Source organism: Phocoena sinus, chromosome 1 (genome assembly GCF_008692025.1).
Source record: "Phocoena sinus isolate mPhoSin1 chromosome 1, mPhoSin1.pri, whole genome shotgun sequence".
Taxonomy (NCBI): Eukaryota; Metazoa; Chordata; class Mammalia; order Artiodactyla; family Phocoenidae; genus Phocoena; species Phocoena sinus.
Window position 1 is genome coordinate 154,440,685 of NC_045763.1, and position 72,089 is coordinate 154,512,773.

The following is a 72,089-nucleotide window of genomic DNA, read 5'->3' on the forward strand; positions in this document are numbered from 1 at the left end:
ATTTATATTGAGTGAACAGTAAAGAGTCTGAATGAAGAACATAATCTGGAGGCATTCAGGTACAAGTCCTAAATTTTATTAGAAGTTGAGTATCTGGTTAATTAGCAGGCAGCTATATAACTTAACTATAAAGCCACTACAATTCAAACATTGTAGCACTACCACATGAATGAACACATATACAAATTAAAACAGAAAAGAATATCCACAAATAGTTCTTAGTATGTCTGGGAAGTTTGATTGTGATAAAGTCAAGTTATAATCTTTAAAATTGATGCCTAGAAAAACTACACATCCATTTAAAAACTCAAGTCTGTACCTCACACTACATACCAAAATAAATTACACCAGTGCACATGTAAGAAGCTTGCAAGTTGCCACTTTACCCTAACAAGATGCGTCTTTTACAAATGCTTTCTCCCACACTGTGGCTTGTCTTTTCATTCTCTTGATAGTGATTTTCACAGAGCAGAAATTTTCTATTTAATGAAGTCTACCTTATCAATTCTTTCTTTCATGAGTGTGCCTTTGGTTTTATATTTTAAAAGTCATTGCCATACCCAAGGTCATCTAGGTTTTCTTCTATGTTATCTTTTGGGAGTTTTACAGTTTTGTGTTTTACATTTAGGTCTGTGGTTCATTTTGAGTTAATTTTTATGAAGGATATAAAGTCTGTGTCTCGGTTTTTTTTTTTTTTTTTTACTATGGACATCCAGTTGTTTCAGCACTATTTGATGAAAAGACTATCTTTGCTCCATTGTATTGTCTTTGTTCTTTTGCCAAAGACCAGCTGATTGTATTTATGTGGGTCTATTTTGGGGCTCTTTATTCTGTTCCATTGATCTATTTGTTGTTTCACCAATACCACCCTGTCTTGATTACTGCACCTTCATAATAAGTCTTCAAGCTGGGTAGTGTTATTCCTTCAACTGTGTCCTTCAATGAGGTGATAGCTATTCTGGATTTCTTGCCTCTTCATATGGACTTTAGAATCAGTTTGCCAATATCCATAAAATAACTTGCTAGGATTTTGATTGGGATCGCACTGAATTTCTATAGATTAACTTGGAAAGAACTGACATTTTGATAATACCGAGTCTTCTTATTCATGAACATGCAATATCTCTCCATTTATTTAGTTATTCTTTGACTCCATTCATCACGGTTTTGTAGTTTTCCTCATATAGAGGTTGTACATATTTTATTAGATTTATACAGAAGTATTACAGTTTTGACAATGCTAATGTAAATAGTGTCGGTTTTTTTTTTAAACTATTCCACTTGTCATTATTGGTATATAGGAAAGCAATTGCCTTTGTATATTAACCTTGGATCCTGCACCCTTGCTATAATCACTTATTAGTTACAGGAGTTTTGGGTCAACTCTTTAAGATTTTCTACATAGATGATCATGTCACCTGTGAACAAAGACAGGTTTATGTCTTCGTTCTCAATCTGTACACCTTTATTTCCTTTTCTTGCCTTACTGCATTAGCAAGGACTTGCAGCACAATATTGAAAAGTTACAATAAAGGAGGACATCCTTGCCTTGTGCTTAATCTTAGTGGGAAAGCATTGAGTTTCTCTCCATGTAAGTATGATGTTAGCTATTGGTTTTTTTGTAGATTGTATTTATCAACTTAAGAAAGTCCCTCTCTATTCCTAGTTTACTGAGACTTTTTATCATGAGTGCACGCTGGATTTTGTCAAATGCTTCTTCCGCATGTATTTATATGTCTTTTTTCCTTTATTTGTCTTGGTTGGATTATATTAATTAATTTTCAAATGTTGAACGAGCCTCGACACAAATCCCATTTGGTCATTGGTATATAATTGTGTTTATACTTTTTTGGCTTCGATTCACTAACATTTTGTTGAGACTCTCTGACACAATTTTTATCACATTTCTACTATAAAAGGTTTGGGATTCTAACGAATTTTTAAGTTATTAATTAGTCTTATCAAATTGTGCTTTTTATTCAAAGATACACCACAGCAGAACCCTGAGGGAATGGATGGTGAATGGTAAGGCCTGAATTTACACTTCTTTTATTCTTTATACCCTGAATCCGTCTCTCAGCAAGTGTTCACGGTTGATGTTTATTGTTTTGGAAATTAGACATAGCTCACTCCATTCATTCATTCAACAGATTCTACAGCAGAAGGGAGGCTCCTAAGGAGGTAGGGTGTATTAGTGGGGCTGCGGGTTATTACAGGGAATGCAAGCAAGGCCTCATAATGGAGATGGTGATATTTGAGAAAAGACCTAAAAAAGTAAGTGGATGAGTACTGTAGATAGTAAAGACAACAGCAATTCAGGTAAAGGGAACAGCAAGTGAAAATGTCTTCCTACTATACTTGTTGAACATCAAGGACTAAAGAGTATAAGGTGTTTGGAAAAGAGTGAGCAAGGAGTAGAGGTGGAGGAGATGAGATCAAATATATAATGTGGAGGGTAATCATGTAGCAACTTTCCAGCATTTTAAGAACTTCAGCTTCAACTATGAGGAAGGGGAAGACACTGAAGTCACATAATTCTTCTGACTTAGATTCTCAAAGGGTTCTCCGGCCACTGTGTTAAGTACACAGTTCAGAGGGATAATAATTAAGATGACAGACAACGAAATCTTAATCCTGAGTGGTAACAGTGGAAAAATCGAGAAACTGTCAAATTCTGGTTCTATCTCAAAGATAGGGCTGACACATTTTGCTTGTGTATTGGATGTGAAAGGAGAGAGAAAGAAAAACGTCAAAGATGAACCACCTTTTTGTAAATGAGCACCAGGAAGAATGGAGCAGCGCTTTTCTGTTTTGGAAAGTCTACAGGAAAAGCATGAGTGACTATGTGTGTATTTGATTGCAAGCTATATTAAGTTTGGGATGTCTATTAAATGACAAAACAGAGATATTCTGTTAGTAACCAGTCTTGTTAGGTGGACCCCAGTCGTAAATGACAACCATCAACCTACCTAATCTGCTCAGTTTGAAGCCCCATAAAGGATTTGGGGCATTAGCTGTGAAGAGGGCTTCCTTTTGCGTTTGTGTGTCATTTGCTTTGACACTGTGGTTAGGCTAAAGTAGCACCATTCTGGGCTTTCATCTTTGGCAACTTTTTTCTCACCAAGCTTTTTCATTGGGTTGACGCCAAATGAGTATTTGCCTGATTCTTCATGTCCTGATTCTTTAACTATTTTCCTAGTTTGGACAGCCACAAATTTGGTTAGTATTTGTTAATTTCACCCTTCAACTTGGACACACTTGAAGCGAAGTGAAGTCCCACCACACTGATGGTAGACTCCATCTGAGCATGCTCAAAAGGGCACAGAAGGTTGTCCACGGGGAGGGTACTATCAGAGGCTGATTGACAGTATCTGTGTTGTAGACCAACGTAAGGGCAAACACATGCGGTTCTTACGCTTTCCTGCTCCTGATAATAGGCAATGGCAGGCTTTGGATCACAATGTTTGAACCCAGCAGGAATAGTGTTGCATTATATGTGGCATGACTATGATAAGGGGTATATATGTTATCTAGCATGTATCTTCTTTTTTATGCTACACAAATACAAGGCTGTCACTTTCTGAGACATTAAACTTTCTCTGGCTGTGACAGATTAAAAGCAGTTGCCAAGTTAGAAACATTTCTGAATTAGGTGATTTGGGTTCCTTGACCAGGTTAAAAAAAACAAAACAAAACTGTTTTTCTTCTTGGTTTCACATTTAAACAATATGAGTTAGTCTAAACTATATGACCAAAAAAATCGAACTACTAAAATAACAGGCTCTTATCATTATTATTTTGATATAATAAATAATAGAGGGATATTGTTTTACTAATAATTACCAGCATTTAGTAACGACAAGCCAAACATTAAGCCTTTAGGAAATTTGTGAACTCCTTCATTTCTTACAATAACTCTGTCAGATTGGTACCAGTATTTATCCCCATTGATGAAGAAACTCAGTTTCAGAGGAAGACACTGAGGCACAGAGAGGTTAAATGTAACTTGTCTATAACTGCCCTAGCTGCTATGCTAGTCGGCTTCATCAACCACTATCACATTTCTTTAAATGGACTTCAGATTCATATAAACAATTTTTCCTGGTTGCAAGGAAATCATTTAACAGGCCCACATTGCAATGCTTGAAATGCAAGTCTGAGCCCAAATCTGAGAACCTTAAACCATATGATCACTAAAACTACTGAGTATCAATTCTGAGGCTTATAATACGAGTTTGCATTTAAAATAACAGGGCCCTATTAGGAATAAGTGTACAAATGGCATTCTAGGAGGGAATATAGCCAACAGGTGTTTTAAATTCCTTTAGTGGCAGTGAAAAAGTATGAAGGCATTTCCTGCAATACTAAATGAGCTGATTTGCTTTTGGTGGGTAAACACTGAACTTTGTTTACAAAACTTAACCTGAAAGTATTTTCTAAGTATCCTGGTATTACTGAAAGTTAGCCTTGTTATCTCCTTTAACAAACAAGAATGGTAAGACACAGTCTCAGTTAGTATAGTATGGATAAATCATTTGCAGTCTTGGGTAAACTTGTACCTTAACAAGTGTCTTCAATTTGGGGAAGACATGAATTCACAATTGCCATTCTCTATGCATATTATTGCCATATAAACTAATTCCAGCAAAAGAAAGCTATAGTTAGGTAGAACCTTTCATAAAGTGATGCAGTCACTCAGGAATACTTTATAACCTAAACCGACTAGACAGTCAGTAACCAATGAATTATCCTAATGCTGATTCATCTCAGAGGTCCTTTATTCCAACGACTTTCGCTGCTATCCCTCTCTTTTCCTTTTGGGATTAAGAACTACGCATAAAGTCTTAGTTACTCAAAGGTTCACCTTGTACCTCTCCTGTCATACAACTCGTCACTTTCCCCATCATGGGCCGCCAAATGCCAAAAAGAAATCTGAGTACTCTGCGGTCATGGCACGGGTATTTCTAAAGAGAGGAACACCTGTTCAAAGATCACAAATCCGAGAATAATATATGGGGAAATGAACTGGGGACATGAGTGGAATCAACTGAAACTGTGAGAGGTCAGCAGGGCAGATATGTGGGTCTATATGTGCCTTAAAGAATAATGCTGTCTATGAGAAAATACACTTTAATGCCCCAAACTTTAATCCAATTAATATCTGGGAATATATTTCAAGACCACTTGTATATATGTGTATGTACATAAGGTTAGCATTGTATATTATTTGTGTTATGCTCTCCCTTATATTCATGGGAATATGTTGCCTTTAAACTTTCTTGTTGATTTTGTACATGGATGAAGGTTCACACAGTAAGAGAAGTTCAAGGATTTCTTTCTCCAATACCATTGATATGAATTCCTATTACTTAATTTCTTTTTGATAGATTTTCAGATGACAGTCCAAGATAGTTCTGCCAATGGAAATCACAGGACTACCAAATATGGAAAAGACTTTGGAACACTTACAGTGTGTTTTCATGGTCTGCATCAGAATTCTACAGAAGGTGTTTGGCTGAATTGGCAGTGAAATGAGAATGGAAAGTTAGTGTGTTGGTTACTTTCAGTGTGGCATGTTTTTTTCTACTATTCTACTATGTATGAGAAATTACGTAAAAATCAGGAGAAGAGAAATGGTTAAGAAAAAATATAATGTCATGTTAAAGACATTCGGCACTTACCTAGACTCACAGGTAACATGAGAGAACATGAGAGCTGGCTTGTGAGAGCTAACCTTGTTCCATTTCCCTCAGTGTCTTCATGAAAAGCTTTGAGGCTCAAAGAAGGAAGTGACCCTGCCAGGTGCATACCATGAATCAGTGATGAAAGGGAGACTCCTTGGCTTCTGTAGAGCCATGCCTCTGTGCACACGGTATTAAAGAAGCATTAATTAAATGCCCCTTTACCTAACAACGTGGAGCTTAATCATAGGGTTTGGGCTTCTTGTCTCTTCTTTTCTTTTGCTTTCTCTTTTACGTCCTTGGGGGCCTTAGTTTTTAGTTGCTCTCTTGAACTGGATTTACAAGACATTTATTTTCACTAGCCCTTATTTTTTCGGATTGTAGGCTGAATTTTTAAGAAGTTGGGGAAGGATACTGAACTGCCAAAAGTTAACAGATTATTGGCAAAGGTATAAAAATAATTAGAATGCCAATTTCCCTGTGTACTTTAGGGGTAAAAATAGTATTTGTACAGTGATTTCAAAATGTGCAAATATTACCTGTGGGATATAACCTATGGGTGAAGAGCACTAACTCTAAAATTAATTTGCCTGGATCTTTCTTCCCCAGCTCCACCACTTATTAGTGGTGGGAGTTCAGGAGTGGTACTTCTTTGTGTTTCACTTCCTCTTTGAAAATTAAAGGCTTAATAACTTCATCCATTTTACAGGGCTGTGGCGTGGAGTTAATACATGTAGAGTGGTTAGGAATCCATGCCACTCTTAAGTCTTTTAAAATCAATCTTACTATTGTTGTTACTACTATTATTAATTTGTTAGCTGTCCTTGAAAAAGTTTGCCAGCAGTACTCACTTGCTTTTCTTTTTGCTGTATATTCTCTATATCCACTTAAGCGTTCTACCAAACCTTAAGAGGCTCTTTTCAGATATTTTGCACCTCTTTACTTGTTTGTCACAGCAAAAGTAAAAGGAGTGTGGCTCCCCTTGATCAAACAAACCAGAAGTTTGGTTTTTCTCCCATTCATACATATTGGTGAACAGATGTAAAAAGACGACTCCATGGGGCTTTCAGTCTGGAGCCAAACATCCAGGCTCTGTGTTACTCGACACTATTATGCACACATGTTGGTCCCTTAGGACCCAAAAGAATCTCAACTAAGCCCATCATTATTTCAGGAATATGACGAATGCTTTTTGTGAAGTAGTTGAATGTAACAGAAATACAAGAAAAGGCAGAGGTGTTTCGTATCACAACTTTTTGAGAAATGCTCAGAGCTCTAAGATGTAGCTGAGAATTCCGCCATCAGCTAATCCTTTCAAAGTGACCATAAATTTCACCATAAATACATTTTTTCAGCAATGGCAATAACGCGGTGACTATACTGGTCAATTCCTCACAGTGTCAGCATTAAATACATTAAAAGGGGAAGTTAAAATATCTGTCTGATTGCTTCTGACATAACCCCGAGATCTCTTTTATTTCTGTACTCCATCAATTATAATGTGGAACATTAAGACAAATTATTTCTAAACACTAACGAGGAATGTAGCAACAAGTGGCAGACAATCAAGGGGAATTTTGCCATAGCATGGTGCTTATTTTTTTACAAGCAGGAGTGCAAACCCAAAGGATGTAATTTAGAGGAAACTCTGTGCTATTATCTAGGAACTAGAACAGGAAGACTGAGAGAAGATGATTCTGGGTAAATCAAACCGTTTTCTCCTAATTACAGCTGACTAATAGGGAGCAAACTCCCATGGAAGGCTGTGATCTGCTTGAAGAAAGCTATGAGGTTGCCCTGGTTAGGGTCTTTCATATACAGTTATTCAAGCTCAGACTTGATCATCTGTCAGGGATGCTACAGTAGGGAGAGTTTTGCCGTAGCTCTGAGACTCAGCAAGATCACTTCCAACTCTAAAACCTACAATGTTTTTAATCACCAACACCAGCCATCGTTAAGAGCGACCTTAAATAACTCCAAATCTGTTCATCTACTCACATATTCTTTACACAGTCAACAGACCTCGAGTGATTACTACCTGCCAGACACAGTTCTAAGACACAGAATAAGGGATAAGAAAGGTAACAACCTCTGTCACTGTGGGGCTTGAGTTCTTTGGGAAGAAGTTCATCTAAATACAAAGAGACACCAAAGATAATATTTGTTTTTATTATTATTCTGTGAAAGAAGTAAAGTAATCTGATAAATTGGGACTAAGTTAGGCTGGTAGGACAATCAAGGAAAAAATATCTTTAAGAGATGAGTGCCAAAGAATAGAAAGGAATCATTTATGGACAATTTTTCTGGAATATTTCCAAAACTTCGGAACAGCAAATACAAAGGCCCTGAGGCAAGATGAAGCTTAACTACAATCAAGGAAAAAGAAGAAGCTAAATGGTTAGGTCAGGAGATAACCACACAAATTTACACCAGGTGGTCCCTAACTTCAAGTTTATGTGGATATATTCTTGAGGTGAGTTAGACATATATATCATCCAAAAAACAAAAAGAAGTTGACTCCACAATTACCCTGGAAATTCTGAGTGAGACTTTTACAAAGCCACCACCATATTAAAGATCACAGACATCATTCTCCAAACTCCACTCTGGCCATCACCTGCAGGCATTTAACAGGGGTGTTTAATATCCTCTCTAAAATATTGGGCAGGAAGAACAAACATCCTAGCATGTCTGCACTGTGCACCTAGTGTCCTACAATTGAAAAGTAGCTGGAGCTCACCCTGCTGATGGCTTTGCCGGTTTTTCTTTTTTAACCTTTTATTAAGAATCCCATCTCTTTTAAGAACTGGGATATATTTTTTGAGGGAAATAAACTATAGGAAAATTCAACTGACAGAGATCATACTGTACTTGACTTTTCTGTTCTTTGCTACATTTGTTTGTTGAGACAAACGTCTGTTCTTAGCCTTTTTTTAATGGCTCTGTTAAATAGAACGGACACACAGTACACTGCACATACTTAAAGAACACAATTTAAGTTCTGAAATATGCATATACCCATGGACCTGCCAACATAATCAAGAGAAGGAACATATCCTCACTTGCAAGTGTTTTTATGCCTCATTCATAAAGCCCCTTTTGCCCCTCACATTCCACCCCTCCACATCCCCAAGTGACCACTGATATGCTATCATATCAGTCTATGGTTAGACACGTGTTCGCATTTTTCTAGAAATTTACATAAATGGATTCACACAGTGAGGACTCTTTTATCTGGCTTCTTTCACACAATGTAATGATTTTGAGAGTAATTCATATTTTTGTGGGTATCAATAGTCAATCACTTTGCTTTGCTGAGTAGTGTTTCACTGTATGAGTATACCACGGTATGTTTATTCATTCGCCTGTCGATGGGTGCTCGAGGTTGTTACAATTCTGTCTATTAAAAATAAAGATGCTGTGATGATCCATGTACAAGTCTTTGTATGAACATATGCTTTGATTTTTCTTGCATAAATATCTAGGTGCAGAAAGCCTGGATCATACCGCAGGTGTATGTTCGACTTATAAGGAAACAGCCAAACTGTTGACTGAAGTGACTGTACCATTTTCCTTCCCACTAGCAGTGTAAAAGACTTGCAGTTCCTACACTGCCTCACCAATACTTGGTGTGGTTGGACTTTTCTAATTTTAGCCATTCAATACGTGTGTAGTGGTATCTCCTGGGGCTTTCATTTTCATATAGCTAATAATTGATTACACTGAGCAACTTCATGTGCTTATTTGCATCCGTACACCTCCTTGGCAGGATCTCTTTTTAAATATTTTTACCCATGTTGTTAATTTAAAAAAAATTTTTCTAATTACTGAGTTTTGAGAGTTCTATACATGTTAGAGACACAAGTCTTTTCAGGTATATAATTTGTAATTATTTTCTTCCAACCTGTGGCTTTTATTAATAATGGCTTCCAAAGATGAAACCCAATTTATCACTTTTTTTCTTTTATGGATCTTGTTTTTGGTGTCATCTCTAGGAAATCTTTGCTTAACCCAAGGTCAAAAAGATTTTGTCTACGTTTTAGAGATTTATGTTTTGATCTACATTTAGTTAATTCTTCATGTGGTGTGAAGTAGGGATCAAAGGTCATACTTTTGCATACGGCTATCTATGCACAGTATCCGTGTGCTATATGCTTCTGGCACCATTGGTCAAGAAGACTATCCTTTCTCCTCGAAATTGGCTTTGCAGCTCTGTTGAATAATCAGTTGTCCTTATATGTGTGGATATGTTTCTGGGATCTACATTCTATTTGATTGACGTATTATATGTGACTCTTGGTTATAATATATTCTTTCATGGATGTCTTTCCACTTGCTCATGTAAATAGTCTCCCAGTAATATAGCCTTACCATTTTACTGGACATACCTAGGTATACCTGAGATGCATTTGATAAATCGATGGAACTTGCACTCAAACTAGGGTTACTTTCCAAAAACACTTAAAATGTTCAGGTGTAAAAACTATGTACTCTACAGCCTTCCTGCCTCAACCAAGAGTATGTTAACACATCCCCACAAGCTATTTTGCACGTGTATAGGGCTGTAGAGTCTGGGGAGCATGAGAGTGGTATGTGCTGTCTAGCCCAAAAGATCATCATAGAACGCAAAGGAAACATTAAGGAAATAGATAGGAATCATCAAATGCCAAATGTTAAAATATTTCTCATGCGTTTTTAATATTTACATTGAGATAAATAAGCAAATTGTTATAAAATAAAATACAAAAATTTAGAGAATATTTCAAAATGCACTTTCTTGCCAGATGCAACCAGATACTAGGAATAAATAGAGGAATTTTCTGGAACCAGCTTGTCTTTCCTTTTTTTTATCAGCATTGAGTGATGGGGTTGTATTTTATTCAGTCTATTGTACATGTGGGTGTGAATAAGATGGAACTTCTCTCAAAAAGAGAAATGAGCAAAGAATATATGTTGTCAACTTGTCTAAAACAGTTTTTCATGTTTTGACTCATTTTTCTTTGTATTGGCATTTCAAGGGATTTTGTTTTTTAATTTGACTATTAAGAAACCTTGATAATTTCAGTGATATCCCATGAAGATAATATAAACTGTAATGGAAAATGAAAAGATGATAATAGCAACCAGCACTGTGATATTTCTTGTCAGTGTTCTTTATTATTTAGAATAGTAACAAACCCCATATTAATTTGACTTTTTGAACTTTGGCCTTTACTTTGGTGGAAGAAGTTCCTTTCACTTTGCTTATTATCTGTTTGCAATTAAAAACAATTAATGGGGGCTTCCCTGGTGGTGCAGTGGTTGAGAGTCCGCCTGCCGATGCAGGGGACACGGGTTCAGGCCCTGGTCCGGGAAGATCCCACATGCCGTGGAGCGGCTGGGCCCCTGAGCCATGTTCGCTGAACCTGAGTGTCCGGAGCCTGTGCTCCACAACGGAGAGGCCACAAAGATGAGAGGCGCGCGTACCGCAAACAGAAAAAAGGCAAAAAAAATTAATGACCATACTTTTATATGACCATCTTAGAGTTGTATAGGGGGAGGATAGTTATGCAACTATTTATATATCTATGGGTTCAAGAAAGTTTAAAGGCTTGATATTTGAATCCTGTGGAATGTAGCCTCCTTTCCCAGAGGGAAATGAACATATACATGTACTAACTGTAGTTTATAATAAAGCAACACCTGTTCGTAGAGGCACCTTCTATTCCAGGCATGTTTAGGTATAGGGAAGGGGAACAAGAGCTATAAAATATAAGTCTTGTCTATAAGGAGTTTACAGTTTAGGGGGGTTGAAGGCACCCAATGACTCAATGAGGATGAGCCCGATGCAGGTGGCTACAACGTCGCCCTTGGATAAAGTCTGCTTTAGGAAAGACCAGCTTACTCTTACTCTGTTAAACTCTTTAATGCAGTGTCCAATAAACCTGAATATCAAGCTCAAATGCCACTTTAGGAATGTTTCCAGGGGGGTAACAGTCAAGAAGTTAATATGATTCCTACGCACTTGACACAACTCACCAGAGGTCTTGAATTCGGTGAGCATATTGACCTCCTTTAAGAAAGATCACCACTTAAACTGTGAATGCTAAGTTCTAAGAGAATGAAGTAAGTAATAAGCGATATTCAGGTTCAGAGGTGGAAGAGAAAAGAGGTCTCACCTTGAGTAGAACATTTTGTTGGATTCTCCAAACTGGCAAACAATGAGGAGAACATTAACCAAGTAAGACTCTGAATAAGTTGAGAATTAACATGAAAGCCTCAGATGGTGGTCAAAATGTCCCCTAGATATAAGGATACACTTAGGCTGAAAGGGAAACTATTGAAAAAGATACAGAAAATGTTAAATATTTCACAAAAATTTATTAGAATAAAATAACTTAGCAAAGTTTGAAGAATATGAAATCAACATATACACATCACTTGCATTTCTGAACATTAACAATGAAGAATCTGAAAAAGAAATTAGGAGAACAATTCCATTTACAATAGCATCTAAAAGAATAAAATACTTAGGAATAAGCTTAACCAAAGACATGAAAACTTGTACGTTGAAAACTACAGCGTTGGGCTTCCCTGGTGGCACAGTGGTTGAGAGTCCGCCTGCCGATGCAGGGGACGCAGGTTTGTGCCCTGGTCTGGGAAGATCCCACATGCTGTGAAGCGGCTGGGCCCGTGAGCCATGGCCACCGAGCCTGCGCGTACGGAGCCTGTGCTCCATAACGGGAGAGGCCACAACAGTGAGAGGCCCGTGTACCACAGAAAACAAAACAAAACAAAACTACAGCATTATTGAAAGAAATTAAAGAAGACAGAAATAAATGGAAAGACATCCTATGTTCATGAACTATTGTTAAAATGTCCATATTATACAAAGCTATCTACAGATTTAATGCAATGCCTATCAAAATCCCCTATTTTTGCAGAAATAGAAGAAACGACTCCAAAATTGATATGTAACCACAAAGGACCCTCAACAACCAAAGCAAATGTGAAGACCTCACACTTTCTTTTGAAATGGAGTTTTCTTGTTATTGTGGGTTAAAAATCCAAAGTCATAAATATCCATAAATTATCCTCCTAAATTTACATTTTGGTTCATTCTCAGTGACAGGCCTTTCTGTGCCTGAGTGGCAGTGAGGGCTGCTTCAATATCTGTAGCTTGGACTTCTGTCACTGACATGGTGTGGGTATCCCAGAGCCTTGGCTCTTTTATCAGTCGATCAAGTCCCGCATGAACCATGCTCAGAAGGGCCCCACGCTTGCTTGGTTTCATGCTCTGCTATTGCTGTCTTGAAATTCTTAATGATTTTATCTTTGAACTTACGTTCTGTAAGTAAAATTTATAGGACAATAAAATATACGCATGAGCAGAGGAGACATGTGCAATATTTGTGTCTGCCACCGTTCCTGCTGCCTCATTCACAACTAGTTTTCACCCTGCTTATGGTGTGCTTTCCATGACACGCTTATTTGGTACCCATTTGGAGTCTTACTGAGTTCCACCAGAATTCTGTGCTACTGCTCACATCCAAGACTAAGTGAAGGTGTTAACAGCTCTGGGAGGCCATGCTTTCCATTTGAATCTGAACCTACTTCTAACACAGAAAGAAAGCAGTTGTTTTCTAAAAAACAAGAATGTCCAAGGAATCTTATCATAACCTTTCTTACTCGTGTTACTTTCCAATATTAGCCAAACATTCTACTGAAAAAGATGACATGTATGAAAAAGAGAAAAATATGTTAACAGATTCCTAATTACCCAAATGCCCTATATCTGTTTCAGTAAGTATCATTATATATTATGGAAATTTTTCTCAGTGACAGAGAAAGACATCCTGGCTGAACATCCCCCTGCCCATGACACAGAGATGATGGTCTCAAGCTATCTTGAAGGTGTTGGAGCCCATTTATCAGTTACTAATATTAATGGAGGACAAAACTTAATACTCTGTTTGCTCTGTATTTGTTAAATCACCTCCTCCCTTCATTAAAATGGATGGCCCAGGGCTTCCCTGATGGCGCAGTGGTTGAGAGTCCGCCTGCCGATGCAGGGGACACGGGTTTGTGCCCCAGTCCGGGAAGATCCCACATGCCACGGAGCGGCTAGGCCCGTGAGCCATGGCCGCTGAGCCTGCATGTCCGGAGCCTGTGCTCCGCAACGGGAGAGGCCACAACAGTGAGAGGCCCACAGAGTGGAAAAAAAAAAAAAGGATGGCTCATAATTCAGTCTGTAGTGTGTGTATCATTGGAAACTGAACTAATTTTTGTTGGTTTTATTAATGTCATAGGTTTCTAGGGAGGGTCTACTCAATAACTAAGTCTAGTTTCTCAGTTACAAATAAATTATGATGTAATTTTGCATAAATTAAGCTCATCGCAAAGGAAGAATACTGATAGTTGCTACTACCCCTTCCTTGAGGGACTCTCGTAAAGCACTAAATAAAGTAACAGAGGTGTATATGCATGCATATATTTTTTATATTTGTACACACTTAAAAAAACTCTACAGAATGCATTATAAAACTCTTGATGCTGTGTGTCCCTAGTTCCCAGCTCTCTCATTAACACTATTTAAATGAACAAAATGTTATCTATTAGGATAGCTATCAGAGTACTCCAAATACTACTTCTGCCCTGAGCAAGTAGTCAACGTTAGGGAGCCGCTACCATCCAGTCACCTCCCACTTCCTTCCCCAAAGTAGAGGGAGGTGAAGGTCCCATCCCATGCCATGGTGTTCTCTGCCCCAACTGCATGCTTCTCCCTGCTGCTGGAGAGGTCAACAAAAGAAGTGCTGGGTGAAGACCACCGTCCCAAATCACCAGGCTCACTGATATCTGGGAAGGAGCTGCAGTGTGAAAAGTCTTCACACATCCAATCAAAAAGCTCCTCTTCCCTGGTATCTACAAGCAGTAGGCCCTACAAGAGGAAGATTCCCCTGCCACTTTTTCTGCTGCTGCCAGGGCTGAGGTCGTCCCCATCGGGGATCGAGGCATTGACATGGGATCGAGATGAGCTGCTCCCTCCTAAGCTTCCACGCTTAGCTGCTGTCAAAAACCCAGGTACCATGGAGAAGAACACTGAGTGTCAGTGGAACAAGATCCTGAATAATATAAGGACGGTCAAGGAAGACTGCAGTGCCCCTCAGCCTGCCTCTTCTCTCTCCCCACCTGCCTCACAGACTGCAGACTCCCTGCCCCCGGCCGCTCACACTTTGCAGGTCCCTGCTACTACCACCGACTTGGCCGACCTCTATTCCACGTCCCCCATCCTGTCTGTCCCTCCTCCATCCCCAACGCCTAATATTGATCAGGAAACAAGATACACAGTCCTTAAGTTGCCAGTCCTGCTGATTCTCTTCCTGCTTCAGCTTCTGGTCCCATTTGGGGAATTCCACTAAAGAAGAATGAAGGCCCTTTTCATTCAGTCACAGCCACACACCTCTTATTTCTGACCTCCCTCCACTTCCTAGCATCCCAGCTTTCTCCTTCCAGCCACCATCCCACAAAAAGGAACCCCCAACACGCATTTCTGCAGATTTTACCCCTCCTTTATACTTACCTACCCCTCTTCCAGTCCCTACCATCAATCCCCCTATTTTAACTGGGCAGCCCATGACTTCTATGGCAATCCCTTCCACGAGAATGGTCACGGCATCTGGAAGTTTCACCTTCCAGTCTATTGCACACACTGATGTCTACGTGGACACTACTGCCTCTTCCAAAGCTGCTATGTTTAGGTCTCCCCCAGGTCGCAGGGTGGACCAGAGGCACCCTGCGGAGGTCCGAGTGTCTATCACCCCAACTGTGCCGATGGTCCCCTGAGACACCCCAAATTTTAACCATCCCTTTGGACTCCAAACCAACCTTCAGCCCATATGTGGGACGTCTGATGGGAAGCAGAGAGCCTATCCCCCTACTGTTCCTGTTATCCCCAGCCGCCCATTTACTGCTTCAGCTCCTGTTTTCCCCAGAACACCATTTACAGCTTCGCCGTCATCAGTGCTTCAGCAGGCAGCAGCTCTGACACTGAACCTATGGACAACACACCTCCTACCTAGGCTATCATTTTCCATTCGGCCCCTGTTTTCCTCAGCCCCTCATTTATGGCTTAAGCAGGCAGAAGCTGTGACACTGAACCTATGGACAACACACCTCCTTCCAAGGATGTCATTTTCCATTCAGCTCCTGTTTTCCCCAGCCACACATTTATAGCTTCAGCAGGCAGAAACTCTGACACTGAACCTATGGACAACACACTTCCTTCCCAGGGTGTTATTTTCCATTAGACTCCTGTTTTCCTGAGCTCACCATTTAGGGCTTAAGCCGTGATGGGTACTTTAGCAGGTAGCAGCTCCAAAACTGAAACTATGGACACAAAACCTCCATCCCAGGCTGTCATTTTCCATTCGGGTCCTGTTTTCCCGAGCCCCAGTTTAAGGCTTCAGCAGGAAGAAGCTCTGATACTGAACCTATGGACACCACACCTCCTTCCCAGGCTGTCGTTTTCCGTTCGGTTCCTGTTTTCCCCATCCACCCATTGTCGTCTTCAACAGGCAGAAGCTCTGACACTGAACCTGTGGACAACACACCTCCTTCCCAGGGTATCATTTTTAATTTGATGCCTGTTTTCCCCAGACCCACACTTAAGGATTTAGCAGGCAGAAGCTCTGACACTGAACTTATGGACACCACACCTCTTTCCCAAAGTGTCATTTTCCACTCGGCTCCTGTATTCCCCAGCCCCCCATTTACGGCTTCAGCAGGCAGAAGGTCTGACAATGAAACTATAGAAAACACACCTCCTTCCCAAGCTGTCATTTTCCATTCGGCTGCTGTTTTCCCCAGCCCCCCATTTTCGGCTTCAGCAGGCAGAAGCTCTGACACTTAACCTATGGGAAACACACACCCTTCCGAGGCTGTCAGTTTCCATTTGACTCCTGCTTTCCCCAGACCCCCATTTACGTCATCAGCAGGCAGAAGCTCTCATAGTGAACCTATGGACAAAACACCTCCTTCTCAGGTTGTCACTTTCCATTGGGCTCCTGTTTTCCCCAGCCCCCAATTTACGGCTTCAGCAGGAAGAAGCTCTGACACTGAACCTATGGACAACACACCTCCTTCCCAGGCTGTCATTTTCCATTCAGCTCCTCTTTTCCTCAGCCCCAAATTTACGGTTTCAGCAGGCAGAAGCTGTGACACAGAACCTATGGACAACACACCCCCTTCCTAGGCTGTCATTTTCCATTTGGCCCCTGTTTTCCTCAACCACCATTTAGGGCTTCAGCCGTCATGGGTACGTCAGCAGGTAGCAACTCTGACACTGAACATATGAACACCACACCTCCTTCTCAAGCTGTCATTTTCTATTGGCTCCTGTTTTCCCAGCCCCCCATTTAAGGCTTCAGCAGGTAGAAGCTCTGACACTGAATCTATGGACAACACACCTCCTTCCCAGGCTGTCATTTTTCATTCGGCTCTTGTTTTATCCAGGCCGCCATTTATGGCATCAAGTGTCAGTAGCTCGGACACTGAAACTATGGACACCACACCTCCTTCCCAGGCTGTCATTTTCCGATCGGCTCCTGTTTGTCCCACCACCCCATTTACGGCTTCAGCAGGCAGAAGCTCTGATACTGAACCTATGGGCAACACACATTTTCCGAAGCTGTCAGTTTCCATTCGACTCCTGTTTTACCCAGACCCCCATTTACGTCATCAGCAGGCAGAATCTCTGACACTGAACCTACGGACACCACACCTCCTTCCCAGGCTGTCATTTTCCATTTGGTTCCTGATTTTCCCAGGCCCCCTTTACGGCTTCAGCAGGCAGAAGCTCTGATAGTGAACCTATGGACAAAACACCTCCTTCCCAGGTTGCCACATTCCATTGGGTTCCTGTTTTCCCCAGCCCCCCATTTATGGCTTCAGCAGGAAGAAATTCTGACAATGAAACTATAGACAACACACCTCCTTCCCAAGTTGTCATTTTCCATTCGGCTTCTGTTTTCCTCAGCCACACTTTATGGCTTCAGGAGGCAGAAGCCCTGACAATGAACCTATGGGCAACACACATCCTTCCGAGGCGTGAGTTTCCATTCGACTCCTGTTTTCCCCAGACCCCCATTTACGTCATCAGCAGGCAGAAGCTCTGACACGAACCTATGGACACCACACCTCCTTCCCAAGGTGTCATTTTCCACTGTGGTCCTGTTTTTTCCAGGCCCCATTTTATGGCCTCATGTGGCAGAAGCTCTGAGACTGAAACTATGGACAACAGACTACCTTCCCAGGCTGTCATTTTCCATTCGGCTCCTGTTTCCCTGACCCCCCCCATTTAGGGTTTCAGCCATCATCAGTACTTCAGCAGGTAGCAGCTCTGACACTGTACCTATGGACACAACACCTACATCTCAGGCTGTCATCTTCCATTCGGCTCCTGTTTTTCCTAACCCTCCATTTACGGCTTCAGCAGGCAGAAGCTCTGACACTGAAACTATGAACATCACACCACCTTCCCAGGCTGTCATTTTCGTTTGGTCTGTTGTTTTTTCCAGGGCTCCATTTATGGCCTCAAGAGCCAGAAGCTCTGACACTGTAACTATGGACACCACACTTCATTTCCAGGCTGTCATTTTCCATTCGGGTCCTGTTTCCCCAAACCATGATTTACGGCCTCAGCAGGCAGAAGCTGTGCCACTGAACCTATGGACACCACCACTCCTTCCCAGGCTGTCATTTTCCATTCTGCTCCTGGTTTCCTCAGCCCCCCTTTTATGAATACAGCCGTCACGGGTACTTCAACAGACTGAAGCTCTAACACTGAAACTATGGACAAAAGACTTCCATCCCAGGCTGTTATTTTCCATTTGGCTCCTGTTTTCCTCAGCCCCCCTCTTACTGATTCAGCCATCATGGGTACTTCAACAGGTTGAAACTCTGACACTGAACCTATGGACAACACAACTCCTTGCCAGGCTGTCATTTTTCATTGGCTGCTGTTTTCCCCAAACCCTCATTTAGGGCTCCAGAATGCAGAAGCAATGACTCCGAACCTATGGACACCACGACTCCATACCAGGCTGTCATTTTCCATTCTGCTCCTGTTTTCCTCAGCCCTCCTTTTACGGATTCAGCAGTCATGGGTACTTCAACAGGTTGAAGTTCTGACACTGAACCTATGGACAACACACCTCCTTGTCAGGCTGTCATTTTCAATTCGGCTCCTGTTTCCCCTTCCCCCTATTTTCGGCTACAACAGGCAGAAGCTCTGACACTGAACCTGTGGACAACACAACTCCTCCCCAGACTGTCATTTTCCATTCGGCTCCTCTTTGTATCAACCCCAATTTAGGGCTTCAGCCGACATGGGTACTACAGCACGTAGCAACTATGACACTGAACCTATGGACAACACACCTCCTTCCTAGGGTGTCATTTTTCATGTGACACCTGGTTTCTCAAGCCTCACACTTACGGCTTCAGCAGGCTGAAGCTCTGACACTGAATCTATGGGCACCACACCTCATTCCCAGGCTGACATTTTCCATTCGGTTCCTGTTTTCCCCAACCCCCCTTTACAGCTTCAGCAGGGGGAAGCTCTGACACTAAACCTATAAACAAAACAGCCCGTTCCCAGGCTGTCATTTTCCTTTCGGCTCCTGTATTTCCGAGCCAACAATTTACATCGTAAGAAGGCAGAATCAGTGACACTGAATCTATGGACAACACACATCCTTCCCAGGCTGTCATTTTCCATTCGGCTCCGGTTTTCGCCAGCTCCCCATTTACGGCTTCAGAATGCAGAAGCTGTGACACTGAAAATATGGACAAAACAACTCCTTCCCAGGCTGTCATTTTCCAGTAGGTTCCTGTTTGTTCCAGGCCCCCGTTTATGGCCTAAGCAGGCAGAAGCTCTGACACTGAACCTATGGGCACAACACCTCCTTCCCAGGTTGTCATTTTGCATTCGGCTCCTGTTTTCCACAGCCCACCTTTTACATCATAAAGAGGCAGAAGAGTGACACAGAACTGGGGACAGCACAACTCCTTCCCAGGCTGTCATTTTCCATTCGTCTCCTGAATTTTCCATCCCCCCATTTTCCACTTCAACAGGCAGAAGCTCTGACACTGAACCTGTGGACAACACACCTCGTTCCCAGTGTGTCATTTTTAATTTGACGCCTATTTTCCCCAGCCCCACACTTAAGGATTCAGCAGGCAGAAGCTCTCATACTGAATCTATGGACACCACACCTCTTTCGCAGGCTGTCCTTTTCCCTTCGACTGCTGTTTTCCTCAGCCCCCCATTTACTTCAGCAGGCAGAAGCTCTCTTAGTGAATCGATTGACAACACACCTCCTTCCCAGGTTGTCACTTTCCATTGGGCTCCTGTTATCCCAGCCCCCCATTTACGGCTTCAGTAGGCAGCAGCTCTGATACTGAATCTATGGACACCACACTTCCTTCCCAGGCTGTCATTTTCCATTAGGCTCCTGTTTTCCCCACCACCCCATTTACAGCTTCAGCAGGCAGAAGCATTGACACTGAACCTATGGGCAACACACCACCTTCCCAGGCTGTCATTTTCCATTCGGTTCCTGTTTTCCTCAACCCCCATTTAGGGCTGCAGCCGTCATGGGTACTACAGCAGGTAGCAACTCGGACACTGAACATATGAACACCACACCTCCATCTCAGGCAGTCATTTTCTATTTGGCTCCTGTTTTCCCAACCCTCATTGATGGCATCAGCAGGCAAAAGGTCTGACACTGAACCTATGGACAACACACCTCCTTCCCAGGGTGTTATTTTTCATTTGACACCCGGTTTCACTAGCCTCACACTTATGGCTTCAGCAGGCAGAAGCTATGACACTGAACCTATGGACAACACACCTCCTTCCCAGGCGGTCATTTTCCATTTGACACCCGGTTTCACAAGCCTCAGACTTACAGCTTCAGCAGGCAGAAGCTATGACACTGAATCGATGGACACCACACCTCATTCCGTTCCCAGGCTGTCATTTTCCATTGGGCTCCTGTTTTCCTCAGCCTCCCTTGTACAGATTCAGCCGTCATGGGTACTTCAACAGGTTGAAGCTCTGACACTGAACCTATGGACAACACACCGCCTTCTCAGGCTGTCATTTTCCATTCGGGTCCTGTTTTCCCCATACCCCCATTGTTGGCTTCAACTGGTAGAAGCTCTGACACTGAAACTTTGGACACCACACCTCCTTCCTAGGCTGTCATTTTTCCATTCGGCTTCTGTTTGCCTCAACCCCCATTTAGGCCTTCAGCCGTCATGGGTACTACAGCAGGTAGCAACTGTGACACTGAACCTATGGACAACACACCTCCTTCTCAGGATATCATTTTCTATTCGGTTCCTGTTTCCCCTTCCCCCCATTTTCGGCTACAACAGGCAGAAGCTCTGACACTGAACCTGTGGACAACACAACTCCTTCCCAGGCTGTCATTTTCCATTCGGCTCCTCTTTGTCTCAACCCCAATTTAGGGTTTCAGCCGACATGGGTACTACAGCATGTAGCAACTGTGACACTGAACCTATGGACAGCACACCTCCTTCCTAGGGTGTCATTTTTCATGTGACACCTGGTTTCCCAAGCCTCACACTTACGGCTTCAGCAGGCTGAAGCTCTGACACTGAATCTATGGGCACCACACCTCGTTCCCAGGCTGACATTTTCCATTCGGTTCCTGTTTTCCCCAACCCCCCTTTACAGCTTCAGCAGGCGGAAGCTCTGACACTAAACCTATAAACAAAACACCTCGTTCCCAGGCTGTCATTTTCCTTTCGGCTCCTGTATTTCCGAGCCTCCAATTTACATCGTAAGAAGGCAGAATCTGTGACACTGGACCTATGGACAACACACATCCTTCCCAGGCTGTCATTTTCCATTCGGCTCCGGTTTTCGCCAGCTCCCCATTTACGGCTTCAGAATGCAGAAGCTCTGACACTGAAAAAAATATGGACAAAACAACTCCTTCCCAGGCTGTCATTTTCCATTCGGCTCCTGTTTTCCCCAGCCCACCTTTTACATCATAAAGAGGTAGAAGAGTGACACAGAACCTGTGGACAGCACAACTCCTTCCCAGGCTGTCATTTTCCATTCGGTTCCTGTTTTCCTCAACCCCCATTTAGGGCTGCAGTCATCATTGGTACTACAGCAGGTAGCAACTCTGACACTGTACATATGAACACCACACATCCATCTCAGGAAGTCATTGTCTATTTGGCTCCTGTTTTCCCAACACCCATTTATGGCTTCAGCAGGCAAAAGGTCTGACACTGAACCTATGGACAACACACCTCCTTCCCAGGGTGTTATTTTTCATTTGACACCCGGTTTCACAAGCCTCATACTTATGGCTTTAGCAGGCAGAAGCTATGACACTGAATCTATGGACACCACACCTCGTTCCCAGGCTGTCATTTTCCATTCTGCTCCTTTTTTCCTCAGACCCCTTTTACGGATTCAGCTATCATGGTTCCTTTAAGATGTTGCAGCTCTGACAATGAACCTATGGATGAAACACCTCCTTCCCAAGTTGTCATTTTCCATTCTTCTCCTGTTTTCCTCAGCCCCACTTTTACGGATTCAGCCGTCATGTTTACTTCAACAGGTTGAAACTCTATGACACTGAACCTATGGAGAACACACCTCCTTATCTGACTGTCATTTTCCATTCGGCTCCCGTTTTCCCCATCTCCCCACTGTTGGCTTCAACAGGCAGAATCTCTGACACTGAACCTTTGGACAACACACTCCTTCCCAGGCTGTCATTTTCCATTCGGCTCCTGTTTTCCTGAGCCCCCGCATTTAGGGCTTCAGCCGTCATTAGTACTTCAGCAGGTAGCAGCTCTGACACTGAACCTATGGACACAACACCTCCTACCCAGGCTGTCATTTTTCATTCTGCTCCTGGTTTACTCAGCTCCCCTTTTACGATTTCAGCCGTCATGGGTACTTCAACAGGTTGAAACTCTGTCACTGAACCTATGGACAACCCACCTCCTTCTCCGGCTGTCATTTTCCATTTGGCTCCTGTTTTCCCCGAAACCCCCAATTACGGCTCCAGCATGCAGAAGCTCTGACACTGAACCTATGGACACAACACCTCCTTCCCAAGCTGTAATTTTCCACTCGGCTCCTGTTTTCCCCAGCCCACCTTTTACGGCTTCAGCAGGCAGCAGCTCTGACACCGAACCTATGGACAGCACACCTCCTTCCCAGGCTTTCATTTTCCATTCGGCTCCTGTTTTCCTCAACCCCCATTTAGGGCTTCAGTCGCCATGGGTACTACAGCAAGTAGCAACTCAACACTGCACCTATAGACAACACACCTCCTTCCCAGGGTGTCATTTTTCATTTGACACCTGGTTTCCCCAGGCTCACACTTACGGCTTCAGCAGGCAGAAGCTCTGACACTGAATCAATGGAAACCACACCTCGTTCCCAGGCTGTCATTTTCCATTCGGTTCCTGTTTTCCCCTGCCCCCATTTACAGCTTCAGCAGGCAAAAGCTCTGACACTGAATCTATGGACAAAACACCTCTTTCCCAGGCTGTCATTTTCCATTCGACTCCTGTTTTCCCCAGTCCCCCATTTATGGCTTCAGCAGGCAGAAACTGTAACACTGAAACTATGGACAAAACGCCTCTTACCCAGGCTGTCACTTTCCATTCACTCCTGTTTTATTCCCAGGCCCCCATTTATGGCGTAAGCAGGCAGAAGCTCTGACACAGAACCTAGGGACAAAACATCTCTTTCTCAGCCTATCACTTTCTATTCAGCTCCTGTTTTCCCCATCCTCCCATTGACAGCTGCAACAGGCAGAAGCTCTGACACTGAACCTGTGGACAACACACCTTGTTCCCAGTGTGTCATTTTCAAATTGACGCCTGTTTTCCCCAGCCCCACACTTACGGCTTCAGTAGGCAGCAGCTCTGATACTGAATCAATGGACACCACACTTCCTTCCCACGCTGTCATTTTCCATTCGGCTCCTGCTTTCCCCACCACCCCATTTACGGCTTCAGCAGGCAGAAGCATTGACACTGAACCTGTGGGCAACACACCGCCTTCCCAGACTGTCATTTTCCATTCGGCTCCTGTTTACCCCAGCCCCAAATTTAACAGCTTCAGCAGGCAGACGCTCTGACACTGAACCTATTGACAGCCAACCTCCTTCCAGGCTGTCACTTTCCATTCGGCTCCTGTTTTCCCCAGACCCCATTTACGGCTTCAGCAGGCAGAAGGTCTGACAATGAAGCTATTACAGAAAAAACCTCCTTTCCAGGCTGTCATTTTCCATTTGGCTCCTGTTTTCCCTAGCCTCCGATTTACGTCGTAAGCAGGCGGAAGTGCTGACACAGAACCTATGGACAACACACCTCCTTCCCAGGCTGTCATTTTCCATTCGGCTCCTGTTTTCCACAGCCACCCATTTATAGCTTCAGCAGGTAGGAGCTCTGACACGGAAACTATGGACAACACACTTCCTTCCCACGTTGTCATTTTCCATTCCGCTCCTGTTTTCCTGAGCCCCCTATTTAGGGCTTCAGCCGTCATCGGTACTTCAGCACATAGCAGCTCTGACACTGAACCTATGGACAACCAACCTTCTTCCCAGGCTGTCAATTTCCGTTCGCCTCCTGTTTTCCTGAACCCCCAATTTTCGACTTCAGCAGGCTGAAGCTCTGACAATGAACCTATAGACAACACACCTCCTACCCGGGCTGTCATTTGCCATTCGGCTCCTGTTTTCCACAGCCACCCATTTACAGCTTCAGCAGGCAGAAGCTCTGACACTGAACCCAAGGACACCACACTTCTTTCCTAGGTTGTCATTTTCCATTCGGCTCCTGTTTTCCTGAGCGCACCATTTAGGGTTTCAGCCATCATCGGTACTTCAGCAGGTAGCAGCTCTGACACTGTACCTATGGACACAACACCTACATCCCAGGCTGTCATCTTCCATTCGGCTCCTATTTTTCCCAGCCCTCCATTTACGGCTTCAGCAGGCAGAAGCTCTGACACTGAACCTATGAACATCACACCGCCTTCCCAGGCTGTCATTTTCGTTTGGTCTGTTGTTTTCTCCAGCGCTCCATTTATGGCCTCAAGAGGCAGAAGCTCTGACACTGTAACTATGGACACCACACTTCATTTCCAGGCTGTCATTTTCCATTCGGGTCCTGTTTTCCCAAACCATGATTTACGGCCTCAGCAGGCAGAGGCTGTGCAACTGAACCTATGGACACCACGACTCCATACCAGGCTGTCGTTTTCCAGTCTGCTCCTGTTTTCCTCAGCCCTCCTTTTACGGATTCAGCCGTCATGGGTACTTCAACAGGTTGAAGCTCTGACACTGAACCTATGGACAAAACACCTCCTTCTCAGGCTGTCATTTTCCATTCGGCTCCTGTTTCCCCTTCCCCGCATTTTCGGCTACAAGAGGCAGAAGCTCTGACACTGAACCTGTGGACAACACAACTCCTTCCCAGGCTGTCATTTTCCATTTGGCTGCTGCTTTCCCCAAACCCCCATTTAAGGCTTCAGAATGCAGAAGCTCTGACACTGAACCTATGGACACCACACCTCCTTCCCAGGCTGTCATTTTCCATTTGGCTCCTCTTTGTCTCAACCCCAATTAAGGGCTTCAGCCGACATGGGTACTACAGCACGTAGCAACTGTGACACTGAACCTATGGACAACACACCTCCTTCCTAGGGTGTCACTTTTCATGTGGCACATGGTTTCCCAAGCCTCACACTTACGGCTTCAGCAGGCTGAAGCTCTGACACTGAATCTATGGGCACCACACCTCGTTCCCAGGCTGACATTTTCCATTCGCTTCCTGTTTTCCCCAACCCCCCTTTACAGCTTCAGCAGGCGGAAGCTCTGACACTAAACCTATAAACAAAACACCTCCTTCCCAGGCTGTCATTTTCCTTTCGGCTCCTGTATTTCCGAGCCTCCAATTTACATCGTAAGAAAGCAGAATCTGTGACACTGGACCTATGGACAACACACATCCTTCCCAGGCTGTCATTTTCCATTCGGCTCCGGTTTTCGCCAGCTCCCCATTTACGGCTTCAGAATGCAGAAGCTCTGACACTGAAAAAAATATGGACAAAACAACTCCTTCCCAGGCTGTCATTTTCCATTCGTCTCCTGAATTTTCCATCCCCCCATTTTCCACTTCAACAGGCAGAAGCTCTGACACTGAACCTGTGGACAACACACCTCGTTCCCAGTGTGTCATTTTTAATTTGACGCCTATTTTCCCCAGCCCCACACTTAAGGATTCAGCAGGCAGAAGCTCTCATACTGAATCTATGGACACCACACCTCTTTCGCAGGCTGTCCTTTTCCATTCGACTGCTGTTTTCCTCAGCCCCCCATTTACAGCTTCAGCAGGCAGAAGCTCTCTTAGTGAATCGATTGACAACACACCTCCTTCGCAGGTTGTCACTTTCTATTGGGCTCCTGTTATCCCAGCCCCCCATTTACGGCTTCAGTAGGCAGCAGCTCTGATACTGAATCTATGGACACCACACTTCCCTCCCAGGCTGCCATTTTCCATTAGGCTCCTGTTTTCCCCACCACCCCATTTACAGCTTCAGCAGGCAGAAGCATTGACACTGAACCTATGGGCAACACACCTCCTTCCCAGGCTGTCATTTTCCATTCGGTTCCTGTTTTCCTCAACCCCCATTTAGGGCTGCAGCCGTCATGGGTACTACAGCAGGTAGCAACTCGGACACTGAACATATGAACACCACACCTCCATCTCAGGCAGTCATTTTCTATTTGGCTCCTGTTTTCCCAACCCCCATTGATGGCATCAGCAGGCAAAAGGTCTGACACTGAACCTATGGACAACACACCTCCTTCCCAGGGTGTTATTTTTCATTTGACACCCGGTTTCACTAGCCTCACACTTATGGCTTCAGCAGGCAGAAGCTATGACACTGAACCTATGGACAACACACCTCCTTCCCAGGCGGTCATTTTCCATTTGACACCCGGTTTCACAAGCCTCAGACTTACAGCTTCAGCAGGCAGAAGCTATGACACTGAATCGATGGACACCACACCTCGTTCCGTTCCCAGGCTGTCATTTTCCATTGGGCTCCTGTTTTCTCCAGGCCCTTATTTACGGCCTCAAGTGGCAGAAGCTCTGACACTGAAACTATGGAAAACACACCTCCTTCCCAGGCTGTCATTTTCCATTCGGCTTCTGTTTGCCTCAACCCCCATTTAGGCCTTCAGCCGTCATGGGTACTACAGCAGGTAGCAACTGTGACACTGAACCTATGGACAACACACCTCCTTCTCAGGCTGTCATTTTCTATTCGGCTCCTGTTTCCCCTTTCCCCCCTTTTCGGCTACAACAGGCAGAAGCTCTGACACTGAACCTGTGGACAACACAACTCCTTCCCAGGCTGTCATTTTCCATTCGGCTCCTCTTTGTCTCAACCCCAATTTAGGGTTTCAGCCGACATGGGTACTACAGCACGTAGCAACTGTGACACTGAACCTATGGACAACACACCTCCTTCCTAGCGTGTCACTTTTCATGTGGCACCTGGTTTCCCAAGCCTCACACTTACGGCTTCAGCAGGCTGAAGCTCTGACACTGAATCTATGGGCACCACACCTCGTTCCCAGGCTGACATTTTCCATTCGCTTCCTGTTTTCCCCAACCCCCCTTTACAGCTTCAGCAGGCGGAAGCTCTGACACTAAACCCATAAACAAAACACCTCGTTCCCAGGCTGTCATTTTCCTTTCGGCTCCTGTATTTCCGAGCCTCCAATTTACATCGTAAGAAGGCAGAATCTGTGACACTGGACCTATGGACAACACACATCCTTCCCAGGCTGTCATTTTCCATTCGGCTCAGGTTTTCGCCAGCTCCCCATTTACGGCTTCAGAATGCAGAAGCTCTGACACTGAAAAAAATATGGACAAAACAACTCCTTCCCAGGCTGTCATTTTCCATTCGGCTCCTGTTTTCCCCAGCCCACCTTTTACATCATAAAGAGGCAGAAGAGTGACACAGAACCTGTGGACAGCACAACTCCTTCCCCAGGCTGTCATTTTCCATCGTCTCCCGAATTTTCCATCCCCCCATTTTCCACTTCAACAGGCAGAAGCTCTGACACTGAACCTGTGGACAAACACACCTCGTCCCAGTGTGTCATTTTTAATTTGACGCCTATTTTCCCCAGCCCCACACTAAGGATTCAGCAGGCAGAAGCTATCATACTGAATCTATGGACACCACACCTCTTTCGCAGGCTGTCCTTTTCCATTCGACTGCTGTTTTCCTCAGCCCCCCATTTACAGCTTCAGCAGGCAGAAAGCTCTCTTAGTGAATCGATTGACAACACACCTCCCTTCCCAGGTTGTCCACTTTCCATTGGGCTCCTGTTATCCCAGCCCCCCATTTACGGCTTCAGTAGGCAGCAGCTCTGATACTGAATCTATGAGACACCACACTCCTTCCCAGGCTGTCATTTTCCATTAGGCTCCTGTTTTCCCCACCACCCCATTTACAGCTTCAGCAGGCAGAAGCATTGACATGAACCTATGGTCAACCACACCTCCTTCCCAGGCTTTCATGTTCCATTCGGTCCTGTTTTCCTCAACCCCCATTTAGGGCTGCAGCGTCATGGGTTACTACAGCAGGTAGCAACTCGGACACTGAACATATGAACACCACACCTCCATCTCAAGGCAGTCATTTTCTATTTGGCTCCTGTTTTCCCAACCCCCATTGATGGCATCAGCAGGCAAAAGGTCTGACACTGAACCTATGGACAACACACCTCCTTCCCAGGCTGTCATTTTCCATTCTGCTCCTGTTTTCCTCAGCCCCCCTTTTACGGATTCAGCCGTCATGGGTACTTCAACAGGTTGAAGCTCTGACACTGAACCTATGGACAACACACCTCCTTCCTAGGGGGTTATTTTTCATTTGACACCTGGTTTCCCCAGTCTCACCCTTACGGCTTCAGCAGGCAGAAGCTCTGACACTGAATATATGGACACCACACCTCGTACCCACGCTGTCATTTTCCATTCGGTTCCTGTATTCCTCAGCCCTCCTTTACCGCTTCAGCAGGCAGAATCCCTGACACTGAACCTATAGACAAAACAACTCCTTCCCAGGTTGTCACTTCCCATTCGGCTCCTGTCTTCCCCAGACCCCCATTTTCGGTTTCAGCAGGCAGAAGCTCTGACACTGAACCTATGGGCAACACACATCCTTCCCAGCCTGTCATTTTCCATTTGGTTCCTGTATTTCCCAGCCCCCCGTTTACATTCTAAGAAGGCAAAATCTCTGACATTGAACCTATGGACAACACACCTCCTTCCCAGGCTGTCCTTTTCCATTCGGCTTCTGTTTTCCCCAGCCCCCCATTTACGGCTTCAGAATGCAGAAGCTCTGACACTGAACCTAGGGACAAAACAACTCCTTCCCAGGCTGTCACTTTCCATTCGGCTTCTGTTTTCCCCAGCCCCCCATTTACGGCTTCAGAATGCAGAAGCTCTGACACTGAACCTAGGGACAAAACAACTCCTTCCCAGGCTGTCACTTTCCATTCGGCTCCTGTTTTCCCCAGGCCCCCATTTACGGCCTCAAGTGGCAGAAGCTCTGACACTGAAACTATGGAAAACACACCTCCTTCCCAGGCTGTCATTTTCCTTTCGGCTCCTGTATTTCCGAGCCAGCAATTTACATCGTAAGAAGGCAGAATCTGTGACACTGAACCTATGGACAACACACGTCCTTCCCAGGCTCTCATTTTCCATTCGGCTCCGGTTTTCGCCAGTTCCCCATTTACGGCTTCAGAATGCAGAAGCTCTGACAATGAAAATATGGACAAAACAACTCCTTCCCAGGCTGTCATTTTCCAGTAGGCTCCTGTCTGTTCCAGGACCCAGTTTATGGCCTAAGCAGGCAGAAGCTCTGACACTGAACCTATGGACAAGACACCTCCTTCCCAGGCTTTCATTTTCCATTCGGCTCCTGTTTTCCCCAGCCCACCTTTTACATCATAAAGAGGCAGAAGAGTGACACAGAACCTGTGGACAGCACAACTCCTTCCCAGGCTGTCATTTTCCATTCGTCTCCTGAATTTTCCATCCCCCCATTTTCCACTTCAACAGGCAGAAGCTCTGATACTGAATCTATGGACACCACACATCTTTCGCAGGCTGTCATTTTCCATTCGACTGCTGTTTTCCTCAGTCCCCGATTTACATCGTAAGCAGGCGGAAGTGCTGACACAGAACCTATGGACAACACACCTCCTTCCCAGGCTGTCATTTTCCATTCGGCTCCTGTTTTCCACAGCCACCCATTTATAGCTTCAGCAGGTAGGAGCTCTGACACTGAAACTATGGACAACACACTTCCTTCCCCCGTTGTCATTTTCCATTCCGCTCCTGTTTTCCTGAGCCCCCCATTTAGGGCTTCAGCCGTCATCGGTACTTCAGCACATAGCAGCTCTGACACTGAACCTATGGACAACCAACCTTCTTCCCAGGCTGTCAATTTCCGTTCGTCTCCTGTTTTCCTGAACCCCCAATTTTCGACTTCAGCAGGCCGAAGCTCTGACAATGAACCTATAGACAACACACCTCCTACCCGGGCTGTCATTTGCCATTCGGCTCCTGTTTTCCACAGCCACCCATTTACAGCTTCAGCAGGCAGAAGCTCTGACACTGAACCCAAGGACACCACACTTCTTTCCTAGGTTGTCATTTTCCATTCGGCTCCTGTTTTCCTGAGCGCACCATTTAGGGTTTCAGCCATCATCGATACTTCAGCAGGTAGCAGCTCTGACACTGTACCTATGGACACAACACCTACATCCCAGGCTGTCATCTTCCATTTGGCTCCTGTTTTTCCCAGCCCTCCACTTACGGCTTCAGCAGGCAGAAGCTCTGACACAACCTATGAACATCACACTGCCTTCCCAGGCTGTCATTTTCGTTTGGTATGTTGTTTTCTCCAGGGCTCCATTTATAGCCTCAAGAAGCAGAAGCTCTGACACTGTAACTATGGACACCACACTTCATTTCCAGGCTGTCATTTTCCATTCGGGTCCTGTTTTCCCAAACCATGATTTACGGCCTCAGCAGGCAGAGGCTGTGCCACTGAACCTATGGACACCACGACTCCATACCAGGCTGTCGTTTTCCATTCTGCTCCTGTTTTCCTCAGCCCTCCTTTTACGGATTCAGCCGTCATGGGTACTTCAACAGGTTGAAGCTCTGACACTGAACCTTTGGACAACACACCTCCTTCTCAGGCTGTCATTTTCAATTCGGCTCCTGTTTCCCCTTCCCCCCATTTTCGGCTACAACAGGCAGAAGCTCTGACACTGAACTTGTGGACAACACAACTCCTTCCCAGGCTGTCATTTTCCATTTGGCTGCTGTTTCCCCAATCCCCCATTTACGGCTTCAGAATGCAGAAGCTCTGACACCGAACCTATGGACACCACACCTCCTTCCCAGGCTGTCATTTTCCATTCGGCTCCTCTTTGCCTCAACCCCAATTTAGGGCTTCAGCCGACATGGGTACTACAGCACGTAGCAACTGTGACACTGTACCTATTGACAACACACCTCCTTCCTAGGGGGTTATTTTTCATGTGACACCTGGTATCCCCAGCCTCACACTTACGGGTTCAGCAGGCAGAAGCTCTGACACTGAATCTATGGACACCACACCTCGTTCCCAGGCTGACATTTTCCATTCGGTTCCTGTTTTCCCCAACCCCCCTTTACAGCTTCAGCAGGCGGAAGCTCTGACACTAAACCTATAAACAAAACACCTCCTTCCCAGGCTGTCATTTTCCATTCGGCTCCTGTTTTCCCCAGCTCCCCATTTACGGCTTCAGAATGCAGAAGCTCTGACAATGAAAATATGGACAAAACAACTCCTTCCCAGGCTGTCATTTTCCAGTAGGCTCCTGTCTGTTCCAGGACCCCGTTTATGGCCTAAGCAGGCAGAAGCTCTGACACTGAACCTATGGACAAGACACCTCCTTCCCAGGCTTTCATTTTCCATTCAGCTCCTGTTTTCCCCAGCCCACCTTTTACATCATAAAGAGGCAGAAGAGTGACACAGAACCTGTGGACAGCACAACTCCTTCCCAGGCTGTCATTTTCCATTCGTCTCCTGAATTTTCCATCCCCCCATTTTCCACTTCAACAGGCAGAAGCTCTGATACTGAATCTATGGATACCACACCTCTTTTGCAGGCCGTCATTTTCCATCTGACTGCTGTTTTCCTCAGCCCCCCATTTACAGCTTCAGCAGGCAGAAGCTCTTTTGGTGAATCGATTGACAACACACCTCCTTCCCAGGTTGTCACTTTCCACTGGGCTCCTGTTATCCCAGCCCCCCGTTAATGGCTTCAGTAGGCAGCAGCTCTGATACTGAATCTATGGACACCACACTTCCTTCCCAGGCTGTCATTTTCCATTAGGCTCCTGTTTTCCCCACCATCCCATTTACAGCTTCAGTAGGCGGAAGCATTGACACTGAACCTATGGACACCACACCTCCTTCCCAGGCTGTCATTTTCCATTCGGCTCCTGTTTTCCTCAACCCCCATTTAGGGCTGCAGCCGTCATGGGTACTACAGCAGGTAGCAGCTCTGACACTCAACCTATGTACACAACACCTCCATCCCAGGCAGTCATTTTCCATTTGGCTCCTCTTTTTCCCAGCCCCACATTTATGGTTTCAGCAGGGAGAAACTCTGACACTGAACCTATGGACAACAAACCTCCTTCCCAGGGTGTCATTTTTAATTTGACGACTGTTTTCCCCTTCCCCACACTTACGGCTTCAGCCGGCAGACGCTCTGACACTGAATCTATGGACACCACTCCTCCTTTGCAGGCTGTCCTTTTCCATTCGACTCTTGTTTCCCCCAGCCCCCCATTTACAGCTTCAGCAGGCAGAAGCTCTGACACTGAACCTATGGACAACACAGCTCGTTCTCAGGCTCTCATTTTCCAATCGGCTCCTTTTTTACCCAGCCCCCCATTTACATCGTAAACAGGCAGAAGCTCTGACACTGAACCTATGGGCAACACACATCCTTTCCAGTCTGTCATTTTCCATTCGGCTCCTGTTTTACCCAGCCCCGCATTTACGGCTTCAGCAGGCAGATGCTCTGACACTGAACCTATGGACACGTCACCTTCTTCCCAGGCTGTCATTTTCCATTCTGCTCCTGTTTTCCCCAGTCTCCCATTTACGGCTTCAGCAGGCAGAATCTCTGACACTCAACCTATGGACAGACAACACACCTCCTTCCCAGGCTGTCATTTTCCATTCGGTTCCTGTTTTCCCCAGCCCCACATTACAGCTTCAGCAGGCAGAATCTCTGACTCTGAACCTATGGACAACACACCTCCTTCCCATGCTGTCATTTTCCATTCAGCTCCTTTTTTCTCAGCCCCCCATTTACGACTTCAGCTATCAAGTGTACTTCAGCAGGTAGTAGCTCTAACACTGAACCTATGGACACCACACCTCCTTCCCAGGCTGTCATTTTCAAGTCTGCCCCTGTCTCCAGGCGGAACTAATAGCTATTTCACAGGGCTGATCCTTGTTCTGGGAACACACCACCCAGTGGTAGCAATGCCTCAGCCCATTCCTCCACGCATTTACCTGTGACACGGGCAACAGATAGACAAACACTTCAAGCTTCCTCAGTCCCAGGTCTCCCGTCTCAGGCCAAACTGGGGGCCAACGATGTGCCGAAGCCTAACGAGTGTTTTCTATTGGGAAACCCAATAGCCTCAGCACAAGTTAAAGTCCTAGCCGCTCCTGCAGCCTAGCCACCACGAGTCAGCATCATGCAGTCAACTTTGCCCTCTTCCGTATTTGCCACCACCAGCATCATGCAGCCAGGCTTTGGCGACTACCCAGGCATTCTCCCTAGGTCTGTGTCCATTGCTACTGTGTTTGGAGTTGCCACCAGGATGCCCAGTACTGGAGACGGTAGCTCGCTCTTTGCCGACACCACACCGGGCCCACTGTTCATGTGACCTGCAACCCCTACGGCCGGTGGGAGCCTTGGAGTTGGTGTGTCAGCCCCAGGCCTCACTCATTCAGAGGCATCCAGACCACTTAACTTTGGGACAGGTCTAAGTGGGGCACCCAGCACCGCTTCTGTTCCTACTTTGGGACAACCTGCCATCTACCTACCACGGCAAGGCTGCTGCAGCAGGAGGGGCAAGCACCATCCCAGCATTTGGGAACATACCTGATTCTACCTTAAATCCAAATACCTGGGGCCTACCTGCGCTGAATACAGGTGGTACGGTGATGGCAGGGGACAACACCATCCCCACGATGGGAGGCCCTAGTGTTTCTTTCCACTTTCCGCCACTGCACACAGGGCCCATCTGGACGTAGAAAATCTACGTTTAAAAGTTCCATCACCAAGGAGACGAAATCTGTGTCAAGGGACATGTCAGTTTCCACCTTCCAACAGAGCACACCACATCTGCTGGAGTTGCAAGTGTGGGTACCACCCGTGGGTTTCAACACACTTCTAGTTCTACCTTATTTCCAAGCACAAGGGGCCCACCTGCCCACTAGGTGGTGGTCGTCTAGGAGGGCACAACATCATGCCCATGATTGGAGGACCTGGTATTCCCGCTTACAACTGGGACCTACCTGGCCAATACACAGGTGGTGAGGATGGAGGGCACAACATCTCACCGGTACTGGGAAGCTCTGTGTCAATAACTGCCATCAGACTTGGAACCCATCTGTGCAGAGAACGGGGGGCCATGGGGGACAGCACCACACCTGCTGTGACTGCATATACTTCTGGTGCCACATTCATACAAAGCACCTGGCCCCCACCCACCCAAAACCCAGGTGGTGCCATGGGGGATAGCACCATCTATATTTAGAGAGGAACCACTACTCTCAGAACACTGGGGTCCCCAATTCAGGACACCACTCCGACTTAGACAAGCCGGCATTGTGTTTGGAGGCTTCTGGTCAGGGCAGCTGTGCCTGTGCTCATAGGAGCCTGGCAGCCTCATAACTTGCCCAGGGCTTCATAGGAGCCATCAGCTAATTCCTTTCTTCTATGAAGAAACTCTACAAATGAAGAGCAGATCTTATTCTGCAAACTGTGTGTAACCATGAATGGACTTTGCCTCACTGGAAAGCGGCTCAGCCCGTTTAAGTGAAACTTAACCTCCTCTCTTCCTACAGCAAGCCGGAGGACCACACCTCAGGGGTGTGCAAGAGTGAGTGTGTGTGTGCGTGTGGCATATGAGCCCACTTCAGAACTACACCAGACTTGAGAAGTTCCAGTTAGGAGAATGGAAGAGAGCTGCCTGTACCATCCACTGTGCCATCCCTGGCTTGACTGTTAACTTGGCGGACCCAAGCCCCCAGCCAGTTTCCCTAGACTTGGAACTGGCAGGATGCCCACTGCTGTTTTCAGATGCTTCCTCTCCCCCTATGCATTTGCCTCAATGGGCCCTTCTCTTTCCCAGCTTTATGTACATATATATATGTCAATAAAACCTTGTTCATATTAATCTGCTTCTGTTTATGTGTCTTTACTCACTGACTCAGCTGTAGAGGAAGAACTGACATATGTGAGTGGTGATGTGGGAGCCAGACTTGAAGACACCAAAATTTTGTGTCCCAGTGACTGGGATGTGGAATTAGGCACACATTATGGCTGCACGTGCTGAGTCCTGAAATCTGTTCTCAGTGTAACGAGTGACAATCAGGAGGAGCTAAGGTCCAGAGGAGGGAGAGATGGGGCGACTCACCCTGGCTTCTCTGTATGTCTCTCAACAACAAAATGTGAAGATGATACCTGTCATTGGACAGGGAGGAACAATTAGACACTATGTGTCCATTGTCAGAGTGTGCAATGGCAACAATAAGGCTGAGAAAATAGCTGAATGTGTTCAGTCTGACACTCAAACAGATAATCAGTCAGGCAAACATAACGACGGGAGAAAAAACTCACTAGATGTCAGAACTGCTGCCTCTCGAACAAGAAAAGTTTCCAGCCAGAGACGACGCTCCTCCATGGTCTGGATACATTCCATGTAGATTGAGGCGCCCATCACCATGGCAACCGATATCATCAGTGCTGCCCAGGAAAGCAGTCCCATGCCTGTGACAGAAGCCTTAGATCATGTGCTGGAAATTCTAAGAACCACTGAATTATATTCACCAAAATTTGATGCTAAGGACAATGATCCTCATGCCATTGACCTTGTTAGGGACTTAATGTCTGATGTTTTGCGAAGACCATCCAGGAATGTGTATGTTCTTTCAACAAAAAACCTTCAACACGTTTCCAGCAGTATAATCACCTCCACCTCCCTTCACAACGTCCAATCACAGATAACTCGGGCCATGGAAAATGAGGAATTCTGGGACTTTGATATTTTTGAACTGGAGGCTGCCACTCATAAAAGGCCTTTGATTTATCTTGGTCTCAAAATATTTGCTCGCTTTGGAGTCTGTGAAGTCTTAAAATGCTCTGAGACAACGCTGAGATCATGGTTGCAAATTATCGAAGCCAATTATCATGCTTCTAACCCCTACCACAAATCTACACCTTCTGCCGATGTGCTTCATGCCACTGCCTATTTTCTCTGCAAAGAGAGGATAAAGCAAACTTTAGATTCACTTGATGAGATCGCTGCCCTCATTGCAGCCACTGTCCATGACCTGGACCACCCCGGGAGAACCAACTCCTTCCTGTGCAATGCTGGGAGCGAGCTGGCCATTCTGTATAACGACACTGCTGTGCTCGAGAGCCACCTCGTGGCCTTGGCCTTCCAATTGACCACTCGTGATGATAAATGCAACATCTTTAAAAACATGGAGAGGGATGACTACTGGACGCTGCACCAGAGTATTATCGACATGGTCTTAGCCACAGAAATGACAAAGCACTTTGAGCACGTCAACAAATTAGTCAATAGCATCAGCAAGCCCTTGGCAGCATTAGAGGAAGATGGAGAAACTGGTAAAAATCAAGAAGCCATAATCACTATGCTCAGAACTCCAGACAACCGCAGTCTGATCAAACGAATGCTGATTAAGTGTGCTGATGCGTCCAATCCCTGCTGACCCCTGGGAAAGTGCAGTATCTCAGAATCTGGTGCACGTATCTCAGAAGAATGTTTTTCTCAGACTGATGAAGAGACGCGACAGGACTTGCCTGTAGTGATGTCAGTTTTTGACAGAAATACCTGCAGCATCCCCAAATCCCAAATCTCTTTCATTGACTATTTCATCACAGACATGTTTGCTGCTTGGGACGCCTTTGTAGACCTGCCTGAGTTAATGCAGCATCTTGACAACAATTTTAAATACTGGAAGGGACTGGACGAAATGAAGCTGCGGAGCCTCCGCCCACCTCCTGAACAGTGGGAGACACTGCCTGGGGCCCTGATGCTGTGTCTCTCCAGTCACTTGGGATTCCTGAGGGCAGAGTTCCTTGGTCCTTTCGTCCCCCGGTCTGCAGAGCCTGTAAGAGCACACAGGGACGTCGGCAACCTTCTGTAGCCACCATCTGATGCCACTGCTATAAAGTGAGACTTAGTCCACTCAAGGTACCTGGGCCTGCTGCGGGGGTGCTTCAGAAAGTCACGTGAGAACCACAGTTTGCTTTCGCGTCCATTAAAACACGAGCTCGGGACTGCCCCCGCAAAGGACGGAGATGGATTTCCTGCCAGTGACAGAGAGTATCTCGTTAAAATTTCTCTCAGTTATGTTCAGCACTTAAGAACAGCTAATGGCAATCGGATCTTTTTTCACATCATAGAAGGTGCAATCACTCACTTTGGAACACTACTGAAAGTGACTTCTCTTTTAAAATTGAACAGAAAATGCAGACAAAGAAATTTTGAAGTTGATTATTAATATCAATTATTAAAATGTTTTATTTTATTAGAAGTTCAATATTTTCTATGAATTTAAAAATAATTCAAAGTCAAAGCCAACTTTAAATGCCAGGACCAAATTTACATGATTCATATTAATTAAATACGCATTACTTCATGTACAGATTTATTTTCATAATGCAAATTTCAAATATGAAATGACACAATTTTACTGCAAAAAAAAAACCACACTGGAGGCTATATAATCCCTGATGTGTGATAAGGAACCACACTTTATAACTACTTTTTGAAAGTGTTGAAATGTCTTTTGGGGCATCTTTTTATTCAATTGAGACTTAGGCCAGTCATCTTCATACATTCCCACTACACTCAGAGAGGATGGATTTGGCATCCAGGTTCACGTATCTGGAGAAACAAAGGAAGAGTTCATACCTGCTCTGTAATTATTGAAAATTTAAGTTGACCTCAAATGTACCATGCTGCTTAAAATAGCAGAAAAGATCCTCTTTAATAACTGGCTTGGCTCTGAGCTAACCCACTAAAGTATCAAATCACAAGAGTTATAATTGTGCCCAGTTATGGCTGACCCTAGAGTTCTGCTGGACCTTCACTAGGTTTCATAATGGCAAAATTCCTGAGTCTGTGCAGCCTATCTTCCACTTGGAGGGGAGAACAGAAACCCATGTACATTATCTGGTAGGTTCGCCAGTAATAAATGCTATGGAGATTAAGCAGTATATGGTGAGGTGAGATTGTGGGCAGAGAGAAGCAAGCCTTTCAACTTAAACGGCAGACAGGGTAAGTCTTACTGGGAAGGTGGAATTTGAACAGTCTAGAGGGATTCAGATGAGTCAGACATCTGAGGGAAAAGCATTCCAGATCATGGGAATAACCTCTGCAAGGCCCAGAGGAAGGATGCCAGTGTCCTCAGGGAAGAGTTAGTAAATAATGTGGCTGGAATAGAGTCAGCAAGTAGTAGGTATGGAAGGAGGAAAGGAGGACAGAGAAGATGTGTGTGGAGTTCCATGCACACCATTTACTGATTGAGTGATCACAAACAGTTAATTCAACCTTCAAGTGCTTCAGTGCTTTTCCTATGGCCTACTGACCTCTCAAGAGTTTTGGAAGGATAAAATAATGTAGGGAAGTGACTTATAAGCCATTGTTACTCTTCTTTACATAAGGATAGAAGGATAGACAGGTAGATATAGATAGATAGATAGATACACAGATAGATACACAGATAGATACATAGATAGATACATAGATAGATAGATAGATTAATAGAGTTAGGGACTGAATTTCTGTGCCCACCCACCCACCAAATTCATATGTTGAAACCCTATCCCCTTATGTATGATGCAATTAGGAGGTGGGGCCTTTAGGAGGTAATTAGGTTTAGAAGAGGTCATGAGGATGAAGCTGCCATGATGCAATTAGCTCTTATAAGAAGAGGAAGACACACCAGAGTTTTCCCTCTCCACCATGTGAAGAGACAGCAAGAACGTGGCCCTCTACAAGCCAAAAAAGGAGGACTCACCAAGAACTAGATTTGCCTTGATCTTGGACTTCCCAGACTCTAGAACTGTGTGAAACGTCTGTTGTTTAAGCCACACAGTCTATGATATTTTGTTATAGCAGCCTAGGCATACTGATACAGATAGGTAAACAGGGAGATAATGATTGATAGATGATAGATAGATAGATAGATATACATACATACATTCATACTCACTTCAATGACAGATGGAGATACTGCACATATACGTATGCTTAATGAATTCCTTAGAAAGCTTTCACTTGGCAATTCAACTGGGAGATCCCCTTTTTAAAGAGAGCATAAAAGTGCTTACATTTATGAAGTACACACATGGAAAAATATAACTCAGCCTAAAAATGCACAGCACTGAGCCTAGTGCAACATTTATGAGATTAGACATGTAAAAACAAAGAACACCATCACAGAGAGGCTTCCAGACCCCTCCAGGCACCCAGGAGCCTGATTCATTTACTCTGAGTTGTTTGTTATGGTTCCAGAGGATCAAAACTCCTGCTCCCGAACCCTTTTTTTGTTTTTTTTAGATTCCATATATACGTGTTAGCATACGGTATTTGTTTCTCTCTTTCTGACTTACTTCACTCTGTATGACAGACTCTAGGTCCATCCACCTCACTACAAATAACTCAATTTCATTTCTTTTTAAGGTTCAGTAATATTCCATTGTATATATGTGCCACATCTTCTTTATCCATTCATCTGTCCATGGACACTTAGGTTGCTTCCATGTCCTGGCTATTGTACATAGAGCTGCAATGAACATATTGGTACATGAATCTTTTTGAATTACGGTTTTCTCAGGGTATATGCCCAGTAGTGGGATTGCTGGGGCAGGACAGGAATAAAGATGCAGATGTAGAGAATGGACTTGAGGACATGGGGACGGGGAAGGGGAAGCTGGGACAAAGTGAGAGAGTGGCATGGACATATATACTCTACCAAATGTAAAAGAGATAGCTAGTGGGAAGCAGCCGCATAGCACAGGGAGATCAGCTCAGGGCTTTCTGACCACCTAGAGGGGTGGGATAGGAAGGGTGGGAAGGAGACGCAAGAGGGAGGGGATATGGGGATATATGTATATGTATAGCTGATTCACTTTGTTATAAAGCAGAAACTAACACACGATTGTAAAGCAACTATACTCCAATAAAGATGTTAAAACAAAAAACAAAAAACTCCTGTTACCTGGCTTCAGAGAATCTCCTGCCCTTGTAGTCAGAAATGCCTCCCAGAAGCAGGGTTGACATCCAGGTTGCTTCTAATAGTTCCACACCTTCCGTCTGTGGTGCCTGGCAATATAACCAGGGACAATTTTTAATTTTAAAAATTCATACTTCTTGACTTTTTATTTTTTAAAAAATGGACTTCAAAGCTGAAAAGAATGATCCTGATACGGCAAGCATTTAACAAATATATGAGAGATCTAAAGATAATTTTGAATTTCATGTTTTGATGCATTTACACAGTTGAAGCTATTTCTAAATAAATAAAAGTATTTTTTAATGAAAATAATACATGAACATGATAGCAACTCAAATAATACTGAAATTCAACCCGTCTAACCCCAGTTCCCCTCTCCAGAGACAGGTTTTTGCTACTTCAATGTCACCCCCATAATTCTAAACATTATGTTTATCCTACTATATCCATTTTAGATCAATTTTAACACCCTAACATGAAGGAGGAAGAGAAACTCCTACCCCCACTACTACTCATCACTCTTCTTTTCCAATACATCATATTCATGTCATTACTCATACTGCTTCTCTTTTGTAACTTCACGTAGTTTTTCCTAGCTTTATTGATGGGAGAAGTGGTAGCATAGTAGCTAAAAGCACTGGATCTGGACATGGACCACCTGGCTTGGAAGCTTTCTTCCTCAGTTAATTAGCTCTGCAATCCTGAGTAATTTATATAACCTTCCTGGGCCTCTGTTTCCTCACCTGTAAACCGAGGAAATGAATGATACCCATCACACGGAGTTTCTCATGACAATGCAAATAATAATAAGGCATTTGCAGCCTTTAGTATCCAACACGCAGAAGCTCTCCAGAAATATTAGCTCTAGTATATAGCTATACTATCAACTTTCTTATGGTATCAACTTTCCCCCAATCTCATCATTTTCTTTCTGCATGAGACTATTTGTGCACCCACAGCTCTCTGTCTTTCCTCTCCCCTGTACAACTCACCTTCTGTCAATACCATGTTTGTTTCGTTTGTCTGTGTTGATCACATTTACATTTTCTTATGCAATCACAGCAAAGGGTCCTGTGTTTTATCTACAGGTTGACAACAAGAGTTGAAAACCAAGAAGTTATATTATTTAAGTTTTGCTCAGTCCTGGGCACAAGAGAATGGTAGGACTGTATTTTCTTCTCTCTAGGTATGGCACCCCTACTTCTGTCGTCATTATTTAAACTCATGCTATATTTTAGTTTGCTTTTTACTTCAACTATTATCTTCTCACAAGATTTCATTACTTCTCCTAAAATTTCACCCACCTTCTTTTTTTCTCCCTGCACTATTTGCCCATAATAAATTATTTTTTTAATTTTCAAATTCAATATTGTTTCCTTGGCTGGGTCCCATCCTTTGCCAGAACGCTTGTCCCTCCCCTACTCAGTTTGGAAGCTGTAAGACCAAAGTAAGGATAAGATCTTAAAAGAAAGGGGACCAACTTGCTTTTAGGCTAGGCCAGAAATAATGACTAATTACTAATTATGGAAAATGCATAATTCTGGCCCCATCATCCTAATTTCCTTGCTTCGTGGGAGAGCTAACCATCTGGATTTCAACCAGGTTATTATGAGGCAGGTAGTCCTTATTCCATACTGAGCCAAATACTGCTCTAGGCCATCAGTGGGATCTCACCAAGGGGGTCTCATGTATCTTGTAAGATTAAAAATTTTGTAAGGCACTTCAGGCTAAAACTCTGATTAGTAATAAGTAGGGCATTTTCCCTGAATATGTCTCTCAAGAATTAGAAGGTGGCTTGGGGAAGATTTGAGAATTTCAGACTCACGGATGCATGTCTTTCTTGTCCTAAATATTTTCCTTTTAGAGATCTAGAAACAGCCCTTGACTGTTATGAGACTGCCCAGGCCCTCCCTGACCCAGTCACTGCCGTGAACCCAGGTTGATGTGATGTAGTGAGGCTGCCTGACCAGCAGTTCATACTTTACCTGAGACAGACCTGGGCGTGGTCCTCTCAGCAGTCCCAGGACAGGAACTTTCTCTAATTATTGAGAGACACATGCAGGGAAAATACCCTGCTTATTACTAACCAGAGTTTTAGCATGAAGTAGTGCCATACAAATTTTTAATCTTACAAGATACATGAGGCCCTTGGTGAGATCTCACTGATGGCCTAAACCAGTATTTGGCTCAATATGGAATAAGGACTACCTGCCTCAGAATTACCTGGAGTACTGGCTGAAATCCAGATGGTTTTCAGATGCCCCTCCCAGGTAAGAAAACCGAGGCTTGGAGAATCCCACAGGTGCTAAGTGGTAGAGCCATAATACGTATCTCCTGGATTTGTCCAATGCTGAGGAGCTGGGAGAGACAGAAAAACCGAACCAAACAAAACCACTCTTGAAAAGTTGTCTCTCTGAGGTAAATAGTACTTTTGTCTTGAATTCACACTAAGTTGGAGATCAGAGACTTTCTTAGAAGTAGGTTTTCACAAGATGGAGGACAAATGAAAGTTCATGTCTAAAGATATGGGGATTCGTTGGGGTTGGGGGGACATTGAGATAAAGGGTTCAAAACACGAGCACCATCAATTTCTAGTTTGCTACAGGACTCACCCAGGCTGTTGTACAGACACTTGGAAACACTGACTGTAGTAAAATATCTAAGCTAGCCACATGGACAATCGCTCAAAACTACTTTTCTGTTTCCCTTGAAACACGATTTTATTGATTACACCAAATAAATATCTCAAAGTTATGACAGAAAGTTGAGTAAGTTATACGCTTGGAATTGCATTTATTATTAACAAGCACAGCTGTAGTGCTTAGACTATAAAAAGTACTATTATAAGTGCTTTGCAAATATTAACTCACTTAATCTTCATAATGGCAACCCTATAGGTAGGGAATATTCATAATATTCACGTTTTTGGAGGAAACTGAGGCCCAGAGAGGTTGAATAGCTTTTATAATGTCACACAGTAAGTAGGTGGCAAAAACCTAGGATTAAAACCAGACCGTCTAGACTTTCATCACTTTGCTGTGTCACCTTATTATAAGTTGTGTTTAGGGAAGGGACTATATTGACAAGACTCTGAACCAAAAGGAGAAGGGAGAAATGAGAAAATGAATGATCCTAGAAACTAGAGAGGATTTAGGCTCAGAAATTTCTAGTGATGTGACCCGGAAGAACAAGAACTTGGTTGGTATATTAACGTGGGGTAGTATCTGAATCCATTGAGAAATGGTTTTGTTTTCTTTAAAATTTAGAAAGGCCACTTGGATGAAGATTAATGAAAAAAAAACGTAGAAAGGAAAAGAAGAAAGTGCCTTAAGTGAGACATAACCGCTTCCCTCTAAGTACTAGGGGTTGGGTCCTGTGGGAGAGGATGGAGCTCTCTCTAAAGGTTTGTCACCAGGATGAACAAGGAGAAACATGGCAACCATTGTACTGGCTTTGATGATCCCTCAAAACCACGGCTTCAGTTTCCAAGAACTACCTAAGGCAGCATACCTACCGTGTGTCAGACATGCCACCAAGTGTGTTTCCAGTCACACATTTTAATTGGAGAAATAGTTCCTATGAGGTATGCATTAGTTCCCTATGGCTGCTGTAGCAAATTACTACAAATGAGCTTGCGTAAAACAAAACACACTCATTTTATTATGGTTCTGGAAGACAGAGGTCCAAAACCAGTTTCCTTGGGCTGAAACCAGGAGTTGACAAGGCCATCCATCCTCCTTCCAGAGGCTCTAAGGGAGAATCTGTTTCCTTGCCAGCATTCCTTGACTTCAGGCCACATCAATCCAACCCCTACTTCATTATCACATTCTCTTTGGAGTAAAAACTCCCTCTGCCTCTCTCTTACGAGAACACCAGTGGTTACATCTGGGTCCATCCAGGTAGTCCAGAAGAATCTCCCCATCCCAAGACCCTTACTTTCATCCCATTGGCAAAATCCCTTCTACCACTTACGGTGACATTCACAGGTTCTGGGGATTAGAATGTGGACATTTGGGGGCAGTGGTATTATTCAGTCTACTACAAAGTAGATACTATTATCTTTCTCAGATGCAGGAAATGAAGTTTAGGGAAGTAATCTGTCTCAGGTCTAAAACTTCCAGCATAGAGATTTAAATTCTACCAGTGAGACTTTAGGACACACTCTAAACAACTTTCATCTGTGTCCTTAACTACTGCATAATCCTTGGTTAAGAGTCACACTTAGGTATCAAGACCCAATTGAATAAAACACTATGTACTGTGTCATCTTTCACTTTATTTGCCTGGTGCATTTGTGACTCCTGCCCAGAGCAGAACAGTTTAGAAAATTGTTATGTAGGTTTACTAAGAGAAAGCATTTACTGTCTGATGTGCACGGAGTAATGGAAGCTTTTTTAAAATAGAATATGCCACCAAGTAGTGTCATCACCATTTTAGGTATTTAAACAACCAGACAGCAAGAACGAAAAGCTACAGACACAAAGGTGTCAGGGACATGTCTAAAGGCAACCTGCCAGAAAAGGGCTGGTGCCAGATGCCAGATGCCTAGGCCTGAATTCAGCCTATCCAGTCCTGATTATGCACCTGTTGAGAGGGCTTGTGGCTCATCACCCAACACATGAGTCTTTATATCCCAGCTTCAAGACGGAAATTAGCCCAGGGATCACAGATATTGTACTAATCACTAATTCATAATCTGCTATCCCCATCCTTTGTGGGACAGAACTGGGCATGTCTAAAATCCTTTTCTGCTTGAGAAAGAGCAGAGCAGCCTTTGCTCCTCTGGCTGTGACCTACTACTGTGCTTCGCAAAGGTGATTTGGTAAGTGCAGCTGCAAACCCAAATCCAATATCGCACATCTATGGAAAATTCTAGTCAAGTTTTAGACCCAGTCACAGTGCATTTTTCTGAGGATCAGTAATGATTTGCTGAAAATCAGTAATGCTCTCCGTATGCTGGCTGATAAGGGCATGATCTCTGGGCTTACTATACTCCCTTTGTCAGCTCCGCTGTGACACAGCTGCCTGTGGGATTCCTTAGGAATATTGGAGGTATTTAGGCACAATTTCAGGAGCTGCTCTTGCCTGTATCCTCTCATTTCTTAATCAACACTTCCCAGTTGAGACTATAAATAATTCAACTTGGGTGGGTTATCAGAGGCATTCTTCCCTACTCTACTCCATTTGAATCTCTGTGCTCTTTAAGTTTCACACACATGGCATCACATATTTCCCATCACTGCTATTTTCAACAGTAAGGGCTACAAAGGTAATTGGCACGTTCATTAGCCTTTCCACTTCTTCCCCCCTTGATTGTTTAAGAGTGATTTGCTAAAGACTGTGCATTTCCATGTTTTGCAAAGCTCAGTGCTACAGAGACAATATTGGATTTCTGCCCTGGAGAAACAGACATTCTGTTCATTGTTCTCCTCCTCTTATAGAACAGAAAAGAGATTCATCTATCATATAGTTACTCAAGTTTCTCTACTTGCATTGCCAAGGATCTGGATAAGACTGGTAATACTCCACATTTTCTGTTGGAAGGTACTATGCATTCCATAAAATTAAATCCACACCATATGAGAACTTTAGTCTAACTTCTACTCTATTGATTCATGAGGTTTGGCTCACTGAGATTTCCCTTCCTCATACTATTGTGAAGAAAAGGAACTGTTGGCCAAATCCATGGTCAAATATTTATATTATGTTTCCCAGTTTGTCAGTTATCTTTATGTTTGGGTTGCCTTTTGCCGTGCAGAATTCTTTAATTTTTATGAAGTCAAATCAACTCGCCTTTACTTTATGATACCTGTTTCACGTTCTGCTTAGGGACAGACTTTCTCATAACAAGAATATGATTTCTCATCCTATTTTACATCTCATCCTATTTGTTTCTTGCAATGGAATATTACCAAATGTATGCTGCACATACAGTCCTTGCTCTGAACAGTTTGCCCATGCATGAATTTCAGTTACCATGATTTAGCTAAATAATCCCAGGACCCCAACAAAACCATCAAATTTCAGTTACTGCCATATTAACTGTGAGGAAGGGCATAAAGTACAAACTTCACAGCTAGTTCTTAACTCCACAAATCACCTGGGATATAACAGATGTGTATCATGATCAGTGAACAATCAGGTCCCTTCTTTCAAACTCTGTAGGTGCTTGGCCACTGTGCATGTTATTCAGTTCTCATACAGACAGCAGGATATATGTATTGCTTCGAATAGAAGCATTTAATCTTCAAGTATTTTGGAATTTTCCAGCTTTGTTTTTGTTACTGATTTCCAGTTTGACCTCACTGCAGTCTGTGAACAGACTTTATATGATTTCTGATGTTTCAAATTTATTAGAGTGTGTTTTATGGCCGAGAATGTGGTCTGTCTTCATGTATACTTCATGTGAGCTTGAGACAATGTGTATTCTGCTGTTGTTGGATGAAGTAGTCTGTAGATGTTTATTATATCCATTTGGTCGATGGTGTTGTTGAATTCAGCTTTGTCTGTACTGATTTTCTGCCTGATAGATTTGTCCATTTATGATAGAGAGGTATAAAAATCTCTAACTATGATAGTGGATTTATCTCTTTCTCCTTGCCGTTCTATCTGTTGTTGTGTCACGAATTTTGATGCTTCGGTGCCAGGCACATAAACATGAAGAACTGTTATGTCTTCTTGGAGAATTGACCCCTTTATCACTATGGAATGATAATGCCCTCTTTGTGCCTGATAATCTCCTTTGCTCTTAACTCTGCTTTGTCTGAAATTGATACAGCTTCTCAAACTTTCTTTTAATTAGTGTTAGCATGATGCAGCTCTCCCCAACCCTTCACTCTTAAGCTATATGTTCCTTTATATTTAAAGTAGATTTCTTATATTTGGATGTTGTTTATCAATGATCTGTGACAATCTCTGTCTTTTAATTGGTGTATTTACACCATTGGTATTTAAAATGATTCTTGATATCATTGACTTAATATCTATCATATTTGTTACTCTTTCATATTTATTGCCGTTGTTCTTTGTTCCTTTTTTACATTCCACTCTTTTTCTGCCATTTCTGGTTTTAATCAAGCATTTTATATGACTCACTTTTCTCTTCCTTGAAAATCCAGACACAATGTACTGGTGAAATTCACTGCAGTACACTGTCCTATATTGATGTGGTGTTATAGAAGCATTGCACAGTCTTATGATTAGGTCTCCATCTTGTAATGAGCATGTGCTCCTTAGCTGTGAATGTCACAAGTGCCTCTCAGTATTGTCGCTCATCTTAGGTGAAACACAAAGGCTGGCAGTGGTCAGGGTAGGATATTTCCCTTCCCCCAGGTCAGTTAGCCTCTGACAAATCCCCATAGGTTAGGCCTCTGGTAAAACAGTTTCTCCTGAGGGCAGGCCTTATGAAGCATAGAATGCTCTGGTGTATTTCAAAATTGCTCCTTTCACCTTCCCCCTGCCAGAATTCCAAGGGGATTTTCCATTCACCTTCACCTGGTGGTCACAACCTGGTAGAGCTCAAGAGACAAAACTCACAAAAGGATAGGGGCTTCCCTGGAGTTTTTACCTCACAGACTTTTCCATACAAGCCTCCAGCAATCTGTCAAATACAGTTCAGGTTTTCCTACCTCACTTTTGCTTTCCACAGAGATTTCTGCTCTTGGGTTTCTGTTCCGGTAAGCTGTTATTCTCTGTATCTGCTATTTGCCTCTCCAATTTGGGGCACGGTGATTTTTCCTGTGACTTCACTTCTCTAATGAATCTAAGAAGAATTGTTGATTTTTCAGTGTGTTCAGATATTTACCTGTTAGGACAGAGTGGCAAATTCTAAGCTTCTTCCATGCTGGACTCAAAACTAGAAGTCTCATAAGTTTTTTTTTTTTTTACTTTTTTTTTTTGCGGTACGCAGACCTCTCACTGCTGTGGCCTCTCCCATTGCGGAGCCCAGGCTCCGTACGTGCAGGTTCAGCGGCCATGGCTCACGGGCCCAGCCGCTCCGTTGCATGTGGGATCTCTCCGGACCGGGGCACGAACCCATTGGCAGGCGGACTCTCAACCACTGCACCACCAGGGAATCCCTCCACCCTTTTTTTGATGTTGATCGAAAATTTAGCAACACTTCTTTGCACTGTATTCAAATCCCGAAATATAAGCAAGTCTGCATGCATACAGTCTCACTGAAATGTCATAATTTTAAACTATGTATGACCATGAACAATGACCTTTCCAGATACTCCATGGTCCCCCTTTCTTCCTAGGTGTTCAGAGTTTTTCATTCCTACAACACCTTTTACACATGGTCAATTTGTGTCATAAGCTCTTCCTCCCTCCCACTTCTGAGTATATATCCAAAGGAAACATCATCATTATTTGAAGAGATATCTGTACTCCCATGTTCACTGTAGCATTATTCACAAGAGCCAAGGTATGGAAACAACCTAAGTGTCCATAGTAGATTAATGGATAAAGGAAATATGGTATATATATGCAATGGAATGTTATTCAACCTTATGAAAGAAGAAAATCCTATCATTTAAGACAACATGGATAAAACTGGAGGACACTATGCTAACTGAAATAAGACAAAGACAAACAGTGCATGATGTCACTTATATGTGGAGTCTAAAAAAATAACTAAATAAATCAACTCTTCCTTCCCTGGACATTTTCCTCAGCAGAATCTAGCAGCCTCTACTATGAGTCTCATATTTTTTTTATTGTTTGTACCATATCACAACCTCAGGGAACCTATGTATTTATGGATGTATATCTTGATTATAGTGCACAATTGTTCGTTTTCTTCATAATTCATTCCTTCCACTTCTGGCATCAGAACCTCATTTTTCCTTTGGAGAAGTCCTTGTGATTCAGGTAGGCTGTGTGTCTGCTCCCTAGGCTGTGTGACTTGGGCCTGGCTAGACACAGTGCTTTACATATACTCCATATGTTTTATGTATTTGTCTCTGTTTTCCATCCTTTTCCCTCAAAATTTCAGTGTAGTTATTTTTTAATTGACATTTGTAATACTTTCTTTTGTTTGACTAAGGTACTCTTAAACTGATCTGAGTGCTTAATTTCAGGTTTTTTAATTCTAGAATTTTCCTTTGGTTGCATTTCACAGATAATTTTTGCTTAAATTGTATACGTGGTCCTTTTTTTAATACATTAATCATAATTTTAAATAATACTTTCATTGATATAATTTACTTTCCATATTATTTATAGTGTACAATTTAATGTGTTATGCATCTACCACTACAATCAGTTGTAAAACTTTCATCCACCCCCAAAGAAAAAGAATCTATTATAAGTCATTCACTCCCCCACTTCTCCAAACCCTAGGCAGCCACTAATATACTTTGTCTCTACAGATTTACCTAGTCTGGACATTGCATACAAATGGAATCATATAATTACTTAGCATGTTTTCAAGGTTCATCCATGTTGTAGCATGTATCAGTATTTGATTTCTTTTTATGGCTGAATAATATTCTATGGTGTGGATATTACTGTGTTTCATTGATCATTCACAGTAAATGGCCATTTGGGGTATTTCCACTTTGGGGCTCTTATGAATAATGCTGCTGTGGTTGGATTTATGTGCAAGTTTTGTATGCAGGTCTAGATTTGTTTTTTAAATTAACAGACTATTTTGGAGCTGTTTCTGGTTTACAGAAAAATTAAGCAGAAAGGACAGAATTCTCATACCTCCTTACCTCTCAACCCAGTTTCCCCTATTAACATCTTACATTAGCGTAATACATTTGTTATAGTTAATGAACCAATATTGATACATTATTACTAACTAATGTCCATGCTTTACTTGAGACTTCACTCTTTGTTTTGTACATTGTATGATTTTTGACAAATGTGAAATAACCTGTATCCACCATTACAGAACCATACACAGGAATTTCTCTGTCATTAAAATTCCGAGCTTCGTCCATCCTTTTCTCCTTCCCCACAACCTCTGGCAACCACTGATCTTTTGATTGTCTCCGCACTTTGCCTTTTCCTAAATTTCAAATACCTGCAATCATATAATATGCAAGTAGCCTTTGCAGATTGGCTTTTTTTCACTTAGCAATATGCATTTAAGCTTCTTCCATGTCTTTTCATGGCTTCATAGCCTTTTCTTTTTATTGCTGAATGCTATTCCTTTGTACGGATATACCATAGTTTGTTTATCCATTCACCTATTGAAAAACATCTTGGTTGATTTCAGGTTTTGGCAATTATGAAAGAAACTGGTATAAACATCCATGTGCAGGTTTTTATGCGGACATAACTTTTCAGTTCCTATGGGTAAATACGAAAGAGCATGAGTACTAGATCACTGTATGGTAAAAGTACGTTTATTTTGTAAGAAACTGCCAAGTATCCCGCTAGCCACAAAAGAGAACTCCAATTGCTCTGCATCATCACCAACTTCGGTATTTCAGTTTTGGGATTTTAACAATTTGAACAGGTGTGTAGTGGTATCTCATTATTGTTCTAATTTAAAATTCACTGATGACATGGAATGTGTAGCATCTTTTCATACACTTATTTGCCATGTGTATATTTTCTTTGTTTAATCATAGTAGTTTAGTTGTTGTTGTTTTTTTAACCAAGGCCTGCTAACTCTTGTCCTCCTGTGTCTATTTATATTGTCTTTTTTCTTTATTTTTTTTGAGCTTTTGATCATTTAGTCTTTTTCCTGGTTTGTCCAATTATTTTTTATATTAAAATTGGGCTTAACTTATTTTAGGAAACTATAAAGATACCTCCACATTCCAGATGTTCTTATCGTTCTCCTGAAAAGATTTCCTTTTGCCCATGGCAGACAGTTACTATAGGGACTGGTAACCTTAGTCCATTCTCAGTTTGAGCTCATTCAAAGCCGTTTTTCAGTCTGTGTGAAGGTTGGTCTATTTCTGTCTTGTCCTTCCTCTACGGGTGTTTTGGGTTTACCATGTGAACATTTGGATTCTCCCTATTCCCAACTACCCTTGTATTTGTTAGGCTTTAAATGTAATGGTTCCCCCAGCCCTGTGAGACTAAAGATACACTTAGCTTGTCATTCCATTAGTTGTTGCCTTTAGCTTGAGCTGTTGCCCTTTGGCTTCTGTAGTTAGAGTCTTTTGAACTCCTTGGCTTTTCAGCTCCTAGGCTGTAAGATTTGAATCAGCAAATGCCCCAAGGAGAAAGGCTGCACCAAATGTCAAGCTTGCCTCTGTGTTTCCCTTCTCTCCACAACTTGGCCCACATGTCTTGGTGTCTCTCTAACATTCAGATGCCAGCAAACAGATGTTTTCTTACTTTATCCAGGTTTTCTAAAATTTCTTTAGACTTCACCTGATCTTATGTTATTATTGAAGTATCATCTCAATTATCCCTAGGAAGAAAATTTACAATTTTATGTTTTATTATTTTATTTTCTATATTACCTCAGTTTCTGTAGAGACCTTTTACCTGATTCTTCAGTCTATTTCCTGTGTTACCAGTTAGATGGAGATAGGTGGAGGCTAAGAATATTGAGGGGAAAATCACTGATGAATGATATGTCTCATTCTTTTTGTTTTTCCTCTCCTTATTTACTCTGGCAGCCTACATTTGCCCTTCTTGATTTGACCCAGTTGCCCAAATATGCAACCCACTCTGGCAAAGACCTAACTTTACTCTAATAAATGTCTGCATGTTAGGATTAGCTAGATGACGAACACCATGTCAAAGTTCTTTGTGTGAGACTTTTGCAGACTTCTGTTAGCCCTTTAGTTTGCCTCTTGCCAACACTGCTCAGATTGTTGAGGTTTTCTAAGATTCTGTAGGTCAGACCTCTCTACCTGCATACCAGATGAGCCCTTCTCTCTTTCCTGAGATCACTTGTGGGAGGTTAGCCCTCGGTTTTTCTTTTTTCCCATCCAATCATAATTGTTCATGAATTCTAAAAAGCCCTCAAAGTACCTGTCGTCCCTTTCTCCCTTCTCTTTTTTATCAACACTGTTAAATATCAACCATATATTTGCGTACCTCTTTCTTACTTACAATGGAATATTGGAAGGCTCGATCATTAAGTGTGAGCCCCACCGAACTAGGACTCATACAACACTCTCCTCCAGGCCAAAACTTTTGATATCCACTGGTTCTTTTTTATAATATCTTATATATATCTAAATTTGTAATGATTTAGTTAATTCCTGAGTTATGTGACAATAAGAAATCAGTCAACTTAGCAATACAGAAGTGCAGCTTAGACCTAGGGACCAGAACCAAGGACCACAAAAACCTGTTAACCAATAAGTTTCACTTGTACTTTATGTTTAACAACTGCTGAGGGTGAATGGGAAGTGAGGGGAAAAGAGTTTAACTTCATACCACAGAAACTGGCACTAAAAAGGAGAGGAAAATGACCCAGTTCCTGGTTCAAGTCACTATAATCTGCTTCAATAAATAATAACAGCACATAAGAAAAACAAACACTATATGACAGGAACAATGGATAATTAATTACAGATCAGGGAGGACAGATTACACTTGTTATGGGATTTCATTAAAGAAGGATTCAAAAAAGTACTGGCTTCTTCTGAGAAGACTTCTTAGAACAGGTAGCATTTAAACTGAGTCTTGACTAAGTATATAGAGGGTAGGGAACAGCTCTTCCGGGCAGGGAACAGGCACAGTGTCAGGAATGGCACAAAGAGCTTATGGAATAGGGAACAAAACTGGCTGAACACAGGAGTGTTACGTGTTGGGGAATATGGGGGGAAGGCTGACTGAGGTTGGTTAAATGAAACATAATTAGATGGAAGAGAAAGTAGGTGGAAAGATACATGGAAGACTGTGGAAAGCCCCTGAAGATGGAGGTCAACATAATAATATTAAGAACTCAGTGGTACTTTGACACTGTATGAATGTCTAGGTTTAAAAAATCAGGAAAACACAATAAAAGAATAAATTACTGATATAATGATATGTAACTAGAGGCCAGATACCAAAGAATACACACCGTGTGTTTCCATGTATGTCATTATATGGTGATAGAGGTCATCTTAGGTGTTGCCCTGGGGGAGTATGGAACAGAAAGAAGTAACAGAGAACCTTGTAGGGTGTTAGAAATATTTTATAATATCTTGATCTGGTGTTGGATACATGGGTGCATAGAGATGTAAAAATTCAGTTATTAGCAATGCAGTTAACCTACTAGAGTATTTTTTAATGTATGCATACATTAAAGAAAAACTCTAGTAGGTTAAGTAGACTGTCAGTTGTATGAAGTAAATTTTGGTCAAGGAATAGCCAAGGTAGTAGTGCAGTAATAAGTTATAAATGTGCTCAGTGTGCTCTAGAATGTCACAATTGGAATATAAGAAATATGTGTAAGAAAAAAGACAAATATTCAATACTGATGGTTGGATGAGCTGCATAAATTAGATCACTCTATGTTCAATTTAAGAACTTGGCCAGTGTTTGGATACCTTTGAACAAAGAAAACAAGGAAATACAATTTCTATTACGCATATGCTATGTATCAACCCCTGACTTATATTTTGACACATATAAACATGGGAAATATTGCACCTTGTAACTGAGACAATGAAGATGAGTGAGGTAGCTGGTTTTGACACTAGAGGCTGAGAAAACAATCAGCTAATAATTGTAAGAAGTCTGAAGTCGGAGGAAAAGAATCAAGAGGAAATAGTAGTAAGTGCCAGGAGCTTCTGGAAACTACTTAAGAGATGAAGACCCCAGAACTGTTGAGCTTTCTAAGCATCCCAATGACTCAGGTAAAAACAGAAGGCTTAAAACTGAATCCTGGGGATATATGTATACATATAGCTGATTGACTTTGTTATACAGCAGAAACTAACACAACACTGTAAAGCAATTATACTCCAATAAACATGTAAAAAAAAACAATCCTGCAAAGTAACAACTGTTAGGACAAACAGTAAAGAATTATAGGAAAAATAATCACATGCCTGTCCCAACAGAGAAATATCCTAAGCCCCATCTCACCATTTCTCCGATTGACCTTTCACAAAATACAGTCTCATCAGCTGAATATAGGTTTCTCAAGTAACTGTGAATAAGACTGAATTAAACAAAAATAGATCAATTCCTTCCTCCAAAACTTTTCAGAGTATGTAGTGTAACAAAGTGAAACTTGAATTTCATGTCAGGATGTAGAGTACAGCTCTTCCAAAATGCTTCTGTCTTGTAACTACATTAACATCATCTAAAACCAGTGTTCTGCAGGACAGAGATTGTGAAACGCTGCTCTCATCATGTAAGATATCAAGTCCTTCTGAAAATCCATTCTTACTTCTGCCCTTTCTCATGTTGTCCCTGCCACCTGGAATGTCTGTCCTAAGTTCCACCTGCCAAAACCCTACGCATTTTTAGGATCAAAGAGATAATAAAAGGCTTACATTACTGAAAGGCAGAGAAAGAAATCCCTTCCTAGGGATCTACATTTCCTTCCTAGGGAAAAGAAAATTTGTAAAGTATACCACAGTGACCTTAAGTCTATGGATGTAACTATGTTTTGTTACTTTGAGTTCTGTAAAAGTCAATGTGCTACAATATATATGGATACGAATGTTTGATCTCTTACAAGTAGAACTTGCTGATAACTTTCATCATGAGCGAGGTTAATGATTAAGGGAGCCATTGTATTTTGTTCAGCCCTTATAACTAGGGAATATTAAAATTGGAAAGGTCCCTAGATATTAGCAAATCTATCCACCTCATATTCTAAGTAAGGAAACTGAGACCTTCATAGATTGGATATTTATGTTAACAAAGGTAAAGGATATAAGATATTGGCAGATCTACCTTTTAGATTAAGAATTTTGAGATTTTTATAGAATACTAGGACATTATGTCCACTGATGTTGAGACAATGTGTTTCTTAGTCATCATTTTCTATTGCAGTGACCAAGCGAGGTGGCAGTCACTAGTTGTACAAAGGGAAAAAGAAAACTTTAGAAACTCCCAATTTATATACACAGGGAAATTCATCATTCATGTTATTTAAGCTAACTGGATGCAGTTTATCAGCTACATTGAGGAACGGTGAAGTGAAGTGTCTATACAATTAACATGTTAGTTTGTGTCATGAGCTCCCTGTTGTTCAAGTGAGTGAATGGTTAGCACTCAACTAGGCACCTAAGAGACCATTATAAATCTAGACTAAACGTTTATTTGTGGCATCTTTATTCTTCTTTGGTGCCCTTAGGCAGAATTAGCTCTCTTATGTTTTGATAAATTCAAGTATTAAACAGGGTTAAGGTTTCACAAGTTCTTTGGCCTAAACATGGGGGTAAGGGAGACCAATGAGCTGAAGTACTTCTAGATTTAAGACTGGTCAGATTGAGGAAGAAGAGTCTTATGCCAGAGGTGAAAGAAGACTGATTATAATCACCTATTTTTAAAAATTCCAACCCTTTTCAATGTTCTAAAGTGATCATGAAGTACATGGGTATGCTAGGAAGTAAGGGAGTCAACCAAGAATATTCTGTAAGAGTTTGTGGATGGCAATGAAGAGGAAAGGAAGATAGAGACAATCCTAGAAAAGGTTTTGGTTGTCCATAATAATGAAGTCAGAAGGAGAAAAAGAAGAATGACACAAGCAATGGGAAAGAGAAAGCAAGAATAGAGAAGCAAAAGGGAAAGTAGAAAAATGAGACAAATTTGGAGAAGGAAATGAGGAATAAAACTGGGTGAAAGAGGGAAGCACTGATGGTAGACCAGATGACACTCAAAAATTAACACGATGCACATTTAAGATGTGCCATCAATGGCCATGGTCATTACCCTCAAATAGTTTACAGTATGTGTTTCAAAGACATTTATAAATTGAAAATGCCATTAAAATAAGTGCCAGGGTATAAGTATTTATGGAATTGTATGGGAGAATAAAAAGTCCCCCGTCAAGGAGCATTCTGAGACATAGGAAAAAAAGGAAAAACCTAAAAAGCATAAGACTCTTCCGATTTTCATTTCCAATGATACATGCCAATCTTGATGATCAATCAGCGATGTAAATGTCAACTATAAACCCAGTATTTTATTAGCTGCTATGCAGTATACTAGAGCAATAGAAGAGGGAGGACCTCAAACCCTCTGTTCCCTCAAATTGAAAGGCAGGCTTCCTGACCCCTCCAGACCACTACTGGACACAGGGAACACACACTAATGTTTCAGGACCCCAACCAACAGTCACCTGCTTTGTGATTACTTCCATAACACACCCCCACTAATACCACTGAATTTGCTGCTCCTACAGGACATGACATATATTTCCTATTTTAACACATACCACAGTGCATTATGATTGAAGATAGATGTTCTAACAACCTAAAGAGAATGATGACTTTTTTGCTCTTTACATCTTGCTATTTCCTTTCTCATAATATTTTTGAAGAGAAACCATAAAAATATAAACAAACACAAAAACAGAAAATATATAAAATGTGTGCTTTGCACCTTAACACAAACTTAAGTAAAATTAGTTCTGACAGTATCAGGCATGACAAAATTCCATGGTACAAATGAGAATGGACCAAGGTTTGAGCAGGTACAAGAGACAATCCAGGCATGAACAACACCAAGAAAAGGCAGACAGGAAAATGTAGACAGACGTGGTGTGTAGGAAATCACGAGACCAGTCTGAGGGGAAGAGACTTAAACAAGACTGAAACTCACTTTCTAAACCTCCACCTCCAATTGGACAATTTGCAAGACACAGGTGCCCCAATGTGGCCGATTTATTCAATCCCTTTAATGGGGAGGAACAGTTTAAAATTTTACCCGTTTAGTTTGCCCCGAAAGCAGCTATCAAATGTTGGCAGGACACAATGAAGGCTTACCTTTGTTAACGTAGTTAAGTCTCTCTCAGAACTAGCCCATTTAGCTCCAGGTTCCGTAGGCACCCGATGCACTTACACAGCATTTAAGAGCTTTACACAACTGGAAGGTCACATCTTTATTTCTTATTGCAGGAACACAACTTCTGGAAACTTTATTTCTATCAGAACCTAAAACAAAATTATTGTAAAACGAGTCATTTAAACCATACATTTTATCACCACAAAAAGCATCTAAAACAAAAAAAAGCATCTATTCTGTGCTGATTAGACACGACTCCTGCCCTTAAAGCCTCATTAAGGAGGAAGATATATAAACTCAAAATTTCAATCACATGAGATAAAGAACCATAACCTTTATGCACAGAGTTTCCTATGGAGGCCAAAACTTATATCTAAGTGAGGGCTTCATGATAACCCTGAAGTAAAATCAAGAAAGATGAGGCTATGCAGAGTTGGAGTAGGAGGTGCATTAACTGCACGGGGAGCACCTGTGCAAAGACACTCAAGCCTGACACCTGCTGGGCACTGTAAATACTGCAGGTGGGGATAACTAAACGCCAGGGGTCCAAGTGTGAGAAGGGAGAGAAAATAGAGATGTTGGTCCAATCAAGCCTGGGAGAGAGCAAGGCTTGTATCCCACAGGTGATGAGGCCTGGGACTACCACTGGCTGAGTAACGGTGCCTCCGCTGACTAGAAAAAGGTGCCCCGAGGCTGAAGGACCAATTAGGTAAAGGGAGTGATCCCCAAAAGCTCCCCTTCCTCAGGGCCAAAGAGCCCCAGGAGGCTTGGCAAAGCACAGTTCAGATTACAGGCCTCTGGGCAGGGCACATGCTGGGCGACTAGTATGCATTAACTCTGTGTGGGTAAGCCATTAGCAGCATTATTTTACGCATAGCTTTTCATATTAGAAGATCACTCAACCCGAGTAGGCAGATGACCTTAGAGGAACTGAGTCCAGAGGCCGCGAAACCACCCAGGAGCTTCTGCCGTAGTCCGGGCAAAATGTAATATGGATGAAGAAGCAAATTTAGGAGGAGGCCAAGATCTACAAGCTAGACCCACTGGATGCAAGACATAAAGAAAGTTCAGTGAAGGAACTCTGAAGAGAATGGGCTTGGCAATAAATTTTTCTTACATTCAATGTAAAATATTCGGCAAAATTAAGTACCGTGGCCTTTCAGGTCCCCTTTTGATTTCTAACTTATTACACTGGTTAAGTAAAGTCCATTCAGAGGTACAGAAAAGTTCCTACACCTGAATGGGATGCAAAGAATAATCTGACTTCTCTTCACCAGGGGATGAGCTGAACTGTCCTTGCAGGAGAGGTAACACATGGTGAGAACCCCAGATGCTAGAAAACGGCCAGGCACACAATAAGTATTCAGCTTTTTGAAAACAAATGAACAATCATTTCCTCTCCTAGATCTTCACACCCTTTCTCTGCTAGCTACTTTCTTTCAGCTTATAAAATCCTCAATATACCCACTTAAAAAGCCCTCAGACCTATGATTCTTTGGATATTCTTGTGGATAACCTAAGTCTCTACCATGCCTTCAAACACCTGTCCTCCCAAAGAGCGCAGATCTGAACCTTGGGCCCAGACCTGTCTACCAGGCCCCTCTAAAGCACTGAAGATGAAGTAATATCCTCTCGCCACCCCAAATCCCTTTCTACTGTGCTCTGTGTCTCTCAAAAAGATGCAGCTGTAAACTGTCACCCACACTTGCTGCCCTCCCTTTTCTAACTGGTCACCAGGCCCCACCCATTCTCTCTCAGATCTGCAAAATCCAGTCCAACCTTTTATAACTTAAATGGGAACCTAGATTACAATTCACACTGCACCCAATCAACTGCCTTCCACATGGAGGCCCAAGTGAGTCTCTACACCAGAAGACCATCTCACTGTTCTTTAGGGTTTCCCACAGCCTTCAGGATAAACATCTAAACTTCTGACAGGACAAACAAGGCCCCTTTCTGTTGGGCCCCACTAGGTTTACAGTATCAACTCTCATTTCTTTTCCAAACCCTGAGTTCCAGTCCTGTACCTTACTTTTGCCATATTTTCTTATATTTCTCAAACTTTGACACACATTGCTCCCTCCTGCTACCCCAGGAGCTTCTACATATCCTTAGAAAGGATGGCACCTCCTCCAAGGATCCTACCCTGAACTTTCCCTTCCAAGATTCTGTGCTCTGCAAAGGGGAAAGGTGGGGGGGGGAGGGATAAATTAGGAATTTGGGATTAACATATACACAGGACTATATATAAAATAGGTAATCAATCAACAAGGACCTACTGCATAGCACAGGGAACTCTACTCCATATCCTATAACAACCTGTATGGGAAAAGAATCTGAAAAAGAATGGATAGATGTAAAACTGAATCACTTTGCTGTACACCTGAAACTAACACAATATTGTAAATCAACTATCCTCCAATATAAAATAATAATTAAATTAAAAAAAAAGATTCCGTGCTCTGTAGCATCAGAACTCACTTCTTCTAGAGCACGGACTACTGTGCTTGTGTTTACCTGTCGCCCAGTAGAAGGGGAGCTTACCTAGGGCAGAAGCATTGTCTCCAGCAGCCCTTGGTTCTGACAACTCATTCAAGTGCCAGGATACTTTACACACATAACTTGCTTAATTAATTCTAAGAACCCACAGAAAGAGTGGTTTTTAATGTCATTTTACAAGTGTGGGGATTGCAGTTCAAAAGTAACCTGCCCAGGCCACAGAGAGCATAAGCCCTGGAATTCAAACCCTAAGCTGCCTTCACACCAGTGCTCTTTTTGCTGTATGATACGACTATTGAAAAAAAGATTTTTTTTTTTGCTGAGCCCTGTTTTAATGGAAAGGAAATGAAGCTGGGATATACCAGTTTCCTAATCGCTTTGGCGTGTATCAGGCAAAGTCGTTCAACAGACCAGGTAACATCTGTGCAACAATTAACGATGCTCCAAACTGTGCTAAGTGTTCTACATTGTAGAGTCTACAAGCATTAACACGGTGCAACCCTGTAACGGCCACAGAGAGTGAGTCCTGTTCAGCCCATGCTACAGATGAAAACACTGAGACCTAGCACACGCCCGTCTAGCACACGCACACCCGGGCACTGGGCACCAGTTCTAGTGCCCACCCTCCACCTTGCACCATCTAAAACCCTGATTCGCAGCGCCGACACGAGGGCCCCTGGAAGCGGGAAGTACAAACCCATCTTGCCAAGCCATGGCTGGAAGAAGCTCCAGATACAGATCGGGGACAGAGGGTGCTCAGGGGCGGCACCCAGTCCACCACGCGGAGGCGGTCAGCGTTGAAGTCCAGCAGGCCCTCCCGCAGGGAGGCGCGAACGGGCGGGCAGAGGCACCGAGTCCTGCAGCGCACAGAGGTCCGCACAGCGCCAGAAAAAGTCGGCCGCGCTGTCGCGGCGCAGCTTCACTGAGTGATTATGGGCCGAGCGAGGCCTTGGGGACGCTGGCTGTAGACAAGATGCCCACACACGCCTGGAGGCCCCCGCTGGCCTCCGGGCCCCTCGGGCGGCCACCGCAGTCCAGGGAGTGGTAATAAGGATCAAAGTGGTAAAGGTCCTGCATTCTTCTTCTTCTTGAATCATATCAAAACCGGCATCGCTGGCTCACGCAGTCCGGTAATTGGGTCCGGGGGAACAGTAATTGGGCTCATTTGCCTCTGTGTTACCTGCCTGTCATCTGCTTCCTGAAATGCAAACAGCTACACAGGGTGATTTGCTACAAGAGAGTGCAGGGAGCTTAAGCACCAGATTTAGGATGTAATTTACATAGACAGCTAGGGAGTGATAGGAACAGAATGTAATTTAGCTTTATGAAAGATAAATCTAGTTACAGACACTACAGATTAGTAACAGTTTAAATGAAACTAGGATCGATTAACCCTTTCAGGCCAGTTTATGTGTCTTCTCTAGCCTGTTCACTGTCCCCTTTACTTTCCTTATTTTCAGGAGAGGAAAAACTTCATTTCTATTTTTGCTGCAACACTATTATGCTTAGTGAAATAAGTCAAACAGAGAAAGACAAATACGGTATGTTATCACTCATATGTGGAATCTAAAAAATAAAGAATAAATGTAACAGAAAGGAAATGAACTCACAGATATAGACATCAAAGCAGTGGTTACCAGTGGGTAGAGGAAAGGGGGGAGGGGCAAGATAGGGGTAGGGGAGGGGATTAAGAGGCACAAACTACTATGCATAAAATAAATAAGCTATAAGGATAGCCAGTGTTTTATAATAACTTTTAAATATGCAATATGGTCTTATTAACTATAGTCACATCCCCAGGACTTATTTATCACTGGCAGTTTGTACATATTGACCACCTTTACCCATTTCACCCACCCTCCTACCCCCTGCCTATGGTAAACACCAGTCTATGTATCTATGAGCTTTTTTAAAAATTCCATATAAAGTGAGATCTTACAGGTTTTTTCTTTCTCTATCTGACATATTTTACCTAGCATAACGCCCTCATGGTCCATTCATGTTGCCACAAATGGCATGATTTGCTTCTTTCTTATGGCTGAATTTTATATATATATATAATTTGGCATATTATGCCTAATGTCCTTTATCCATTTATCCATCGATGAACACAGGGGTTTCCAAGTCTTGGCTACTGTAAATAATTCTGCAGTGAATATGGGAATACAGATTTCATTTTGAATTAAGAGTTTCTCTTTCCTTCATACAAATACCAAGTAGTGGAATTGCTGGATCATATGACAGTTCTATTTTTAATTTTTTGAGGACCTCCATACTGTTTTCCATAGTGGCTGCAACAATTCACATTCCTACCAACAGTGCACAAGGCTTCCCTTTTCTCCAAACCCTTGCCAACACTTGTTAGTTCATGTCTTTTTGATATTAGCCAGTCTAACAGGAATGAGGTGACATCTCTTTGTGGTTTGATTTCTCTGCTGATTAGTGATTTTGGGTGCCTTTTTAACTATCTGCAGGCCATCTCTGTATCTTCTCAGTAAAAATGTCCATTCAGAACCTCTGTCCATTTCTTAGTTGGATATTTTTTCTATGAGTTCTTCATATAATTTGAATACTAACCCCTTATAGGATATATGATTTATAAAAATTTTCTCCCATTCGGTAGGCTGCCTTTTCATTTTGTTGTTGGTTTCCTTTGTTGTGCTTTTTAGTTGGATGTAGCCCCACTTGTTTATTTTTGCTTTTGTTGCCTTTACTTGGATCGTCTTTGCATAAGTTCTGGAAACAACTCTTTCACAGTTTCCATGGATCGTTTTTAGGGGAGAGGGTGAGTTGAGATGAACTGCTAGTGAAAGGAGGGTCAATGGGTCGAACTATAGCCTCTGTTAACTGTAGGTGGCCTCAAGGCCACAACTGATAGTCATTGTCTCCCTCCTGTGCTATCCACTCTCAATTCCCCTCATCCTTGGATAATATCTCTGCGAAAATGGATGGCTTACTTCGTGGGGTGACCCTCACGCTCGTCCCCGAGTGAGTGTTCCGAGCCCTGGTCATCATTTCTTTCTCAAACCATGGCTGCTGTACTTGACCATTTACTGTCAAAACCGCACAGACCGCACAAGAAATACCACACAGACTTGTTTTTAATCAATCATTTTCCAATTAAAAAATTTTCCCCCCCAGACATTTTTATCACCCCAAAAGGAAACTCTGTACCCATTGAGAAGATACTACTTCGCTCTCTCTACCAGGCCCTGGAGACCACCAATCTGTTTTCTTTCTCTATGGATTTACTTATTCTGGATATTTCAGATAAATGGAATCAAACAATGTATGACCTTTGTGTCTCCCATCTTTCACTTTAGCATGATGTTCGTGAGAGTCATCCACACTGTAATATGTATTAGTATTCCATTCCTTAAAAAAATGTTTTTGGTCGTGTTTGATATTTAATGGCTCCATTCCTTTTTATGACTGAATTACTATTGCACTGTAGGTATATGCCACAATTTGTTTATTCATTCATCCAATGATGGACATTTGGGTTATTTCCATGATTTTTCTATTGTGAATAGTGCTGCTATAAACACGTGTGTACGCAGATTTGTTTGAGTGTTTGTTTTTAATGATTTAGGAGTGGAATTGCTGAGTCATACGGTAATTCTATGTTTATCCCAAAAAACACACCCCAAGAAACTTCCTGAAAGTCTCTCCTTGTCTCAGAATCAGCTTTTCAGGAAACATGATGTGCAACAAACAGTATGGACAGTGTCCCATGAGAGCTTATTTGTGATGCCTGGGGGTCTGGAGTTGGAAAGGGCTTCCCTTAGGAAGTGGCAGCTAAACTGAGGGCAAATTCATTGTTTTTTCCTTCCTTCCTACCTTCCTTCCTTCCTTCTTCCCTCCTTCCTTTCTTCCCTCCTTCTTTCCTTCAGAGGGATGACACAGATGTTTTACACAGTATATCCTTTTAAAACTTTTGCATTTGAACCCTGAACTTATTCATAAGACAAATGAATGATTATTTTAAGCAGGGTATTAGGGCTCAAATTATTAATATCATAGAACCATTATAGTGATAACTTGGATTGGAAACAATTTATTAGGAAAAAATATGGAAGCTTTTTTAATAACAATTTTGATAAATAAAAAAGTTGAGAAATCAGAGTGTATAGAGAGAATATTGGTTATTTGGGAAATTGTATCATAAAATCGATGGGCTGCACAAATTCTTCCATTTATCTGAAGAAAAGAGTGTTAAGTCAGTTTGGGCTGTCGTCACAAAGTTCCATAAATGGGGCAGGGTGGGGGCTTATAAACAACAAAAATGTATTTCTCAGTCCTGGAGGCTGGAAGTCTGAGATCTAGGTGCCGGGATCATCGCCTTCTGGTGAGGACTCTCTTCCGGGTTGCAGACTGTCCACTTTTCATTGCGTACACACAGGGCAGAGAGCAGAGAGAAAAATCCAGCTCTCTCATGATTCTCACAAGGCTAAGAATCTCATCACGAGGGCTCCATCCCGATGACCTCATCAAATCCTAATCACCTCCCAAAAGACCCACCTTCTAATACCTTCACATTGGAGGTAGGGTGTCAACATGTGAATGCTGGGGGGACCCAAATATTCAGCCTTTAACAAGTACTAATGGGGAAATGAGAGCTTCTCTTGAGGATGTTAAGGGCTGCTACAAAGATCAACGGTACATGTGTTTCCAGAGAGAACTACAATATAGAATAAGTTCTATAAGGCGTTCACAGAATAGATTCTTCTTTCTTCCCCAAAACAGTCCTTGGGATCCAGGGACCCATTTCTGGAAATTCATTCGTGCTCAAGGAAATCCATCCTCTCATTAAAAAAAAATCTTACGGAGCTACATGAATGACACAAAGGACTTTTCCCAGCTCTAAGATTCTGTGTGTAAAACCTGTTAGTCTAAATTTATTTCCAAAAGATAGACCCTCCGCGGGGTCTGCTCCTGCGGGGAAGGTGGGACCCCCGCTTGTGCCCCGGCCCCCAGGTGTGGCTTTCTCAAGTTTGGGGTGAAGCCCCCAACCCCCTTGGGCTCTACCTCGGGGCGGTGGGCTCGGGGGAAGGCGCACGGTCTCTGGGGTTTCTCAGCAGGAGAATCCAGGGCTGCTGCGGCGCAGGAACCCAGAGGCCCTGGGTGGGGCGCAGACTTGCCAGGCCTGGGTGTCCCTGCTGCGCACAGCTGCTGAGAACAAGGTCCGCAATGAATTTCTGCCTGGCAAACGGGGACTGTTGGCGGCTCCATCCTCCCCTTCCGTTGGCACAGTCCCATCGCAGCCCTCCCTTCCAACAGGCAAAGCCTGTGACCTGCGGCCGGACGGCTCCACACCCTCACGCCCCGGTGCTCACCCCACGCCGGGAACAGGCACAACCCCTTGGCTGGCCTCTCCGGACGGCTCGAGCGGGACGGCTTCTTCGGCGCACCCGTCACCCACCCCGAGCCCAGGGGCCAGCAGGGAGGTCTGAGGGACCCTCGGGCACGGGCGGGACGGAGGCACGGGCTTCGCGGCTGGGCCGGCCCTCCTCGCTGCCTCCTGCCTCTGCGCCCCGGCTCGGGGTGCGCTTCCCGTGGCCCCGTCTCGTTCCCACCCCCGTCGCGCCTCTTGCCCCCCCGGGCCGCGGGCTCCACACGGAGCAGCAGGGCGTCGTGAGGGTGCGGGATGGCGCCGCCCTAGGGTCTTCCCTGACACCTACCGGCTGTTCCGACCACATCCCGGACAGGCACCTGCAGATCAGTGGAGCAGAGTCGGCCCGGGTCTCCTCCCCTCTGACGAGGGGGCCGACTGGCACCGCGCACGAAGCGGCTCTGGCGGAAGGGAGACCAAGGGGGAGGGTCGGTGGGGAGCCTGACTCGCTGTCACTTCCGACGGGACGCTGAGTCCCCAGGGCTGGGGGCTGACCCGCCTGAGCACCCCCACAAGGGGGTGGTTAGGAAGGAGGGACCCTGTTCCTGGGGCCCAGGGCGCTCCCGGGTCAGGAGGAGTCGCCAAGTGTGTCAGGTGCCGTGGACAGCTGAAGCATGTTTCGCCCAAAGGTAAGTTCCAGCGCATCGCAGAGAGCAGAGGAAATACACACACGGTGGTGAAAACTCCCTGTTGCTAAAGGTTGAAATGAACCAATAATTCCTCCTGTTTCTCAGGGTGTTCCGTTTCGCTGTTAATGAAATGTATTTCCAAGGAATGCAGGCATGTGGCTGAAAAGACCAGCAGTGCCTGGGGGTCACAGCGAGACCCTCCCATCTCGCCCCCTCGGCCATCCTGTGCTCTGGGAGCAGAGTTCTCAGCTACAAGTGAAACATAGTAGCTTCCATATCCGGATTCTAAGATCTTCTAAAGCCCTTTAAAGGCCCCCTTCTCTGAGTGGTGCTTGACCTGCTGGTGTTTGGGGCAGGAGGGTAGGCTGGGTGGAGAGTCTGAGCGCCATGCCGAGGGAAGGGCTTTGGAGGCCTGTGTGAGCCTGAGACCGGGGGCCCAGTGCCCATGGCCGAGGGGAGGCTAGCGCTGACTCCAGCCATGCCAAGCCAGACGTCGCCCTCCTTCCCAACAACCCAGCAAAGCCTGTCGCTCGCATTCCTGGCTGTGCTGCTTACATTTGCCCTCTGAGAAGGCCAGCCTGGCAGAGCTCTGTTCCTGCCCTCTGGGCTGCTGGGAACTGAGTACCTAGCCTGGGTGCTGGAGGGGAGGAGCCATAGATGGTGGAGGCCCAGTGCCCGCCCAGGGTGCTGCCCCTCTGCTGAGTTGAAACTTCTAATCAATGTCTTAATAAAACCAAAAGGGACATGATACTGTTCTGCCACCTGTGCCCGACCAATGTTAGCCCTTTGTCATATGGGGCAGTGCTGTCTAATGGTAAAGCTTCCACTATCAGATCCCCAATCCCTTCTCCTACCCCCTCCCATGGGGGTTCAGTGGGTACATCTGTATTTCATAGAAACTGAAACTCTGATTTTACAAAGGAGCTGGAGGTCTGGAGAAAGAACTGGTCTGATCTCAGTTAAGAATGCAACTTTATACCTGGACGATACTAGAGCACTTTAGCACCTCATGTGTTTGAAAATGAGATCTTCACAAAGACCTCATGGGCAGGAGACAGGCAGGAGAGGGGACAGACTGAAGCTCTGTGACTGACTGATCAAGTAGCAGAGGTCCAGCTGACTTCCAGGCCTACCGCTGATTTACTATCACCAGAGCCACAAAACACACCTTCCACATAGAGAACCAGCAGAAAAATGAGTTTGAAGAGCATTTTAGCTAAATCCAAGGTCATTCTGATCATTAGTGAAAGTCATTCTGTTCCTGCATGCTGCCCACACCCTAACCCCCCTTCCTAAAACCAAATGGGTTCCGAGATTAAGGTGGAAGTGACAAACCTGGAGGTGACCAGGCTTTACTTTATCATCTCTTTCTTCTTCTTCCACGTGTGTTCCTGGTCTTACTCTTCCCAGTTCTTCTGCAGGGAGCGGTCCAGCAACTCTGTCAAGCAAAATCACACACCCTAAGGATGACTTTCATAAACTCCTCCCATACAGGCAGTTTTCAAAAGGTCTTCCTTCCTACCCACCCCCTCCCCCCCAAAAAAATCAATCTTCATCTCAGAAGCCCTGAAAGGCACATATTACCTCAACATTTAATATTTAATACAACCTTTAGATCTAGTTCTGATAACTGCCAGTTGCCCCCAATTCACTCTTTGTAAGACAATTCTACCTGAATCACAAGGTTAATAACCTGACTGCAAACCCAGCATCCTTAAGCTATCTATGGTCATGCTGACACTATAAAGTTCTTTTTTTTTTTTTGGTTTTTGTGTGTGTGTGTGTGTGTGTGTGTGTGTTTGCGGTACCCGGGCCTCTCACTGCCGTGGCCTCTCCCGCTGCGGAGCACAGGCTCCGGACGCGCAGGCCCAGTGGCCATGGCTCACGGGCCTAGCCGCTCCGGGGCATGTGGGATCTTCCCGGACCGGGGCACGAACCCGTGTCCCCTGCATCAGCAGGCGGACTCTCAACCACTGCGCCACCGGGGAAGCCCTAAAGTTCTTCTTTTTAAAAGACTTCAGGAAAGTAATTTCAGTCATCAAGATTACATATTGCACAGAACAAAAAGGTTTATTATTCTTACTGTTCTCTGGATGTAACTCTACGTGTCTTTTCCTCCTATGTGAAGAGAAGGGAAAAAGAGAAAAACAATCTTTCAAAAGAAGATCAAAACCAAAAGCATGAGTCAAAGTATTAAATAAATACATTTGATGTGGTTAAAAACAGGGGTTGGGGGTAATCTCGGTTTGGGGGAGATCTGGGCAACCTTCAGTCTGGTGTTGATGTCCCACCAACCTCAAAACAAAGAGAGACCCAGGAGCTGGTCCGGCACATGTCTGTGCACTAGAGGTTATCTAGTGATGCTACGTAAGTCAAAGATCCACCTCATGTCAGGAATTTGTTAATACTAGAAAAAAAAACAAAGTAGTAATTTGGGATTCACATCAGGAAGTGATGATGACAACCTAGACTGGACACCAGCTCTTCTCTGATGAATACCTTAGTACAGTACTTCCCTAAGTTCACAACACTTGCCATCTCCAGGATATCTGTATTTATGTATTTAAGAGGGATAAAAATATTGTGATGAAACCGATCTATGTCTTGTCTGAGGTGGAGGTTACAAGAATGCATGCGTCCATACACGTGACCATACATTCACAGTGAATAAAGTCTGTAGATTATGCCGATGTCCATTTTCTGGTTTTGCTATTACAGTTACGTGCGACGTCACCATTGGAGAAAGTTGGGTAAACTACACAGGACCCCTCTGTACTATATTATATGGAGTTAATCTGTACGTGTATATATAAAATTCTGCCTCCAGACTGCCTTTAGACTTGAGCTACAACATCAACTCTTCCCTGGGTCTGCCTCTCTTGGCCTGTCCTGCATATTTCAGACTCGCCAGCCTGAAGTCGTGTGACTCAGCTGCTTAAATTAATCTCATATACACAGACATCACTGGGTCTGTTTCTCTGTAGAACCCTACGATAGATTTTATACTAATACACTACAGTAATATATACATACAAATAATCTGAAACAGTACAGAAGAAACTGATACGTGCTCGCCTCTCGCAGGAAGGACAGGACAGAGAGCGGGAAGCACCACCCCTATGTATCAAACAGCCTTTTGTGCTGCTGCCAGCCCAGCCGCCCCAGGTCCAAGCAGATATAATGGCGTGTGGCCCAGGCAGTGGCTGCACAGCTAAGGATTTTAAGGCACAATGCAGTGAGATGCCAGGGCCACGGTCACACACGTGGAACATTCTAAAGCCAAGAGGGTCTTAGGATTCTGCGCATGGGCCCCTGAGGGCACTCTGGAGGCTGTCGCAGACCCTCAGGTCCCACGTGAGGAGACAGCCCACTAGAACACAGCAGGCGGCCCTCCTCCCAGATCTCACCCGCGTCAGCCTCCCAGGCACCCGGCCTCCTCTGCACAGCACAGGGCAGGCAGGCTCACAGAGGGAATAGTGGCCCAAACCCAAAGGTCACACCAAACCCCACGGGAGAAGAGTAAAGCAAGGTGATGAGGGGAGAGGGGAGGGGTGAACTATGTTTCACGGCTACTAAGGATAAACCAATTATTACATTTTTTAAAATGCGCTGGCCAGGGCCAGCCAACCAGTACAGGACAAGTGCAGTAAGAGGGGCGGGGAGGCAAGGGAAATGTATCAGCTGGAGTTCTCCCCACTTTCAGTTTCCCTCCCCTGGGATGTCTCCCCGCCCTGCCCACTGCTCAGGCCGCCCACCCCGGCCACCCGGAGTTACCCAACCGGAAAAGCCAGAGCCGGGCTCAGCCGCGCCTCCTGGCACAGGAAGAGCAAAAATAGAAAGCGCCAGTGCCCAGTGGCGGGCTGGAAACCCTCGGACCTCAGATAACTGCGGATAACCGGGGTCCAGCACCAACTTAGGCACCCGGGCGGTCCCAGCTTTCCGACTCCGCCCCGGGCCGTGACAGTTTCCACAAACGGACACACACGGAGCCCGCGAGGAGGGCGGGTCGCGCGGGCTTCCCTGCTGGGTCCCCTGGAGGCCAGTCCCCCCCGCAAGCCGAGCGCACGGAAGGGCGCCCCAAAGGCGCCAGCACAAGGCGCCCGCTGCGCTTTCCCTCCAGAAGGTGGGCTGCGGGGCCCAAGCGTAAACCCTGAGTCAAGGAACACGCGCACCACGCCGCCACGGGGGACGAGAGGCCGGGCGCCCACCTAGCCGGACACCCTGCATTTCTGGAATCACCGGACGCCTGTGTAAATTTCCGTCTGGCGTGTCATTTTCTAAAGGCCACTTAAGATCAGCGGACAGAATGCCTCCTCTCCAAGTGTCCTGCCAGCCCACCCACTCAAGATCAGACGGACAAAACGCCTAACTAAAACAAAACAAAACAAAAACACAAAAAACTGGAGAGTGGGAGGAAAGGGTGTCCTCAAAAATAAAAAAAACTAAGCACGTAGACAGCACTAAGAATAAACTACCAGGAAAAAGAAACCCTACATGGGCTTCCCTGGTGGCGCAGTGGTTGAGAGTCCGCCTGCCCATACATGGGACTCAGGTTCGTGCCCCGGTCCGGGAAGATTCCACATGCCACGGAGCGACTGGGCCAGTGAGCCATGGCCACTGAGTCTGCGCGTCCAGAGCCTGTGCTCCGCAACGGGAGAGGCCACAACAGTGAGAGGCCCGCGTACCGAAAAAAAAAAAGGAACCCTACATGTCAGATCCTAAAGTACGGGCAAGCACGCCGGCAGTCCAGGCCCGGGGTGACCGGGGTCCCCAGCCCTGCAGAGCCAACCGCAGACCGGCTCGGGCGCCCCTCGCGCGGCCGAGATGGGGCCCCAGCCGGCGCCGGCTCCCCTCTGCCCACCCTGCGCGCGGGGGCTGGAAACTGCCGCGGAGAATCACGGCGGAGCGGGAACGGGGGCTCCAAACAGGGTCTGGCGACTCGAGCTCCGTTTCTCGGTGGGCTCAGCACGCGCCGTGGGGGAAGAGGGGCGGGGTTCCGGGAGGAGGAGACCGGCGGCACTCACGTAGACCGGCAGCAGCCACGGGTAGACGGCGGGCTCGGTCCCCAAGAGCGACTCCAGCCTCAGCTTCTCCCGGATGTCTTCGCGCGCGGCCCCCGCACCGCGCTAGTCTGGCGGTTGGCGGAGGGGCGCGGCGCCGCCGGCGGGGGCGGGGCAGACGGGCAGGCGGGAGGCTGAGGGGAGAGGGCCTGGCCTGGGTCTAAGCCGCCGCCGACACACTCCCGTCCGGTCCCCGGCTCCCTCTTTGTGGTCACAGGCCCGGGGCCTCCAGCGCTGCCGCCAACTCGGGCCTGCGTGAGGCGAGCACAACGAGCCGGGGGCCGGGCTGAAACAGTCCCGGCGCGCGCAGCCCGCCCCGTGGACTCGCACGCTCTCACGCACGCACGCGCGTCTTCCACTGCCCACGGCCACCCCCACCAGCCCGAACTGGGGACCCGGCGAGACCCCTCGGGGCCTGGAGTGGCGGGTTCGACTCCCGCCCTTGACGTACCGTGACACACACCACCAGCACCACCACCAGCACCACCACCACCAGCACCACCACCACCACCACCACCCCCCACCAACCACCACCACCACCACCACCATCACCACACCCCCCCCCCCGCCAATAATAAGACTGTAATTCCTCATTAAATACGACAGCCGGAATCCCGGCTTCTGTTCCCGTGTATTTAGCCTATGCTAAGCACCAGACCGCGGACGCTCAGTACTGGCAAAAAAAGGAAATGCCCTGCCCTCATAGCACTGCCATTTTAATTGGAATAGTAGTGACAATGGTCAAGGGAGAAAATAAAGTGTCATCATCGCCACGGGGATGGTTAATCTCATGTGCGCACTGCGTGGGGCCCAGACAACCACAAACATTATTCCAGATGTGGCCAGGAAGGTATTTTTCAGAAGAGATTAACACTGAAATTGGTCCACTTTGCGTAAAGGAGATTGTCAATGCCGTGGCGTGGGTGGGCCTCGTCCATCAGTTGAAGGACTGGAGAGAAAAATGAGGTTCCCTAGAAAGAGGGAACTGTTCCTCCAATGGCCTTGGGACATGAGCTCTTCCCTGTGTCTCCAGCCCAGAGTCCTGCCCTGACTTGCCTGCCTCACGGTCACATGAGTCAACTTCTTAAAACAAAACTATATATGTAAAAATATTGAATATATACAAGCCTATTAATTTGTATATGTGTGTATACATATTATATATATGTATACACATATGTTTATATGTGCGTGCGTTTGTAGTATATGTATAAGTACTATATACAG

General features: G+C 44.2%; 1 protein-coding gene across 1 annotated transcript; it reads left to right on the forward strand.

The window, feature by feature from the left end:
- Nucleotides 1-35,586: 35,586 nt before the first annotated feature.
- LOC116740856 (high affinity cAMP-specific and IBMX-insensitive 3',5'-cyclic phosphodiesterase 8A-like) lies at nt 35,587-37,314 on the forward strand. The gene is given in 1 exon segment (XM_032606903.1): nt 35,587-37,314. A coding segment is annotated over 1 exon segment (1,719 nt). The 5' UTR covers nt 35,587-35,595.
- The last annotated feature ends 34,775 nt before the right edge of the window (nt 37,315-72,089 follow it).